This window comes from Pollachius pollachius, assembly GCF_949987615.1.
Source record: "Pollachius pollachius genome assembly, chromosome: 9".
NCBI lineage: Eukaryota > Metazoa > Chordata > Actinopteri > Gadiformes > Gadidae > Pollachius > Pollachius pollachius.
This window is the reverse complement of record NC_136942.1, coordinates 23,665,090-23,732,714: the sequence shown is the minus strand read 5'-3', so window position 1 is coordinate 23,732,714 and position 67,625 is coordinate 23,665,090. Positions and strand designations below refer to the sequence as shown.

The following is a 67,625-nucleotide window of genomic DNA, read 5'->3' as shown; positions in this document are numbered from 1 at the left end:
TCCGGCGTGAGTCCTCCTTTGGACGTGCCGGGAGCGGCTCAGTTAAGACCAAACGTCCTCTCGTCCGTAATGGGTCCTGGGGGTTTTCTGCTCCTCCCGCGTCTCCAACTTCCCCCTTAAGAACACGAGACACAGCCTTTTAAAGGGTACCTCTTCCTCCTCGTTCTCCGCCGCAGGTGTTCTCTATCTGGCCGATTAGGGTGACGTAATGGACGCCCTCTGGCTCCGTCTGCTGGATACCGGCGGTACACGCCCTCCACGACCTCTCCCCTGGGACGCCCAAACCGAGGGGTTGGGGACGGGTTGCCACACTCCTCCACCGCTGGTTGACGCCTCGGGTTGTCTCCGACCGCCCGTAGGCAAGCATCTCGGCGGGACAGAGCGTCGGCGTAGGCATGTTCCCTGCCCGGCCTGTGGTCCACCTGAAACCTAAAATCCTGGAGGGCCAGGCACCACCTCGTCACCCGTGCATTAGTGTCCTTCGCCCCGGCCCTCCACTTAAGCGGTGCATGGTCGGTGGCGAGTGTGAACTCCCGGCCCAGGAGATAGTATCTCAGCTTGTCCTGGGCCCACTTGATGGCCAGGGCCTCCTTCTCCACGGTGGAATAGTTCCTCTCGTTTGAGAGGAGCTTCCGGCTGATGTAGGTTACCGGGTGTTCCTCTCCCGCCCGAACCTGGGAGAGTACCGCTCCCAGTCCCACTTCGGATGCGTCGGTGTGGACTATTAGGGGCAGAGAAAAGTCAGGGGTTATCAAGACGGGCTCTGAGCAGAGGGCCCGTCCAAGGGTCGCGAAGGCTCCCTCTGCTGCCTCCGACCACTTAACCCCGTCTGGCAGGACCTTCCGGGTCAGATCATTCAAGGGGCTGGCCAGAGTGGCGAAGCCGGGGATAATCCTCTGGTAGTACCCCACCAGACCCAGACACGATTTCACCTGCTTTTTGGGGGTGGGCCAGTCCCGGATGGCGGCGACCTTGCTCTCTTGGGGTCGGACGTTCCCCCGTCCTACTTGGTACCCCAGGTACGTCTCCTCCAGACCCAGGCGGCACTTGGCGGGGTTGGCCGTGAGTCCGCCCCTCCTCAGCCCCGCCAGGACCGCCCGCAGCTGTCAGAGGTGGACATCCCAGCTGGCGCTGTGGATAATGATGTCGTTGATGTAGGCGGCTGAGTACGCCTGGTGAGGCCGAAGGAGCTGGTCCATCATCCTCTGGAACGTGGCGGGAGCGCCATGGATGCCGAAAGGGAAGACCGTATACTGGTATAGTCCCCCCGGGGTCGCAAACGCCGTTTTCTCCCGAGCGGTTCTGGTGAGCGGCACCTGCCAGTACCCCTTGGTGAAGTCCAGGGTGGTGAGGTAGCAGGCGGGGCAGAGCCGCTCTACCAGCTCATCGACCCTGGGCATGGGGTAGGCGTCAAAGTCTGAGAGCTCAATGAGTCTCCGGAAGTCGTTGCAGAACCTGAACATCCCGTCCGGTTTGGGGACCAGGACGATGGGACAAAACCAGGCGCTGGGTGACATTTCTATGACCCAGAGCTGGAGCATTCTGGTGACCTCCTCCCGGAAGGCGTTCCTACGGGCTTCCGGGACCCGGTAGGGGGGGACGTGCACTGTGATGCCGGGCGCCGTCTTAATGTCGTGCTGTGCCACCGTGGTCCTCCCTGGTACTTCCGAGAAGACATCCTGGTGTTGCAGGATGACCTCTTCAAGGTCCTGCTTCTGGGCGGGGCTGAGGTCGTCCCCCACGGGGACCACCGGGATGTCGCGCCGGGGCGGCCAGAATGAGGGGAGCCGGCACCGGCGGGGAGGGCCCAGACCTCCACTGCTTCAGCAAATTGATGTGGTAGAGTTGGGTGTGTTTGCGTCTCCCTAGCTGCCGTACCCGGTAGTTCACATTCCCCACCTTGTCGACGACCTCGTAAGGCCCCTGCCAAGAATTTGCACTTGGCCATGGGAATGAGCACCATGACCAGCTCTCCCGGCCGAAATACGCGTAGCTGGGCACCCCTGTTGTAGACCCGGGCCTGGGCCTGCTGGGCCTGCCGGTGGTGGTCCAGGACGATGGGCCAGACCTGCGCCATGCGGTCCTTCACCTGCTCCACGTGGTCAACCATGGTGCGATGAGGGGATGGCCAAGTCTCCCACGCCTCCTTGGCGAGGTCGAGGAGCCCCCTTGGTCTTCTCCCATATAGCAACTCGAAGGGAGAAAAACCCGTAGAGGTTTGGGGTACTTTGCGGACGGCGAAGAGTACATGGGTCAAATCCTGGCTCGCCTGCTGTGCGGGTCCGGTTAGGAAGGGGGACAGGATGTGAGCCCACTGGTCCTCCGGCCAACTCTCCCGTCGGGCCGTCCTCCTGAACACCTCCAGGTAGGCCTCCACGTCGTCATCCAGCCCGAGTTCGGTGAGGCGGCTGGTCAGCGCAGCAGTCGGGGTCTCGCGCACCGCTTGCTGGGTGAGTCGTAGTACCGCCTCCCGGAGAAGTACGAGGCTTTCGGCGGTGTCTCTCTGGGTGGCGGCGGCCAGGGCTTGGTCCCGTTGCTGACGCTGGGCGGCGGCCGCGGCTGCGGCTTCTTCCGGGTTCTGCATCGGCGGGTGGGCTGGTAATCCCAAGTAGTCTGTAGCGTGGTCAAAGTGCCTGTATTCTCCACAATATGTGGCGAAACGGCCCCAGGAATGTTTCGGTCAGGCAGGAATTACCACACGTCATTGCTCGTTCAAAGCCCGGAAGGGCATTTATTCGTGCTTGAACAGAAAACCGCGTGGATGAGGGTCCAACGCGGGGAAAACGACAATCTCACTATGGCTCCGTGAGCCATGAAAAAGGGTCAGTGTTCTGGTCTCTCCGGACCAGCCGGTCTCGTCCTGGAAGAGGAAGGTCGCTCCTGTCTGGGGCTCCGATCTGCGGCGGCGATCCTTGTCCAGCGTGCGTCCTCCTTTGGACGTGCCGGGAATGGCTCAGTTAAAACCAAACGTCCTCTCGTCCGTACTGGGTCCTGGGGGTTTTCTGCTCCTCCCGTGTCTCCAACTTCCCCCTTAAGAGCACGAGACACAGCCTTCTAAAGGGTACCTCTTCCTCCTCGTTCTCCGCCGCAGGTGTTCTCTATCTGGCCGATTAGGGTGACGTAATGGACGCCCTCTGGCTCCGCCTGCTGGATACCGCCTGGCACGAGGGGTTGGGGCCGGGTTGCCACAGTGTGTGTGTGCGTGTGTGTGTGTGTGTGTGTATGTGTGTGTTTGTGTGTGTGGTACATTTTTAAAACGGTACATTTTCAAAACGGCTTGTTCACAATCACACCTGGTGGTGTAATATGTCACCTTTATTTGAGGCAGTTTGTTTCCCTGTGGTGGGTTGTGAATCATACCTGCCTTGCCAGTGAGCTCACTTATTTTTTAGTTTTCAATCAGTAAAAAGTAACTGTTTTCCCAAGCAGCATCTAGCCATGTCAAGCCCACCCTCATTCCCCTGCTACTCCACCCACTGCCCCCACCTCTCATCCATACAGGGAGGACATGGAACCCTGGCAGGCTGTTTCAGGTCTTCAGACACAGCTTGTCTCAAACCATAAAGGATCAACTTGCCTCTCAGGATCCACCTTCAGGTTTGCCCTTGAGCATCTGCATCGATAGCCGTACATGAGGAGGGACAGGGGCTGACTCCTGCTGTGATGCATAATAACTGCTGTACGTAATGCGGTCGGCCCCGTCTCTTTGTGTCCACCTGATCAGCAAAAGAGCACGCTAACAAGGAAGTAGGAGACTAGTAATGCGCCAAACTAGATCCCTTCCATTGCTCGACACTCCCGACCTGCCTCCTTTTGTCAAACCAGCCTCACTCTATAGACATTGTCATAAGACTCTAGGGTGCATGATGGCTTCATAAGCTGTAGCTTGGCTCAGCAGCTGAATCTCAGCATCCTGCCCCTGACCCTGGAACATTTACTTCTTTAACTTTATTGTATAACACCGTTTTATTTTACCCTTTTGTTTTGCCTACCTTTGTGCTATTCAGAATTATTTTGCAATATTGAGAATTTATTTATTGTAAATATCGCTTTACGATTTTATTTAATTTTACCTAATTTGAGCATTTTCTACTTATTGCACCGTGGGTCAAAGACAAACACAATTTAGATTCCTCTATTTATTTTGAACATGTTTTGGAATGACAACAAAGCTTCTTAGGGTGTAATTAAACCCCCTGTTTCAGCTCAAATTCATACAGTTTGAGGTAAAGCATATATATAATTTGGCTGAGATATCTAGAAAGGAGGGGGAGTCGTTATCCACATGGTATCTTAGACCCACGGCAGCTTTCTGATACTATTTTTCAAGCTTTTTACAAATGCTGTATATGAAATGTGCCTGCCCTGGGGAGGATCTACAGACTCCCTGTTCATGCCAGACTCTGTGTGCTCCCTTGTCTTCCATTGGCTCTTTCATCAAGGGTGCCCTGTCACCCTGGAGTGAACAGAACCCTTTCCTTCCTGCGTCTGAATTCCATGGTGATGGACAAACTGTTGTTTGTCTCCGCCTGTTCTGTCTGTTACCACATTATGACCCTCCGACAAGCTCCATCCAGTCTTCGGCAACCACTGCCTGTCCCATATCTCCCTAGACTTTTTCAGCTGTCTGCCTCCTTCGGACAGTGTCAACGCCATTTTCATGGAGTTCGAAACCGGCCAACTCCCTTCAGACGTTGGGTCTAATGCGGCCCCCCAATCTCTGCAGAGTTCTGGGGGGCGTTCTGCAAGTTGCTGGGAGCCACAACCATCCTGTCACCAGTATTGCACCCGCAGACCAATGTCCTGTCAGAGTGTGCAAATCAGCACCTGAAGAGTGCTCTACGTTGTCTCGCCTCCAGCCATCCCACCACTTGCAGCCAGCATTTGGCCTAGATGGAGTATGCACAGGAGACCCTTCCCAGTGCTGCTCCTGGTTTGTCGCCGTTTCAGTGCTCCCAGGGAAACCAGCTACTTTTGTTTGCAGAGTAGAGGGAGGAGGTTGCAGTCTGCCCCTCTGCTCAAGAATTGTTCTATTGCTATGGTCAGAGCTAGTGGAGAGTGTGTGCCATGCTGCTCAGCACTGCCTGAAGGTCTCAACGGCAGGCTGACCGCCCCTGGACTCCAGCTCCTCGATACCACCAGGGCCAGAGGGTCTGGTTACCCACCATGTATTGTATCCATGTATTGGACACAAAATAGTGTGGGTCATGGAATGTGGGAATGCTCGAGTACAGGCAGGGGCATGTTGACGGGGCAGTTCACTTTATGCAAGCTAGCATGTACGGCCATGTGATTGGACAAACGACATTCAGTGAGTACTGCTGGACCATACAGACTTGCGGTGAAAAATGCCCTGTTTTTAAGGCTGGTCGACCCCACTGGACATGTGGCAACGGCCCACAACTTCTCTAGTTGCTGCTTGTGGGAGTTTGCAACTTGTCGGCTGAAGTGCTGTTGCACTACGCACTCATTCGCGTAGCGCAAGTTCCACTTTTGTCCCACCCCCTCGCAAGCCTTCCCACAATGCCTTGCCCTCCGCCTATATTGCGTCTAATACAAACAGAGTTGGAGGCGTTGCCAAACCTGACAAAGTGTTTGGTTTGGACATGACCGTTTTCCAGTGTGGACTCACATGGAGACCGAAACCAGCAGCACACCTGCACTCATTGCCCTCCAGAAATGAAATAATCAGAGGAAAATCAACTATTGTCGTCATGTTTTTACATTGAAATAAATAAAATAGAAATTCTATTCTATTTCAAAAGGCCTGGGCAGGCACCACACAGCCAGACGGCGTGCGTCATCACCTTCTAAAATGCAGCGTTAGTGTTTAGTCAACCCAAAGAATAAATTGAGCGTGAAGGGAGAAGCCCCTCCTCCCTTCTAGATGAAGACCCCATCACCCCATCAGGTGTTCTCTCCTGACCTCTGACTTTCATGTGATTGACGACCTTGATCTTGGCAACTCCCCTGTGCGACCCTGCCCAAAAGTCTCTGATGAGTTTATGAGCCGTCTTCATACATCTCAAAGAAGGCTCATAAACTCAGTCTTGGAAAGGCTCCTAATGGCAGGGCATGGTCTGAATCCCTCTTGCTGTTTTGTGAAGTCTATACTTCCTCAACGTCTTAAAACGCTGTAGTCTTTCTTTCGGCTAGAACAAATAGAATTAAATCAATAAAACTGAAATAATTATTTTCTGATGCGTAATGCATACTTTGATAACACTAACCCTAACCCTCATAACATAAATAGAAGTAAAAATGTTGTCCATCACTTTAACTTTCTTTCCGTTTTGAAAGTCTCTACACGTCTCCACTGCAGTAAGGGTTCATTGTAGAATGTAACTGAAATAATAGCCAGATGTTTAGGTCCAGCCATCTAGGTAATCTATGGAGGAGGAGGACTTTAAATAGAAGCAAAACCTTCGCCTCTGACGTAATAGGACCAACAGTTGCTCCGAAGGAAAATACAAGAAAAAAGAGGGATCCTGATCTCATGGACAAAGGAGGTTGTCGTAAAGTGGTGAGGCTTGGGGCATTTAACATTCAAAAGTGAAAGCATGTAATATGCATGTACTTAGCATGTACTGTGAGAATGCGCTGTGAGGCTCTATCAGCGAGTAGCGCCGTGCTCCCGGCCTCGTTCTTCTAAAACACCTCTTCTTCTGCTCCCTCTCCCGTCCCCCCGAGCGCGTTGCGCAGAGCAGCCCGGTCAGCGGGGGGGCTGCAGTCGTCACGGTGACTCAGGAGGACCTCCATTTGAAAAATTAAATGGTGGGAGGGAGGAGGGGCTTTGGCAGAGTTAAATGAGGGCCCCAAGCAAAACATGCTGAGCTCAGCACATTCTCTACAATCTCAATCACGAAGGGAAGCGGCAGCTGATGTAATGGTGGCCCAGCCTGCGTTGCCAGGGCTTGGCAGGAGCCCAGAGCACGTCAGCACCGCCCCGCCGCTGTAGCCCCGCCCCGCCGCTGTAGGCCCGCCCTCCTCGCTGGCACCACACATACACACCGCCACATATTCTTCTGCAGGCCTTTACATCAACACACACCGGCACCCACAAACACACGCACGTAGAGCGAAACCACACATATGTGCTCGCACGCATACACACGCACACGCACACGCGCACACACACGCATGTGCACACACTACAGGACAGGGTGTGAATTAAACGGTGGCATTCAGGGGGGGTGTCGACTTTTTCATTAACCGTTTAATTGTTTTGCACTGTAGACCGTCAATTATGTGCAGCAGCTATAGGGAACACAATACACTTTAGAAAATATAGGTTTATGAATAACATTTGAGAAAACAAGGTCTGGGATTCTTCCTGGACGATCGCCCAACCGATGGACGACCCAATCAGGAGCTGCCATTGTTGTAGGAGGCGGGTTCTAATGCAATCGAGGCAGCACTTTCTGCTCACTTCTATGAACACGATGTGTTCACAGAACGGCCTGTTGGGCCTTATCTTTAAACCATATCAAGGCCTTCAGGTAAATAATAGAATAAAATACAAAACGTTGATCAAAGTGAAGATATTGTTATGTGTTAATACCTTTTGCATTTGTAGATGGATGCTAGCAGTTGGGGCTAATAGAGACTTACAGGGCCTCCCTGGTGAAAAGGGCTTGATTTTACTTATACAAAATAATTGTATCTGAAACAACAATAATTACCTATTTTAAATGTGCATGTTTAGAATGTACAATGACGTGTAATATGTTAATGTTAAATCAGTATATTTGGCTAAAAACGTTCTCTCTCAATATGTCTTCTGATAGAAACACGACCCAGTCAGTGCAGCAGCCAACAGGTTACACAATATATGCACAAAGCAGCGTAAAGTTAGCAAATCAGTGTCCTCAAATCTGATGACTAAAGGTAATTTATCGGCCCAGGCCAACATTTACGATGGTGAGCATGGTAACTCACGACACAGGGTATCAGCTGCCCCTGAGTCCAATAAGATCTCTTCCCCTTTGAGAGGAAAACTTAAGTGAAGAAATTGCAAATCTTTTGTGATTTTGTGTATGAAATGAGCCACACATTGTGGCGTTATACTATAAGTGGTCGAGAAGCTTAACCCTCTCTCGGACACGGACATAAAAATCGACTGCTGCCCCGACAAAGCTCCACACAAACCTCTCCGCCGTGTCCCTCTGTCCTGAGGTGCGTCTGAAAAGGCCCTCAGTTACGGTCTTGTTTTAGTAGCGGTGAAAACATTTTCCAGTTCCCTGGTTGGTACTGTCCTCATTTATGTTTATTCTGGGCAATGGCCCAATTTAAATTATGTTGACTCTGAGATAGCGGTGGGGTCAACTTAGACGTTTGAGTTGAATTTCTGAGAAAAACTTTTTTTCCCAAGTCTGGCTTCTTTTTCTCTTTAAGGGGCACCAGGTTGATGCATTGAAATGTTAAATGCATGCCCCCCGGACCACCTGAGAGGCTTTGAATAGGCATAGGGATCCAAAATAAGGGCCCCCAAAAACATTCTTCATAGGGCCACCTAAAAGCTAGAATCGGCCCTGCCTACACATGCATGATCAATACATGCCTGTGGGCATGTTAAATACACATGCACAGAGCAATATTGTATCAATTGTATGAAGTGAATCACCAACCAATGAAATACATATCTAAAAAATAAAAATATGCATTTTTACATTTCAGAAAGTGTGTGTGTGTGTGTGTGTGTGTGTGTCATGGACATATTATAGAATGGACAGCGGATTCCAAAACGCCCATTCATTCGTATGAAAACTGCTCAATGTCGCAGGGCAACATCAAGGAGATTTGCTTCCGCATCATGGGAACCTAGCCACAACCTAGTTCACCGGATGCAGAAATATTCATTGTTTTTTAGCATTGTTAGCATTGCAGCATCATAAGCGAGAGGTCTGAGCGGGCGCAGTCGCGTTGTTTACCGACCATGGAAGTATAAGTTTACTTCATAAATATGAAAGATTGCGCCATATAACACCAACAACATAGTAAATGTATGTAGGCCTAGAAAAAAAATACAGTTCAATGTTATTGCTTAAGAAACAGATTCCTTCCAACTATTTATAAAAAATGCAATCAGTAATTTATATACAAATAAATGGTTACATACCGAACATCAACGAGGTTGGAGTAGCCTTCCCACATAAATAATTCTAATACACCAACATTGTTAACTGTCACAGCTAAACAAGCAAATGAAAAATTAAATACTTACGCAACTGAAATGTTTATTTGGCTATTAACAATATTATGAAAATAATACCGTAATGCACCCGTTCTTTGTCTTTTGATCTTTTGAATGAATGGATCAATACATGGTGAATCGCAATGATCGCAAGCAGAGGAAAGTGGGAGTCATTGAGCATCAGCTGAACCAATCTAAAAAGTCCCTTTTTCACTTAAACACTTTTAGTGATAAAAAGTCACCACAGTGACTAAAAACCATCAACGTCATTCATGTTAAGTAAAAGGAAAAACCTCGGACACGAGCAGTTACGGAGCCGTGCACTAGGCCCTCTCGAATGCCGGGCCGAAACAACATTTGTTTCACTACGACTCCTTTCAGCTGCCCACACCTCCTTCTCCGGCTAATAAAACGCTTGAGGTGGCGTTTTGAAAAGAGAAAACTTAATTTTTTTTAGTACATGGCATAAAGATAATTATGAGCCTTTGATTGATATCCAGACAATTTTTGCGGAGACACATTCCTGTTCCCCACTTGTATTGGAGTGAACGGAGATATCTACTTCTGGGCCCCGTGAATCGAGGGACCCGTCCACAGCCCGCTTAAACAGCTGCAATACCAGGCTTGGCCGCTGAGCACTGGTGGATTGCGGAAATATGCTGTGTGTGTGTGTGTGTGTGTGTGTGTGTGTGTGTGTGTGTGTGTGTGTGTGTGTGTGTGTGTGTGTGTGTGTGTGTGTGTGTGTGTGTGTGTGTGTGTGTGTGTGTGTGTGTGTGTGTGTGTGTGTGTGTGTGTGTGTGTGTGTGTGTGTGTGTGTGTGTGTGTGTGTGTGTGTGTGTGTGTGTGTGTGTGTGCGTGCGTGCGTGTGTGAACATGTCTGCATTGAACCTATTAAACGGGGAAGTTCAGTAGTGTCATTAACAAAGTCGTCTCTCCTCCATCTCATCGAGAAGATCCTTCTTCTGATCAGTGAATACCAAATAAACGTTGCACCCTTTAAAAATATTAGAGTGCACTATGAAATTAAATTACATACATCAAATAGATTAGGTCTGAAAGGGAAGTGTTTATTGTTATTCTGTATTAATATTCACACGGACAAGAGAGGGTCAAAGAAAAGGCCGCCCCTCTTTCAGAATGGGGTCCCTGCGGATGAGGTACACTTCATCTGCTTTTATGGGAGGTATTCATAAAATTCCGATTTTATTATTTCTCTAAAACCAACGAGACGAGTTGCCAGTAAATTATATGAAACACGTCTCCTCGACCAGAGTCTCCATGAAAGGGATCACAGTACACACATAGCAATAGAACACACAACCAACCGTACACACATGTACGGTTGGTTGGTGATTGGTGAACTGCTGCCCCCTAGCAGTCACCGGGGGACGGTGGAAAACTGTCCAACAGTTGGAACCATTTATACGCCTATGTTCAAATAAAAGAATACATACACAATCGATCAGATTGTTTATTTCCGATTTCCGATTGGTGTATTATCAATACCATTATATCAAGCTTGAATCATATTCAAAGTTGTAATTGTAATTGTTACGCATAACGATTGTTGATAACTGTTGTGTTTGATCAAATGAAATTGTTTTAGCAGAGTGAAATGGAAACGTAACCTGAGCCAGATACCGAGCGTTTACCTTATACTTGTATTAAAAATGTATGAAAGTCATCCAATATACATAATACGAAATACAACTACTGGATACAACCTTATGAGTCGTACTGTTTTATGGGTCTTTTAAAGAATATTTCTAATTATTTCGGATGGTTTAAAGAAACTTATTTTTTTAGGGCAAAAACCTTAAAGATGATTTGATCAATCATGATATCAGTCTATGAATGTCTTAAAGCAAAGGAGGCTCGATCGAGGCTTTGACTCGGAGCTCTACTGCTCTGACTGCTGAGTCCAGGACACTCAATCAATCACAGCTAGCTTAGCGTCTGAGTGAACTGCAGCCATGGTAAGTCTGAATGGAAGGAAACCGCTTTCCTTTATTATTTGATGTATCCATGCATAAAATTGATAAAGGATAACGAGACTTCGTTACTGGAGGATAAATATCTACTGCAGCTAATCCCTGTGGTATATCTAGTATGTATTAGAAGCTAAGGAGTCTAAGTAGTGATGCAGTGTGAGTAAGCAAAACACAACGTTAGCTTCACCGATGTCCGCTCAATAAAGTTTAACAACTCGGTCGGTGATCCGGCGTTAATGGTCTGAGACAATAAAACAATACAAGTTGAATGTGAATTCTAGGGAGATCATACACCTTCTCATTCCGCGCTCTTTAACAGAGCACCTTTAGAAACTGCCGCGTTGCCGCTAGCTTAACGAGCTAACGGGAAGCTAGCACACAGGCACTCTCAGAAGTTAGCTTCGTCGGAGGGAAAGCCTTCCTGTGAGGTTTACTTTCGTTTTCCCTGGTCTGCCCTCGTAGATCGGTTGTATAACCTCTTAACGGTCGCGTGTCCACTACGTTATGTTTGAACAAACCTCTAATGTTTTCTTATTGTTCTCCACATGATGGTCGGAGCTCTGGTTCTGACCCAGAGGAGCTCTTCGTCAGACCCAAAGGGGGCTTCTCTGAGTCCGACCCAGAGGAGCTGTGGTCTGACCAGCGGGTATTAAACGTGTTGTTGGTGACAGACCTCTTATCCATTATTTAAGCAGTAACTCGATGCCTTTAGAAAACCCTCCGCTCATAAACCGCTCTCCTTCATCTGTTACACGCCGAAGGGTCCCCATGGTTGCGATGACAGACAATTATGTGAGATGAGTGGAATAAGACTTGTTGGAGGACGACTTGAAGGATCTTTTCTGTTCATGTTTTCAAACGATTTTAACCTGAAAATCCTTGGGTTGTGTTTTAGTTTCGGAACCAGTATGACAACGACGTCACGGTGTGGAGTCCCCAGGTGAGACCATTGATGTCTGCTTGTCTGATGGATCCTCACGGTGTACACCGATTTTTAGTGTCAGCAGAACAGTTTATTTGATGTTTGTGTTCCAGGGTCGCATTCATCAGATTGAATATGCCATGGAGGCCGTGAAGCAGGGTTCTGCTACTGTTGGACTCAAATCCAAATCCCATGCAGTCCTCGTGGCTCTCAAGGTACCCTGGTTATTTTATTTTCCATCTCTCGTGCTACTCTGTTGTGTCAGGGAGCCTCGTTCTGTTAAGGTTGGCCATCAAGTAGAAGGCTTGCTACACTAATATCCAGTGGGATTTTTTGATGGACCTACAATGTAGGCAATTTAAACTATTCTGAGACGCATTGGTTTAAAAAATCTAAAGATGCATTTTTTCTGTGTGTGCATTGAACTCAATAAAGCGTATTGTTCAGCACCGTCGTTAATACATTGGTCTCTCCTGCAGAGAGCCCAGTCGGAGCTGGCTGCCCATCAGAAGAAGATCCTCCACGTTGACAACCACGTGGGGATCTCCATTGCCGGACTCACAGCCGATGCCAGGCTGCTCTGGTGGGTTCCTCCTCAGCCTTTAAGATGAACCCACCAGGTTCTGGGTCCTCAGTTTGTTGCCAAATTGTATTAAAGGGATTGTTCTGAGTAGATTCAATCTTGGGTCCTTTGCAACATGACATCCAGCCAAATACCCCCTCGGAAGCTTTTTTTCCCTCGGTCGAACATTGATGACGTAAGAGTTTTCTTCTACTGGCTTAGTACTGGTGCTAATGGAACCTGTCCTGCATCTCATAAATTACCCCACTAATGCCAGTTAATGCTATTGCCAGTTGAAAAAATAGGGACTGTACTCATAAAACGAGGCATTGTTAAGTTTGTTAAGTACACCAGGAGTTTATTTACAATAACACAATGACTCAGCTTCAACTGTCTTCTGCTACCGCTGCGTCAATGCCACTTCGGGGATTTGGGGAAAGCAAGTAAAAGTCCTCTGCAAAACGTAAGGTGTGTCAGGAAAAAGTGCAAGGCAAAAGCTAGTGAATTCAACACTCCGTAGGAATGTATTGACAACTGAAATAATATATCTTTTTCAGTTGTCAATACATTTCTATGGAGTGTTGAATTCACTAGCTTTTTAAAAAAAAAATTGCTTGTGAGTTTTGCTGAAGACTTTTACTCGCTTTCCCGAAATCCCGGAAGTGGCATTGACGCAGCGGTAGCAGAAGACTTTGTGTTATTGTGTTATTGTTAATAAACTCCTGGTGTGCTTACAAACTTTACAATGCCTTGAGTACAGACCCTATTTGTACTACTGACCAAGTGTGGTAACATTCCAAGCAGTATTTGTGGGTTGATTTACGAGATACAAGACAGGTTCCATTAGCACCAGTACTAAGCCAGTCAGATGAAAACTCTTACTTCATCAATGTTCGACCAAGGGAAAAAGGCTTCCCCGGGGGGGTATTTGGCTGGATTTGATGGTGCAAAGAACCAAGGGTGAATTTACTCCAATCCATCCCTTTAAATCAAGACCCTGGGGTTGTAATGTGTGTGTGTGTGTGGCGTCTAACTTCTCTGTTCAGCAACTTCATGCGGCAGGAGTGTCTGGACTCGCGGTTTGTGTTCGACCGTCCCCTCCCAACGTCGCGCCTGGTGACGCTGGTAGGCAGCAGTATCCTCTTCGTCACTGAGGAGTCCTCAGATTGGAAACGCTGCGATGAACTGCTTCTATATGCTGTCTGTTAATACATGGGTTATGTGATGTGGATTAAGATGACCTGAAGTCTGCAAGGTTGAAAGTTAAGGTAAGATCTTTGTTAGGTTAGTGGGTTGGTATTGTTCTAGAGCATTTCTCTGTCAAACCTTAACCTGTAGTAAGAAGCCTAATAATTGACTAATTTCAATGTTCATTTATATTTCAATGTCTTATTGTTATTGAGTTTCCCCCCAATTGCAGTACATGAAGTCATTGTGGATGACTGCGATATTGGACCGTATGTTTTTTTTTTTTTTTTTTTTTGCGTTGTGAATGGATGATTAATGAGCCATATGGGTCCTGAGGCTGAACCAGTGTTCTAGAGAGAGTGGTGTGAAATGGATCCATTAGACTCGCCACTCTGACAGATGGCTGCTGCTTCCTACCATCTCTGTTGGTAAAAGGACACTCCCCTGCCTGGAGATCCCTTAGCAACCGGCCTAGCTCCATATGTCCTTTTAAGGGTCTACTAATGGTTTTATAGTGCCTTACCTTAACCTGACAACTCAGAAACCCAAATCCCAACACAGAGGTATGGAAGGAGGCCGTATGGTGTGGGACTGCTCATCGCTGGATATGATGTAAGTCAACCCCTGGTATTAGTTCCCCTGTGAACTAGAGCAGTGGTTTTCAAACTGTGAGGCGCGCCTCCCCTGGGAGGCGCCAGAGTTCTTCAGGGGGGGCGCGACGTGAGAAAAAAAGTAAAACAGAAAAAGTAATTGAAAAAACACAAAGACGAAGACACGCTGTGTTCGAAATCGTTCCCTATTCACTCACTCACTATTCCCTATATAGTGTTCATGATATAGTGCACTATATAGGGAACGAACAAACGAGAATTCGGACCCTACGCTGAACACTAAACGTCATTTGCGTCAGTAAATGCGCCGTCAGCTGAAATTTGTTCTCTGAGGGGGGGCTCACTCTCTCATACTTTGAAAACCTCTGAACCAGTAATGCACGATATACGATATAAACGCTAAAAAAATGGCCTACGATAGAGATTTTAATTCTATCGCTCTATCGCGATAATGCATGTTGATGACGCAAAATACAATGTTTAATTTTTGGTTTGGTGCAATTCCTTTTCACATTGCAATTTTCGCAACAGTGCCAGAATTCGTCAAAAAACCTGCATGTGTGCGAAGAACGTTAAATCATTGGACAAAAAGGTCTGGGGCGTTGTAAAGCGTTAAAGAAAAAGGGGGGGAAGCACCGGTGAAAGTAAACAACCATGGCTATCCAGCGTGATATACATTGATCTGCGGACTGGTCCAACTCCTTCTCCCTCATCCTGACTCGGAATGTGTTAAATGCATCGGCATTTTTAAGTTATGTTTTCTAGCATACTTTTTACTTGCTTTTGTCGGACCGTCGGGTGGTGGCTCAACATGGAGCAAAGAGGAGACGGAATGTCTTTTGGATATCGGACCCAAATATCCAAAAGACGTTCCGTCTCCTCTTTGCTCCATGTTGAGCAACGTCTCCGAGACCACCTCTCCGGCTGGGTCAACCTCCTTTTGATGGTTAAAAATATCACGTAATCGACAAAAATCGTAACGATCAATGATCGATCATCAATTAATCATGCCCATCCCTAATTGTCAGTACAGTGTCTGTTCCTTATCTAGAAAGACACCCGTTTTTCCTGTTCTCTGCATCTTGGGTGGCATTTAAGAACCAAGGACTTAAACTAAGTGTAGTGCCTTTTAGAATGGTTTGCACTAAAGGAAAGAAACCCAATACTAATTTTATTTATCTGCAACATTATGTTGTATGATTACAGTGTTTCACAATAAATGTTCTCGAAATGACATACTATATTTCTCTTTTTTTTAAATACATTTAGCAGTTTGGCTTTCCTTAGGATCTATGTGTACCTATGTACCTGTTCTGAAACGGTTATTTTATGTTTTATGTCGTGATATATATATATCGTTATCGCAAGAGGCTGCAATGTATATCGCAATATGGATTTTAGGCCATATCGCCCATCTCTACTCTGAACTAGAGGACACCTGCTGGTGTTTAGGGTCTCATTGCTCCCCTTCTTGCAGGACATGGGCCCTCACATCTTCCAGTCCTGCCCCTCAGCCAACTACTTCGACTGCAAGGCCATGTCCATCGGAGCCCGCTCCCAGTCGGCACGCACCTACCTGGAGCGACACATGGACAAGTTCATGGACTGTAAGCCTCGTCACGGGGGTCTGAGGGGTGGGGTTCAGCCTCGTCACGGGGGTCTGAGGGTTGGGGTTCAGCCTCGTCACGGGGGTCTGAGGGTTGGGGTTCAGCCTCGTCACGGGGGTCTGAGGGTTGGGGTTCAGCCTCGTCAAGGGGGTCTGAGGGTTGGGGTTCAGCCTCGTCACGGGGGTCTGAGGGTTGGGGTTCAGCCTCGTCACGGGGGTGTTGTGGTTCAGCCTCGTCAGGGGGGTCTGAGGGTTGGGGTTCAGCCTCGTCACGGGGGTCTGAGGGTTGGGGTTCAGGGTCGTCACGGGGGTGTTGGGGTTCAGCCTCGTCAGGGGGGTGTCGGGGTTCAGGGTCGTCAGGGGGGTGTTGGGGTTCAGCCTCGTCAGGGGGGTGTCGGGATTCAGGGTCGTCAGGGGGGTGTTGGTGTTCAGCCTCGTCAGGGGGGTGTTGGGTTCAGGGTCGTCAGGCAGACGAGTCATGTGAGTTGTATTCATAGTGTAACCATCAGGATACAGTTCAGTATGAATGACTAGGTGCCTTCTCCTCGGACAGGTAACCTGAACGACCTGGTCCAGCATGGGCTCCGGGCCCTCAGGGAAACCCTCCCTGCAGAGCAGGACCTGACCACCAAGGTGAGCTGGACCGCTGCAGGCTGCCGGTCTTTATTCAGCCGTCGGCAGCCGGACCCCGCCATGTCTCCTTTATTTATCCGTTCACCACACGTGTACATGAACCGACGGGCTCGCTTCGTTCTCATGTCGGCTTGTCAAAACCTAAACAGGGCTTGTGTTTTCACTGGCGATGAATGAATGGATACGTCCCTCCAGAGCCTTGCTAACCTCTGGGAGGACCGCTGGTACCTAAAGCCAGCCTGTCGATGCGTGGTGGATCTTTACTGATGGACAGAAATGGGATTTGAGTTTTTGCCAATTAGGATTCAATGCATTGGAACCATTTATAGCAATGCGTGTGTTTTGTGATGATCCATCCTTTCAGAACGTGTCCATCGGCATTGTGGGAAAGGACTTGGAGTTCATCATCTACGACGATGGTGATGTGGCCCCCTTCCTGGAGGGGCTGGAGGAGAGGCCACAGAGAAAGGTGGGCTGTTGTTCAAACGATGCTGTGGTGTGACCCCGGGGTTAGACCCCCGTGCTGCCTCAGCCCTGACTGCTGGGGCTCTGCTTTGGAAGTGTGGAAGTTGTGAGGAACCGGAAGCTCAATACGAGCGTTGGGCCAGCACCCTTTGTCTCGACAGATGACTGCAGAACTAGCCGGAGCTGAATAAGAATGAGATGCATGTAAAATAATATAAAGAGCTGTTGAAATGGAGATGCAGCAACCTGACACACGTAACAAGTGACGTACTGTGGGCTAACCACCTGTACTCCCTCAGGTCGTGCCGGCTGCAGATGATGCCCCCGCTGCACCTGATGCATCTGACGAACCAATGGAGCACTGAACACGCCCCCTTCAACCACAAGTCAACCAATTATCTAGCTTTCTAAACTGGGGAGGAGGGAAAGTACCGCCCTGATCGTAGTTAGTTCTCTGGATTGGATGCGTTCTGTTGTACTGTGCCACATATTACATGTCAACCAAACGGTCTCTGATAACATCTGTCTGTCGCTTTTGTAAGGGTATGTACCATTCTACAATAAATAAACTTTCTGTATTGCGTTTGCTCCGGATGTGTTATTTGAACAAATTCTATTTAATGTCTGTAAACTCCCACCAAACGATTTGTAATGTTTTCCAGAGAAGTTGATTTTAGAGAGGGGTATTTCATCACTAGCGAAGGCGGCGCTTAGTTGATTAAGCCTGGTTAGAACTTACACCAACTTCCGCTTGAAGCTAAAGCCATTCCATCAACGCAGTTCAGCTGCGCCTTGTTTTGGTAAGTTCAAACCTGGCTAACGTTATCCTGGATTACACGAGCTTACGATATGTAACCAGCCCAGAACCGTGAATTCTGTGCTTGTGGAGGAACTATGAGGAGTACAAGTATATAAGAAGTCAAAAAGGGAACACCATAACCATTAATAAAAACAAATGGTTGACAGTAAGTAGGCCTATTAAGCGTAACATATTTTTATTGAATATTGACCATGGTCTTGTAATCAGGGAGATAGTGTCGAGGTAAAGTGTCGGACTTGAAGGAGAAATCAAATAACTTTTCATGCCATTTCTTTGAAGAGATAGGCCAGATTTCTTTTTCTAAATTGACTAACCTTAGTATCTATCAACAGAATAGGTCTCGGCTGCCTGCCTTCTTCGTCTATAAAGGGGCATGCCATTCTTGCAGATGTTTGTTTGCTCTAACAGGGACCTAAGTGTTGCTGCTTAGATACCCTAGTTCTGTAGGTGTGGGATCTCAAAATGCTAACTCATTTCAACAACGTAGTATTGTGCTTTCTGAAGTGTATCTGTAACTTTGCACATTATCTACTATTGCACCATGGGGTAGGGGCATGGGAACAAAATGTATCGTTGCTTTTCAAGTATGATGGGCTTCCTGTGAAATGTATTTTACAGGTTGTGTGGGTCGTTGCTGTCTGAATACTCATGGTCTGTGTCCCAGCCTCTTCCACTGGTTGTATTTTGAATGGTAAGCGTCTCTGTATATTATTTTCAGCATGACTGAAGCATCATGAAAATAGAGCTGTATATATACAAATCTCCTAATTTACATAACATGGCAATATTTATCTATGTACAGTAGTGTGCACTGTGATAGGCCAACTTTATTTCTATTTTGTAGTTGATCGACCATTGTGATGGCATCAAGTTTTATATCAATAGAGATCAGATTAATAATATAAATACATAATTTAAAGGTTAGTAACATAATTCCAGTGTAGACTTCCATAATGACGGTAGAGGAATATTTACAAAAAGAGTTGTGGATTATGGTAACCTTATGAGTTACAGCACTTTGGAATGTACCGTTTTGAGAAGGTGGACACTGACTCAGGACATGGGATACCGAGAGAGAGACGCTGGAACAGACAGTCAATTAGGCAGCCCTGATCCTTACAAAAGATTCCCTGGACAACATGGAGTCAACACTAAAAGATTTCCCTGTCTGTAAGCTGGAAGCACTAGTTGCAGATGACACCTTTGCCACAGTCTTAAGAAGTTGGTTTCAATATTGAGGTGGTAGACGCTAGATCACAAGTACTGTCAGTGCGAGTCCTTCTTGCCTTTCCTTCTTCTGGTCCTCCGTCTGACATGGACGGAGCCTGCTGTGGGCGTGTCTGCTGGGCACTCGAGTTCAGGAACCTCCGGATCCTGAAGAACCTCCGGATCGTGAGGAATGTCTGGATCCTGAGGAACGTCGGGATCCTCAGGAACCACCGGATCATGAGGAGCATCCGGATCCTGATGATCGTCTGGATCCTTCCCACCTTCTCGGCCCTGCGGTTTGAACACATCCGCTGTTGCTTCTGCTGCTGCAGGGAGAAGCTCTTGTCTCCCATCCTCTGTGTTAAGTGTGTCAGGGTGGTCAGCCTCTGCTTTGGCCTCTACATCCATGGAGAGGTTGCTCTCCTCGGGCTCATCTCCAGGCTCCCTCCTCTCAGCCTCGTGCTCTGAAGGTGGGCTGCTGTGGCCTGCGTGGTCGTGGTGGTACGGACAGCTCTGCCCGTAGTCCTTTGGATCATCTGATTAAACAACCGCAGACACAAGCTTGAGTACCCTTCTCTTAATGCTACGTCATCTTCCTTTGGAAATCCACCAAACAGATGGTGATAATGTGTACAATCATCTAATATCGTATGGCAATTAGAACCCCATTGGCCTGTAGGTCATCCTATACTGTCAAACATAGGCTAGATTGAGGTGAACACATACTCATTGAAAGCAAAGCACACTGAATGGGTAAAGTGTCTTGAAATGGGGGCAGACATCATGAACACGTCTCATGTAGAACCTTTCATGATGACGAGGTCCCTGGTAGGAGTGTCTCTACCTTTACAGTGGTGCTGCCGGTCTGTCTCCTGTGGGGCCACCAGATGGCCCTCCTGCATGGCCCTGGTGATCTCTCTCAGCTGAAGCAGGAGGCTCTCCTCCTGGTCAGCACTCACCCTCTTCACCCTGGGAGGAAGAGGAGGAGCACGCTCACAGCTCTCAGAACCAATCGCAGCATCCCACTGAGCCTCATGCAGTAACGCTTGGAGTTTTCTCGCCTAACCTCATCGTCCTTTTGGGATTGAGTAGTACAACCCGTACGAGTTTGCCACCTCAGATTCAGCAAATGGTTGATCAAGGTTAACCAGGCTAAAGTTCATCAAAATAGGACTATAGGGGGCGCAATGCGATCAATTGGAAGCTTTAAAGAATCATAACTCCTCACCCTTTTGACGTACGGTCATGAAATTTTGTTCGCCCATCAACTGAACCAAGCTGAGGCTATTCCAGCATTGTCAACCAGTCAAAAACGGTCTTAATTGTCTTTGTCAGGGTCTTAATGGTCTGACAGGGTGTTATTGGTCTGCGTCAGGGTCTTAATGGTCTGTTAGGGTCTTAATGGTCTGACAGTGTGTTATTGGTCGGCTTTAGGCTTGGCACCCGTAAAATGCTGCTTGCAGCTTTAATTTTTTTATATTCTTTTATTGAAACTATGGCGGCCGAAATTAAACTGTGGTGGTGCGCCATAGTCTCGTCAATGTGTGGGAAACACTGAGTACATTAGATATATTTAATAGTGCTGTCAAGCGATTAAAATATTTAATCGCGATTAATCGCATTAATGTCATAGTTAACTCGCGATTAATCGATATTAATCACACATTGTTTTCTATTCTATATATCCCTTGATTTCGTGCTGCTAGCCTTTTAGTGGGATCAGAGAGTGTAGAGAAGGACAGTAATAAAATATATTTGGTAAGATGGATATAAGAAGAAAGACCCGCAGTGAATTCAACCCGGTCCACTTGACATCAGGGAGGTGCATGACAGTGGTAGGCCTACCGTAAAACGTCAATAGCCCAGGCCTTTATTTGTTTCAATCACTGAACTTTCGAACAAAACCCTTGCTCAGCAAGATGGGAAATACTATTACTACATTTATTATTTAATTCAGTATGAATTCCAGTATTCCTACCGTACGTAGGCCTATACACATTAGCAGGCTATCGAATAACACCCACGCCCACACACACACGCACACACACACACACACACACACGCACACACACACGCACACACACACGCACACACACACACACACACACACACACACACCCACACACACGCGGTGACGGAGTGGTAATCGGGAGAGTCGGGAGAATTCCTGGTGGGCCGTTAACGTTTCGGGGCTGTCGGGCTGATTACTGCGGGATAACAATATTGCGTTTATATAGTTCCTTGCAGCGCCGTCCGGCAGCCTGAGCTGTGCGCCCGCAACCTCCCACTCACTCAACAGACGCAACACTCACAAACTGTCAACGTCGCAACCAAGTCGATTTTGTCTAGAGGGGAGTAACTCAGCGGCCCCTCCTGAAGTGGTACACCCCAGGTGGGCCTTGCACTGCGATTGGTCAGAAAGACGTAACAGTTAATGACAACATTGAACTCTCATGCAGGCTCGAACAGAGTGACACACACACACACACACTTTTAAGGAGTTATTCCCCCGCTCCGTATCCTTGCTTGCCCCAACAAGTTTGTGCGGCGTGCTTGTTGTTTTGTTTCCGGTGTAGCTAGATCCGGTACAGTGTTGTAGTTTTTCTAACATGACAAGTTGTTGCTAGACAGCAGGTGAAAAAACTTGTTTGGAAAAAATGTTTTCCAAGCCAAAAAAGATTGCGAGATAAAAAATGAACGCCGTTAAAATTGGTTTGCGTTAACGCCGTTAATAACGCGTTAAACTGACAGCACTAATGTTTAAGCTTGAACGCCTCAGAGCAAAGCTTCAGAGCTGAGGTGTGAGGTCAGAGGGGTCGGGGATGGTCACCTGTGTGGACCAAGGTTGACCTCCGACACCAGGTTCTCCATCACCTGCTCCGTCTCCCTGAGCCGCTCCTGCAGCTGGGCCAGCTCAAAGTCGGCTGGAGACACACACACACACACACAAACACACACACACACACAAGCAGATCAATGAAGAGGATATATTCAGTGGATCTCAAGACCTCCAGAGATTCATTTTAAAGAGAGTAGCTATTCAGTCAAAGCTGACTCACGTTTAATTTAAGAATAACACCAAACTAGTAATTTAAGATGTTTTCTACCGTTTCAATAAAGGTAAGATGTATTATTTGAATGTAATTTGTTAGAATTCACCAAACCATCCGTGAGCTTTCAGTAAGGGAAATGTGCTGTGTTAATATCTGTTTCTGAATCTAACCTGCCTCCGTATGAGACACTTCAAATCACAATCCCAGGGCTAATATCTGACCAACCAAGGCTTCTCTCCCATCAGTGGTTGGAGGAATCCATTTTGCCTGTCAATCAAAGTTGGTTGATTGCACAAGCACTTCTAAATAGCAGAGAAATCAAGGGGGCGGGAGCAGATAGGTGTGGGACGGCCTTTGGGTTGTTTTGTTTCAAAAGCTTGCTCTCTTAAAATTTCTCTAATCTGTCCTACATCAGCTTTCAAGTGACCATTAAGTGACTTTCTGCTTCAATCCAACATCTTCTGAGGGGCGGGATACTCACTGATCTTCCTCTTGGTGTTCTCAGATTTGATTGGAGGGAATCGGCTCTCTGTCGGGGTGCTGCTTCCCTTTGATGTGATCTGAGACATACAAAAAGTTCTTAGAAGTTATTAAAATGAACCCAATTCAGGAAACCGCTGCAGTTCTGTCTCCATGTTCCATTATATAATTTTATATAATAAGTTTTTTGTGTGGCAAGTCATTTGAGACACCGACATGGTGCGTCAATGGCGAGCTCCTCATTTGCAGTGTTTGTAATAACGCCGTTTAAAGGAACGGCGTTAGGTAAAGCCGTTATTTTTTCAGTAACGGGGTAATCTAACTAATTACTGTTTCCGTCGTTACAACACTGTTACCGTTACTGTACGTTCAATGCGGTGCGTTACTATGAATTGATTGAATAAACTTAATCCGAACACAACGAGATAAGAGATTATGATTGGCTAAGGCAGAGTCATGATTTCATGGTAGCCAATCGGAGCCAGTGTTTTTACACACAAGCCAGGACACACGCATCGCGCACACACACACACACACACACACACACACGCAGACACCAAACAGATTTGATGAAGCAGCAGAAATGGCGAGTCTGGAGCAATCCGATGAAAAGTTTGCATTTTCTGTAGTATTCAGCAGATGTTCCACAGCCTTTGCAACCAAGCAATTGAAATTCAGTTGGAAGCATATCAGGGCCTTGAAGGAGCAGTTCAACCATCTAACACATTAAGGCCAAGTGAAAACTGCTCAGAAAAATCCAAATTCTTTGACATATAGCAACTTTATTTGTTTTACAGTAACGCAAATAGTTACTTTCCTTGGTAACTACTTACTTTTATTATAGAGTAGTTCAGTTACTAACTCAGTTGCTTTTTGGAACAAGTAGTGAGTAACTATAACTAATTACTTTTTGAAAGTAACGTTCCCAACACTGCTCATTCCTGACTCTAGCGGAGCGGAACCGCTCCGCTGGTGGAACCGTACCCCACCCTAATGGCATTTCCCACTAGATTAATGTTAGAAAGTCTGTAGGTCAAAATAACCGGACCATGTGATCCATGAAGGCATTGAGAAGTCGCTGTAATACAAAGCAAACTAGTTAAGCGTAGAAGCCCAACCTAGCTGCTAGCCTGGGCGCAGCGGACAGCTATCGTGCAGAGCTCTGGAAGCTCCTCTCGCCGTGTCCATTCTGGGGTAACTCTACACAGGAGGGTGACCGCCCCGGTGGCTCGACGGGAGGGTGCTCTCGGGGATCACCTTGAAGAGGATGTAGAGGATGTAGAGCAGGATCCCAAAGCCATAGATGGGTATGATCTGGCCTGCTAGGTTGGACTTGCCCCCCGTCCCGGGCCCGGCGCTGGCCCCCTTTGCCCTGGCGATGGCCTCTGTGTTGTGGGCCCTGGAGAACTGAGCCGCCCCTGTGGGTCTCTGGGCCTTCCCGTCAGCAGACCCCTTGCGGGGCGTCATTGGGGGGAAATGGCCTGGGTGGGAATGGTTGGAGGAGGGATCGGTTATAGGGTGGGGTTATCTTAAAATCACACAAACAGAATAGAAAAAATATATTTTTTTAAAAGTTCACCGAAAAGGAAGCCTGCTACTGATAATGACCCAATGAAAAGGCCGAATGATACGTCATTTGTTGAAATGTTCTTCTTTAAAAGGAAGCGGAGTGAATAAAATAGTCCTATGTTAATAGATGAGTACTGCTCCCCCTGGAGGGAGGAAAGTGTAACAACAGGAGGCAGGTGACACCGTGTTGTCACAGCTTGTACCATCGCATTCGTCAAGGGTTTTAAAAATCCCCAACATGTGGAAATACATTTCTCCGCTCACTCACGTTTTTATGTCCCCGTTTCAATAAAGGTAGCATGAGAGGAAACCAACCTTCGGGTCGCTCAGCATCCTTCTTCCCCCTTGACAAAAGCATTTTAGGGAGCAGCAAAGCGACGCAAAGCACAACACATGATGCAAGGGTCACTTTCTGAAATGTCGACATCGACATCTTGAATTTGAACTCCGTGCACTTCAACAACAAAGGACCGTGATCATGAACCGTCAGAGATAGCCTTCTCCGGTGTTGCGTCTCCACCTTCAGTGTACTTCCGTAGTCCGCTGACGGGGGTGACATGGACACCGCCGGAGTACATACACTCTGCCACTGGGGGACGCTACAGTCTCGTTCTTCGACTATTTATATATATGTATATTTTTATATTATATGTATATGTATATATATATATAGGGCAATAAACCCTCCCCTGTTAGTGTTAGTTGGGTGTTGGTGTTAGTATGTGTTGGTGTGAGTTAGGGCAGAGTCTATGTTGATGTTAGTCGGGGCCCGTTACTTTAAATGTATATTTCTAGTTCGTTCAATTGTGTAACAGAAAGGAGAGTGTTCATTACACTTTCCAATTAAATATGTTAATCGATGAGACCAAAAGTTTGTTTTCTTTTTATTGCACTTGCGGTCTGCACTTTGGCAGACTGCAATTGGTAATAACATTAAACTTATTTATAGCATAAAGCAAATGACCACATCATTAAAATAATGAATATATAGTTTGCATTTCAAATGTGGTTGACATTGAACTTGTTAAATCTGTTACAAAGGGGGGCCACTACGAAGAGAACCGGCTCCTCAGTGCTACGCCTTCAGTCAATCAATGAACTGATCCTTCAAGGACCAAGCGTCAGAAAGAACACCCCCCCAGCCCAGTGAAGAGCCCCCTGGTATGACATCACCAGTATCAGATCCCATGGAGAAAACCAAGGCTTTCTCAGGATGGCTTTAGAATGCCTGTAGTCCAATGTGTCCAGAACCAGCAGTAGACCAGTAGAACCAGCAGTAGCCCAGTAGAACAGCAGCAGAACCAGCAGTAGAACCAGCAGTAGACCAGTAGAACGAGCAGCAGACCAGTTGAACCAGGAGCAGAACAACCAGTAAAACCAGCAGTAGACCAGTAGAACCAGCAGTAGCCCAGTAGAACCAACAGTAGCCCAGTAGAACCAGCAGTAGACCAGTAGAACAGCAGCAGAACCAGCAGTAGAACCAGCATTAGACCAGTAGAACCAGCGGCAGACCAGTAGAACCAGGAGCAGAACAACCAGTAGAACCAGCAGTAGACCAGTAGAACCAGCAGTATACCAGTAGAACAGCAGCAGAACCAGCAGTAGTACCAGCAGTAGACCAGTAGAACCAGCAGCAGACCAGTAGAACCAGGAGCAGAACAACCAGTAGAACCAGCAGTAGACCAGTAGAACCAGCAGCAGAACCAGCAGTAGAACCAGTAGACCCAGCAGTAGACCAGTAGAACCAGCAGTAGACCAGTAGAACCAGCAGTAGACCAGTAGAACCAGCAGTAGCCCAGTAGAACCAGCCGCAGAACCACCAGTAGAAACAGCCGCAGAAACCACCAGTAGAACCAGTAGCTGACGCAGAACTTAAGCTGTGTTGTGTTGAGGAGCCCTTGGTCTTCATCAGCCGGTACGATATGATGGTCCCTCCTGACTCCAGTCTACAGGCGCTGTAGAGAGAGTGGGAAGTGGCTGAGCAGGGGTTCACCTCAGGAGACCTAAGGGGAATAAGAGTCACGCCCACGCAATTCTAACAGGGGAATGATCCAACAACATTAGTGGTATTGCTAATCATTCTAGGATTCATTTCCCTAATGCCCCTATTGTGGTTTATGATATTAGATGTATAATTTTCATATTGTATCTATGAATAAATGTACTATTGTGATAATGTAGTACGGTACATGATATTGAAAACACAAGCACAATGATCCACCAGCTGCAAACGACACCGCTCTCTCTGCAGCATTAAGCCCACCAACTCACTGAAGAGCACGTCCTTCTGTGTGTGTGTGTGTGTGTGTGTGTGTGTGTGTGTGTGTGTGTGTGTGTGTGTGTGTGTGTAAGGCTCTCCAGCTAATGAAACCCTGTATGCTGTTCGTTCTTGTTGACATAAATTGAAAAAGCCCCCCCCCCCCCCCCATATCTATTCATCCTTAGAGACACACCAGCGACCATATTAGGTTCTAGGTGTTCCCTTTCTGCAGCACTGCTTGAGCTTTGTACCCTGAACCTCATACCTTTGACCTCCTACCTTGAACCGCCTACCTTGAACCGCCTACCTTGAACCTGGTAGGCAGCTTATGGGTCTTGTATCCGCATTGTTTGTAATGTTGCAACATGCCGAAATAGTTGACTCGTTGACCACCAGAATATTACCTTTACTGTTGTTCAAAGACCTGTACTATGTCAACTGTATGTACCTACAACGTTGATATACAAGGTCCATAAACAGTTGATTCAGATCCATACTTCATACAGCAGCAGGTCGGGTTAAGGCCTTAGTCCAGGATGCAGACATTGGGGATTCACCCAGAACCTTGGGGCTGGAGTTCAAACACCCTCACACTAGACGCTCATGGGTAATGGCTCTCATCATCAGCAACAATCAAATGCTGTGTAGAATGATTTGCATCAGAACTTCTCAGTCTATAATGCTCTCAAACAGCTGTTCTGTTTGAGAGCATTATAGACTGGATGAAGGTATCAAGAATCTGGATCCATCACTAAGCTCTAGGAGAGAGAGAGAGAGAGAGAGAGAGAGAGAGAGAGAGAGAGAGAGAGAGAGAGAGAGAGAGAGAGAGAGAGAGAGAGAGAGAGAGAGAGAGAACAAGATGAAAAGAGGGACCGGGAAAAGGATTGTACCGGGGTCTCGAAGGCATACTGCCTCATAGCTGCTCAGACCATCTCCTCTGTATAGAGGCCTGTTTTCAGGAGGTCTTCACTTCTCGACTCTGTGAGAGCACCATATGTCTCAGCGTCTCTGTTCCTGGGGGTGTTTCCCCTGCTGCAGGGAGTGGGAGCGGTCGGAATCAGTGGAGAATCTCCCTGAGGATGCATCCTCTCTGTACCAACATGCTTGTGTTTACGGGCGACTCGGATGATTTAATCAACATCCCGCCAACTTGTGCAAGAGGCTGAATAGCACTGACTCAGCTGAATGGCTTTGTCGAGCAGTGTGTCTGCACCCACGTGAATGAAAACCGCCAATGCTTTCATAAAAACTAAAACATTTCAAGCGGAGTTGGAACTTCCCTGGTTCACAAGGTCCTTGTTAGGGTCTAACGTGAGCCCCCATGGGCGCAACACAGAGCCCGCCTCCCCACCGAAGCTAGGGTTTTAGGTCGGAAAGACATTTAGAAAGGAGTGATGGAGGAAGGGATGGAGGAAGTCAGGTTTGGTGGAGAGGTAGAGCTGGGTGTCATCCACGTACAGGTGAATGGGAATGTTATAGCGACGGAAGGGAGGAGGTAGATCGAGCCCTGGGGAACACCTGTGGTGTCGGAGGACGGTTGGGAAGTGAAGGACTTTAGTTTGATGAACTGAGAGCGGCCTGAGAGGTAGAAGTGGAACCAGATGAAAGGGTGTGGTGAATAACACCTTAAAGACTTGAATTGATTCTACTGTTTTTTTAAATCAAATTGTTTCCACCCAGTTTCAGCAGCCAAACCTGGGAGTTTGTCTTTGGAGAAGGACTTAGACTCTAGTATGAGAGAGAAAAGACATTCCTGTTATCCCTCTAGTAGGTATACAACTGTACCTCTTATTGTGACGGCCTGTCAGTGCTGCCATTAAGACGGCCGCCTTCATAGTCAACCTGGCACAGGATCATGTTGTTCTTGAGGAAGAAGGTATCTCCCACACAGAGTCTGTGGAGAGAAAGGTTTCAACAGAACACATTCTAAAACGCTGTGGCCTCGGAAGAACATCCAGCGGAGAACTAAAACTATTGACAAAAAAAACTATTCCTGAAAAAAAAAAAAAATCCAAGCTCTTGTTCTGACTTACTCTGTTCAATTAGGGCAGCCAATCCTTTACTTACACCAGCATTAGTGTAGAGCTATGCAGAGTGGCAGTGCCTCATCATCACAGCCTGATTAGAATGGGCTTACAATTAGGTTGGAGCTTACTCATATGCCTTCCACAGCTCTCTTGTACACCCCTTGTACACACACACACACACACACACACACACACACACACACACACACACACACACACACACACACCAGGAGAACCTGATCTGGGGGGCTAATGACCGGCCCTAATCTTACCTCTGGCGGCAGAGCTGACAGGCGAAGCAGTCAAGATGGTAGACATTGTCCCGAGCTCTCATCACCATCTCGAACGCAGGGATCATCTTACTGCAGGCTGCACAGTTCCCTGTCACCCCAAACAGACTGCAGGGGAAACACAACATGCCCCAGGCCATTAAACATCAGGGTGGAGGGTTGTTGGGGTCACACTCAAATCACTATCAATGTATAATCATACTTTGCTTTATGGAAAGGGTTTGTGCTCATATCTGATGAAACGTTTATTGTTTGCTCGGCAGAATGAATTGTAAAAGGTTATGTTCTGGGTAGTCATGAGGTTGTTAGCCTGGACGAACCTCCACCAGCCTGCAATGAGACCCCCAGCTACCTACTGACCATGCCACTGTGATGGATAGTCAGGCAGCTGCACAGGAAGTGACCCCATTACAAATTAGGAAGTAAAACCCAAAGTAAGTTTGAACACGAGAGCCTTTCAGAAAGCACACATAGCCATGGTGTCTAAGGTCATGTTCCAGACCCCAAACACTGCTGTTGTCAGGGGCAGGTTGAGTCTGTTGTATCTACAAACAGACCATGGTAGCTCTGTGAGAGCATATAGCGTCTGTGCAGCTCAATGAGGCATTTTTTGCTGACAATAGCCACACATCTAAAGTACAATTAGTCCAGAAGCAGGGAATGATCTCCTTATAGGAAACACAAGCAGCTTTAGATAAAACCCTATAAAGTTAACTATGTACGCTTAATGAATGCGCTTTGAATCAAGCAGGGCTAATTGCGAGTTGTTCAATCTCTCGCTGTGTATAAGCTGCGCGCACGCACACACACACACACACACACACACACACACACACACACACACACACACACACACACACACACACACACACACACACACACACACACACACGTCTGTTAAAAGATTGATGAGGAAAGCATGTCTCCACGACGTCATCGAGCCAGTGACAAATGAGAGAACAAAAGCCGGCGCTAATTAGCAGAAATGTTCCCATCTAACGAGCTGCATTAACCCCCTTAGCAGGCACCTGGTTGTGCTTTTTTCTTCTCTCCTGCTCCTTAACGAGGGTATGAAGCTAAATGCTAATTCTCCACTAATGGTCCAATTAAAATAAATCACATGGTCTTAATCCCACTCTTCAAAGGCTTTCGGCTCTGCACCCTCGAAATGATGAGAAAAACAGGAGGCAATCCGCCCAATTGAACTGTCAGAAGGGGTTTGGGTCTCAGCTAATGAGAGACTAAGCCTCAACTAGCTCCAGCTGGATTTGAGAAGTACAGGAGACCAACACATGAGCTCAGCAAAGCACGTATCAGGAGGTCTGCCTCACCTGACACCCCCCCCTCCCACCAGGGGAGAACATGGATATTTGTTAGTTGTATTGCATTCATTGTGTCTACACTTGAGATAAATACTTATAGTTTTCTTTTATCACAGACACATATATCGGTAGATGTTATTTTCTTTACCTTGACATGTTTCGACGGATATACTTCCGTCTTCATCAGAAGGTCACACGGGTGTATTAGTGTGATGCGTTCTTATCAGCTGATGTTACTACCAATATATGTGTCTGTGATAAAAGAAAACTATAAAAACGTATGGATATTTGTTGTTTCTGGATAAACGTTTTTTAGGAGAAGACTTTTGCTGCCGCAGAAGAATCCGTAGAAACCCAATTTTCCACAGGCGAATGTTGTATTTTTTCTGTCGCCTTCATGGGATTGTTAAAGTTTCTTTACACTTTCCCCCTTAAACTTCTCTTTGACTAGAACCTTGTTTGATGGTGTGTCCCAGATGCCTCGGACACCAGCCTTCCGAGTTGCAAGAAGGGAAATCTCCCAGTTCGGTCAGGCGACTCGACAACAAAAATGTCTGCGCCCATAAAGATATTTATTTTCTTTGTATTTGTACCACGTTGGTCATTTTAATGTCAATTTGAAATGCTCTTACACACTTATGCACACTTTATGCATTGCACGGTCTTGCTGTGCTTGCAATACAATGTAAAGTTGTGTTGATTGTTTTTCGAGTTGGTTAGCTAAAGAGGCTAATGTAGCTAACAATAACAATGAGTAGCCAATGACATGACACAAATCACAAAGACGAACTGGAACGCTATAAATGCTACGAGACAGGAAATGACGTTACTTTATAGCTTTTAACTTTTCGCTTTCTAACTAATGACCCCTTACATATCTTGAAAAATGGGCCAGAAATATATAGTTATATAAATATAAATGGCATAAATGAAAAACTGCAGCAGGTTGGCCTTGAAAGTAGTGCTTTCTGGTGTAGTTGACAGTAATATACAAATTGTAGGCTATTATACTTTAATTATATGGGAGTCCTTAATTCGATTTCCTTATTATCAATCATTAAATGCATCAGTCGATTTGCCTTACATCTTCTATGCAGATGAACAGAGGACGAGCATGCACGGTCCACCTACCTCAGGTAGTCCCGGCGGCACAGGATGAGGTTAGCCCGGGTGTACAGGGTGGAGCCAAGCCGCCCCAGCCGACAGCCGCAGCAGGCGCACTTGAGACAGTCCTCATGCCAGTACAGGTCCAGGGCCTGCAGCAGGAACCGGTCCAGGATCTTGCCGTTGCACCCGGCGCAACCTCTCGGCTTCTCCCTCGAACGTACGGAAACGAGGGCCACACCTGGAGGGCAGACACCACATGAAACTAGACTGTATAGAAGCAGAGTACAGAGACATTCCGATGTCTATCCCAACCTATCACCAAACTTGAACAATCGGGTGGAAAAGAGCTGCAAGGACCATCAAACTCCTGCCTCCAAACACGGTGAATGGGGAAATCCTTGATATAAGAAACAATGTATTTAGTACGAAGCCCACGTCTCAGCCCAAGTCCTGTTGCATCAGGAACTCCAACGGCACAAAAAGTCGGAGTGTTCCAGTGTGTGGATGTTTAGTGGTCATACTCACTGTCCTGCTCCAGCACCATGGCCCAGACCCGCTCGGACAACCGGTCGATCCTCGGAGAAACTGTGAAGACGAGCAGCAATAGGCGGCTTCACTGCTCTTCTTCTCTGGCTCCACGGAACTCAAACTGAAGTTGGGGTGTGAGATGCTCTCTTGCAGGACAACGCCATCGTTTCGTTGTTGGCCGATTCAAACGTATATGGGCCGAAACCAAATTGGTTCCTCGGATGACACGCTCGGCCTCGGGGAAAAAACACTTAAGAGAAAGGCGATCCCAGCAGTTCGTGTTGTTGAGGTGAGGAGAGCTGGCCGATCCCACCGGTCCCTGTTAGAGAGGTGAGGAGAGCTACTGGCCGATCCCAGCGGTCCCTGTTAGAGAGGTGAGGAGAGCTACTGGCCGATCCCACCGGTCCCTGTAAGAGAGGTGAGGAGAGCTACTGGCCGATCCCACTGGTCCCTGTTAGAGAGGTGAGGAGAGCTACTGGCCGATCCGTGCGTAATAGCGAGAGTTCCTCATCTTCGGCAGCGCTCTCCCACAGTGGGGTACTAATTATATAAAGTCATTATGCTCGCATCTCCCCCCATCTCCCCGCACCGCCTTTCAATCAATTATTCACTGCTCAGCCGCTCACACACTGCAGGACAGCCGGGGGGGGGGCTTTGGAATGAGCTTATTCAACTCCAAGGACACCAATTATCTTCTGCCCCCCCCCCCCCCCCTCCCCCCCAACGAAGTCGGAATGTGTGTGTGTGTGTGTGTGTGTGTGTGTGTGTGTGTATGTGGGTGTGGGTGCGTGTGCGTGCGTGTGTGTGCGCGTGCGTGCGTGTGTGGTACGCGTATTCGTGTATATGCTTGACAAGAGGAAGAGGAATTTGAACACATTAGAAGACGTACGTTGTATTGAACCTGTTATAGGGGCTCGTCCCGTTAGAACCATGTTGTATTGAACCTGTTATAGGGGCTCGTCCCATTAGAAGCATGTTGTATTGAACCTTTTGTTGGGGCTCGTCCCATTAGAACCATGTTGTATTGAACCTGTTATAGGGGCTCGTCCCGTTAGAACCATGTTGTATTGAACCTGTTATTGGGGCTCGTCCCATTAGAAGCATGTTGTATTGAACCTGTTATTGGGGCTCGTCCCGTTAGAACCATGTTGTATTGAACCTGTTATTGGGGCTCGTCCCGTTAGAACCATGTTGTATTGAACCTGTTGTTGGGGCTCGTCCCATTAGAACCATGTTGTATTGAACCTGTTGTTGGGGCTCGTCCCATTAGAACCATGTTGTATTGAACCTGTTATTGGGGCTCGTCCCATTAGAACCATGTTGTATTGAACCTGTTATTGGGGCTCGTCCCATTAGAACCATGTTGTATTGAACCTGTTATAGGGGCTCGTCCCGTTAGAACCATGTTGTATTGAACCTGTTATTGGGGCTCGTCCCGTTAGAACCATGTTGTATTGAACCTGTTATTGGGGCTCGTCCCGTTAGAACCATGTTGTATTGAACCTGTTATAGGGGCTCGTCCCGTTAGAACCATGTTGTATTGAACCTGTTATTGGGGCTCGTCCCGTTAGAACCATGTTGTATTGAACCTGTTATTGGGGCTCGTCCCGTTAGAACCATGTTGTATTGAACCTGTTATTGGGGCTCGTCCCATTAGAACCATGTTGTATTGAACCTGTTATTGGGGCTCGTCCCATTAGAACCATGTTGTATTGAACCTGTTATAGGGGCTCGTCCCATTAGAACCATGTTGTATTGAACCTGTTATTGGGGCTCGTCCCATTAGAACCATGTTGTATTGAACCTGTTATTGGGGCTCGTCCCATTAGAACCATGTTGTATTGAACCTGTTATTGGGGCTCGTCCCGTTAGAACCATGTTGTATTGAACCTGTTGTTGGGGCTCGTCCCGTTAGAACCATGTTGTATTGAACCTGTTATTGGGGCTCGTCCCATTAGAACCATGTTGTATTGAACCTGTTATAGGGGCTCGTCCCATTAGAACCATGTTGTATTGAACCTGTTATTGGGGCTCGTCCCATTAGAACCATGTTGTATTGAACCTGTTGTTGGGGCTCGTCCCATTAGAACCATGTTGTATTGAACCTGTTATTGGGGCTCTTCCCATTAGAACCATGTTGTATTGAACCTGTTATAGGGGCTCGTCCCATTAGAACCATGTTGTATTGAACCTGTTATTGGGGCTCGTCCCGTTAGAACCATGTTGTATTGAACCTGTTGTTGGGGCTCGTCCCATTAGAACCATGTTGTATTGAACCTGTTATAGGGGCTCGTCCCATTAGAACCATGTTGTATTGAACCTGTTATTGGGGCTCGTCCCATTAGAACCATGTTGTATTGAACCTGTTGTTGGGGCTCGTCCCATTAGAACCATGTTGTATTGAACCTGTTATTGGGGCTCGTCCCGTTAGAACCATGTTGTATTGAACCTGTTTTTGGGGCTCGTCCCGTTAGAACCATGTTGTATTGAACCTGTTATTGGGGCTCGTCCCGTTAGAACCATGTTGTATTGAACCTGTTATTGGGGCTCGTCCCGTTAGAACCATGTTGTATTGAACCTGTTATTGGGGCTCGTCCCATTAGATGTTGTATTGAACCTGTTATTGGGGCTCGTCCCATTAGAACCATGTTGTATTGAACCTGTTATTGGGGCTCGTCCCGTTAGAACCATGTTGTATTGAACCTGTTATTGGGGCTCGTCCCGTTAGAACCATGTTGTATTGAACCTGTTATTATAGGGGATCGTCCCATTAGAACCGTGTTGTATTGAACCTGTTATTGGGGCTCGTCCCATTAGATGTTGTATTGAACCTGTTATTGGGGCTCGTCCCGTTAGAACCATGTTGTATTGAACCTGTTATTGGGGCTCGTCCCATTAGAACCATGTTGTATTGAACCTGTCATTGGGGCTCGTCCCATTAGAACCATGTTGTATTGAACCTGTTATTATAGGGGCTCGTCCCATTAGAACCATGTTGTATTGAACCTGTTTTTGGGGCTCGTCCCATTAGAACCATGTTGTATTGAAACTGTTATTGGGGCTCGTCCCGTTAGAACCATGTTGTATTGAACCTGTTATTGGGGCTCGTCCCGTTAGAACCATGTTGTATTGAACCTGTTTTTGGGGCTCGTCCCATTAGAACCATGTTGTATTGAAACTGTTATTGGGGCTCGTCCCGTTAGAACCATGTTGTATTGAACCTGTTATTGGGGCTCGTCCCATTAGAACCATGTTGTATTGAACCTGTTATTGGGGCTCGTCCCATTAGAACCATGTTGTATTGAACCTGTTGTTGGGGCTCGTCCCATTAGAACCATGTTGTATTGAACCTGTTATTGGGGCTCGTCCCATTAGAACCATGTTGTATTGAACCTGTTATTGGGGCTCGTCCCATTAGAACCATGTTGTATTGAACCTGTTATTGGGGCTCGTCCCATTAGAACCATGTTGTATTGAACCTGTTATTGGGGCTCGTCCCGTTAGAACCATGTTGTATTGAACCTGTTGTTGGGGCTCGTCCCATTAGAACCATGTTGTATTGAACCTGTTGTTGGGGCTCGTCCCATTAGAACCATGTTGTATTGAACCTGTTGTTGGGGCTCGTCCCATTAGAACCATGTTGTATTGAACCTGTTATTGGGGCTCGTCCCATTAGAACCATGTTGTATTGAACCTGTTATAGGGGCTCGTCCCATTAGAACCATGTTGTATTGAACCTGTTATTGGGGCTCGTCCCATTAGAACCATGTTGTATTGAACCTGTTATTGGGGCTCGTCCCATTAGAACCATGTTGTATTGAACCTGTTGTTGGGGCTCGTCCCATTAGAACCATGTTGTATTGAACCTGTTATTGGGGCTCTTCCCATTAGAACCATGTTGTATTGAACCTGTTATAGGGGCTCGTCCCGTTAGAACCATGTTGTATTGAACCTGTTATTGGGGCTCGTCCCGTTAGAACCATGTTGTATTGAACCTGTTATTGGGGCTCGTCCCATTAGAACCATGTTGTATTGAACCTGTTATTGGGGCTCGTCCCGTTAGAACCATGTTGTATTGAACCTGTTGTTGGGGCTCGTCCCATTAGAACCATGTTGTATTGAACCTGTTATTGGGGCTCGTCCCGTTAGAACCATGTTGTATTGAACCTGTTATTATAGGGGATCGTCCCATTAGAACCATGTTGTATTGAACCTGTTATTGGGGCTCGTCCCATTAGATGTTGTATTGAACCTGTTATTGGGGCTCGTCCCATTAGAACCATGTTGTATTGAACCTGTTAATGGGGCTCGTCCCGTTAGAACCATGTTGTATTGAACCTGTTATTGGGGCTCGTCCCGTTAGAACCATGTTGTATTGAACCTGTTATTGGGGCTCGTCCCATTAGAACCATGTTGTATTGAACCTGTTATTATAGGGGCTCGTCCCATTAGAACCATGTTGTATTGAACCTGTTTTTGGGGCTCGTCCCATTAGAACCATGTTGTATTGAACCTGTTATTATAGGGGCTCGTCCCATTAGAACCATGTTGTATTGAACCTGTTTTTGGGGCTCGTCCCGTTAGAACCATGTTGTATTGAACCTGTTATAGGGGCTCGTCCCGTTAGAACCATGTTGTATTGAACCTGTTGTTGGGGCTCGTCCCATTAGAACCATGTTGTATTGAACCTGTCATTGGGGCTCGTCCCGTTAGAACCATGTTGTATTGAACCTGTTATTGGGGCTCGTCCCATTAGAAGCATGTTGTATTGAACCTGTTATTGGGGCCCGTCCCGTTAGAACCATGTTGTATTGAACCTGTTGTTGGGGCTCGTCCCATTAGAACCATGTTGTATTGAACCTGTTATTGGGGCTCGTCCCGTTAGAACCATGTTGTATTGAACCTGTTGTTGGGGCTCGTCCCATTAGAACCATGTTGTATTGAACCTGTTATTGGGGCTCGTCCCGTTAGAACCATGTTGTATTGAACCTGTTGTTGGGGCTCGTCCCGTTAGAACCATGTTGTATTGAACCTGTTGTTAGGGCTCGTCCCGTTAGAACCATGTTGTATTGAACCTGTTATTATAGGGGCTCGTCCCATTAGAACCATGTTGTATTGAACCTGTTATAGGGGCTCGTCCCATTAGAACCATGTTGTATTGAACCTGTTATTGGGGCTCGTCCCATTAGAACCATGTTGTATTGAACCTGTTATTGGGGCTCGTCCCGTTAGAACCATGTTGTATTGAACCTGTTGTTGGGGCTCGTCCCGTTAGAACCATGTTGTATTGAACCTGTTGTTGGGGCTCGTCCCATTAGAACCATGTTGTATTGAACCTGTTGTTGGGGCTCGTACCATTAGAACCATGTTGTATTGAACCTGTTATTGGGGCTCGTCCCATTAGAACCATGTTGTATTGAACCTGTTGTTGGGGCTCGTCCCATTAGAACCATGTTGTATTGAACCTGTTGTTGGGGCTCGTCCCATTAGAACCATGTTGTATTGAACCTGTTATTGGGGCTCGACCCATTAGAACCATGTTGTATTGAACCTGTTATTGGGGCTCGTCCCATTAGAACCATGTTGTATTGAACCTGTTATTGGGGCTCGTCCCATTAGAACCATGTTGTATTGAACCTGTTATTGGGGCTCGACCCATTAGAACCATGTTGTATTGAACCTGTTATTGGGGCTCGTCCCATTAGAACCATGTTGTATTGAACCTGTTATTGGGGCTCGTCCCATTAGAACCATGTTGTATTGAACCTGTTATTGGGGCTCATCCCATTAGAACCATGTTGTATTGAACCTGTTATTGGGGCTCGTCCCATTAGAACCATGTTGTATTGAACCTGTTGTTGGGGCTCGTCCCATTAGAACCATGTTGTATTGAACCTGTTGTTGGGGCTCGTCCCATTAGAACCATGTTGTATTGAACCTGTTATTTGGGCTCGACCCGTTAGAACCATGTTGTATTGAACCTGTTGTTCTAACAGCCCGTCCCGTTAGAACCATGTTGTATTGAACCTGTTGTTCTAACAGCCCGTCCCGTTAGAACCATGTTGTGTTTAACCTGTTGTTCTAACAGCCCGTCCCGTTAGAACCATGTTGTGTTTAACCTGTTGTTCTAACAGCCCGTCCCATTAGAACCATGTTTTGTTTAACCTGTTGTTCTAACGGGCCCGTCCCATTAGAACCATGTTGTGTTTAACCTGTTGTTCTAACATTCCGTCCCGTTAGAACCATGTTGTGTTTAACCCGTTGTTCTAACAGCCCGTCCCGTTAGAACCATGTTGTGTTTAACCTGTTGTTCTAACATTCCGTCCCGTTAGAACCATGTTGTGTTTAACCTGTTGTTCTAACATTCCGTCCCGTTAGAACCATGTTGTGTTTAACCCGTTGTTCTAACGGGCCCGTCCCATTAGAACCATGTTGTGGTTAACCTGTTGTTCTAACGGGCCCGTCCCATTAGAACCATGTTGTGGTTGACCTGTTGTTCTAACAGCCCGTCCCGTTAGAACCATGTTGTGTTTAACCTGTTGTTCTAACATTCCGTCCCGTTAGAACCATGTTGTGTTTAACCTGTTGTTCTAACATTCCGTCCCGTTAGAACCATGTTGTGTTTAACCTGTTGTTCTAACATTCCGTCCCATTAGAACCATGTTGTGTTTAACCTGTTGTTCTAACATTCCGTCCCATTAGAACCATGTTGTGTTTAACCTGTTGTTCTAACATTCCGTCCCGTTAGAACCATGTTGTGTTCAACCCGTTGTTCTAACGGGCCCGTCCCGTTAGAACCATGTTGTGTTTAACCCGTTGTTCTAACGGGCCCGTCCCTGTTATTTGGGTCGAGTAGGTCCACGTGTATCCTCCGTCCATCCCCTGCCATCCTCATTAAGGCCCGCATAACAAACCAGTGTTCTTACACACGGACCCTCGCCTTGATTAGTTCACAATCATTAACCAGCGCACCATCTGCCCTTTCGTATTGTTTGCTCGCCTTAGAGACAGTTAACGATCAATAGACTAATTAATGAAGCGACGAGCCGCTAAGGACCTCTGGGTTCCACCATGAGACCCGTGGGAGCTAATTAGCTCCATTATTAATGACTGTTTAAATAGATTCGTTAGGTAATTATTTTTGCATTTCCATCATGTGGTATCGATCATAATGGATCCTAGGGGGTTATAGTCCCTTTTTCGTGAAACGGTAAAAGCTGAATTCGACTCCACTTTTCCTAACCTACGTCATTGCGCGACGGCGGGTATTGCTGACCTCTAGCGTCTGTAGCGTGGAACTACAGTTTTCTGAAGTTTGGACTACAACAACTGCTCTTTGATCCATGCGTTCTTGTCGTATTGATTTCAATCAGGTTGTCGCCAATAGTGAGAATTACTTAGGTCGGACATGGCAAACGGGAATATTTTAGGCCACTTGAATCCCAATTCACATGTGAAAAAAAAGAGGCTAATTCATGTAGATGTTGAAATGGACAGTAGTGACAGCATTTTATATTTCTTACGGTGTATATTGTGTGCTTAATAACCAGCAATAAATGAATTCATTTCGATTAAAATAATATGTATCTGGAATTGGTATCCATTATTATCAATTTATTTATTTATTTATTTTATTTTAGTTTCTTCTCTTCGTCTGCTTTACCGCGTCTCCCATGCGTCTTTGCGTAGAGTCGGTAAACTTCGTCGGTGGCATGTTGCTTTAAATTTTGCCGCCGTAATAGATTATGGGATACCACTATCTCCTTTCGTTTCGTAAAGGTTGCTAAGGAGTAACCTATGCTAAAGGAGGGTTAAAGGAAGTATCGAGGCTCCTTTCCTAAGCATTTTTTGAATTCCAACCACCTTTCCTCCAATTATTCCGGTTAATTTCGTTAGGAAAGGAAATTTCCTATGCAAAAAAGAGAACTCGTAGAGGCCCCGGACTATACATGATAACCTGGTATTGTCTTTATATAGATCAGTATTATATAAAGGAATGGCTTTCTCATACTTATCGCCTTGGAATGCAACAGGTCCTTGTTTTAAATGAGAGACACATTGGCCAGTATATATGCTCTCAGAGAGTTAAAGGCATATGATCTTGGCTCTAAAGAAGCATCTCAATATTCACGTAAAACAAAAACCCTGTTCTCACAAAGCACTGAATAACAATAAGGTCCAATTCACGTCCGTCCTAAAGTGCACCTCACTGTGCCTCTCTCAGCTCCTGCTAGTTTGCACAGCCTTTAAGAGGCTGCAAGATGTGCAACAACACACAACGAAATGTATCTTCTTCACAATCAGTATCCACTTAGACAGACTCCAGCTATACAGGCATTTAGAGACATTTCAGCCCTGCTAAATAATGCACTTTTAACACTGAAATAATAGATCCCATCTGTTGGTCTAAGTTCCCTTGTTTCATGGTCATGTTCAGTTTTGTTTTGTTTTCAAGAAGACTGATCTTTTCAAGGGAGGGAGGAGGGATATCCTGGGGGGAGGGATATCCATTTTTATTTGTTAATATATATGTAATATTTAATATGAATTCAGTAAATGAACAGAGGATTTTATCCAAAGCAGCGAAGACACATGCATTTCTTGGCTTCACTAGTCCTCCTGTCCTCAATGTTTTTTTCTAACTGACACTTGACGCGCAATCAAATCTCCTTTGACTTAACTGGAATCTAGAGGGACACGGATGGTGGACACATGAACGTGGTCAAATCACCACTCCGCCACCGTAAAATGCTCCAGTGGAGCCGTCGCATCCTGATGCACCTTAGAGCACTGGACATCCACACAGGTCTGAGCCCAATAGCGAATGTCCTTCTTGAGGCCATACCAGACGAACTTCCCGGCCACCAGCTGCTGTGACGGCCAGGGTGGGAAAGGCCATGAATGACATTGAAAGCCCACCAACTACCGGGCATGACAGGCCTTAGCTCTCCAGTGGAAACGTCACACTTTTGAACTTGACGTCCTCCAACCGGACTCCTGTGACGGCTATCCTCAGAGCCTGGACCGCCGGGTCGGAGGCCTGATCGGCCGCCATGTGGGCGTAGTCGATGCCCAGGTGGACAGCTCCTGAGATGGCCAGGGAGAGGCAATCAGCCACAGGGTTGTCCTTACCTGCCACATGACGGATGTCCGTAGTAAACTCCCAGATATAGGCCAGCTGGCGCTGCTGACGGGCAGACTACGGCTCCGAAACCTTCGCCATCGTGAACTTCAATGGCTTGTGGGCCACGCAAAAATGAGAATGGCCGGAACTCAAACAGGAAACGGGAATGTCTAATTGCGAGGTAGAGGCCAAGGATCTTTTGATCTAAAGTGCTGTATGCCCGTTCGCAAGGGCGGAGCTGCCCGCTGAAGAACGTAACGTACCGTAATGTCATTGAGACGGCGGTAATCTGCGCAGGGACGCCACCCACCGCCATGCTTCTGGACGATGTGGAGCAGGGAACTTTATGTAAGTATACTTCAAAGTAAAAAGTCAAAGCCAGCTTTTATTTTTAATTACTACAAATGTACAAGACAAATAGAACCGAAATTCCGAAATAAAATAAGATAAGTAATATTTGCAATAAATTAATTCTAAATAGTGCTTCCACAAGCATACAAACTTTGAAAAAAGTCTGTACATGACTTTTTGAGTGAGATATGCATTTCTAAAAGTACCCCGCCTACAGTTACCAAACGAGCGAGTCAGTTTTGGCGCCCCCTCCTACGTAGGAAGGGGGCACAGTTGCCACTTCCCCACTCCCCTCCAATCAGAGCATACCTAAGATTTTGTGGACCAGCAGACGAGCAGCTCTGGCGGGGGGAACTCGGCGGCAGCCCGGCAGCCCTTTCTCTTCCAGACTGCCACCAAGATCCCCCCGCCTCGGCGGCAGTCTGGAGGAGGAGACATGGAGGAGAAAGGGATTGTACTCCCGGAGCTGAACTGCCGGACTGCCAACGAGCTACCCGATAAAGCTTTCTGGAACTCAAATACTATGTTTACTTGTTGGGAAAACCCCATAATATGTCTTCTTTAAGTTTCATTAATTAGCCTGATACATATAGGCCCACATCCAATTAGCCTATAGGCTTTGGTAATTAATTATCCTGTGCGCACCTATAAATAATGCTGCTGGTGGCCTCTTTATTCTAACAAGCTCAAATATGGCAGTTTTGGCATTGCTGGAGGATTTGGTGTGGGGTATGAGACACGAGCGCATTTTTCGAGACAACCATGATTTACTTGCCCATGATGATCCATTGTTAATAAGCCATTTTAGGTTACCTAAAGCTTTTGGACATCTCTGCTGAATTGGCACCAACTTTAGAACGCCGTACTCGCCGTCAGAATAGGTCCATATCTGTGCAGGTATTGATTTTTGGCTACCGGGAGGTTCGAGCGCAAGCTTGCCGATAGGTCCAGGATATCACAGCCATCACTGAGCGCACTTATGCAAGCCATGTGGGATTGTTTTGATTAAAGTGCTTCTTGTATATAGGGCCCAGAATTTGGTGCTACGCCCCTGCAAGTTGAAATAAAAGCACCGACTGATGATGAATATGCCTACGTGAATCGGAAGCAATACCACTCAGTAAATGTGCAAATTATCTGTGATGCAGACATGACATTATTAAGTGTCGTGGCTCGCTGGCCAGGCTCAACCCACGACTCATTTATGTTGAGACAAAGTAGTGTAGGAAGAAGGCTCCAGGCTGGCGCCGTGCAGGATGAGTGGCTACTGGGTAAGTGCGTTTTTGGTTGCGTAAAACGGTTATCTAGAGTGGTTTTACAATAATATTTATCAACCTAAAATTCTCATGCAGGAGATAGTGGGTATCCCCTGACGAACTGGCTCCTCACTCCTCCCGGCCAACAAACCGAAGCTCAGCATAGTTATAATGCTGTTAATGCGCGCGGTCGGGTGGTGGTTGAGTACGTCGTTGGGAATTTCAAATCCCGATGAAGGTGCTTTGACAAGTCCGGAGGAATACTTTTATATAAAACCTGAAAAGGTTTGCCATATTATCAGGGCATGTGCATTGTTGCACAACATGACACAGAGGAACAGAATTCCTGCACCTGCTCCCATATTGCTGCCAAACGAGATGGACGCGCACGCGGCGAATGAGGAGCACGCGGTTGTATTGCGCGAACAAGTGACGCAGCGTTCATGGACAGCTAAGACACATTTTTTTGATATTTTATTGCACAACAAATGTCCGACAATAAATTTGTGACATTGCGCATTTCGGCAGTTAATTGACCAATGGCCTCGATTATTTCTTTCTGTGACTTCAGAACGGCATTAGAAAGGGCACGGGCCGAGATCACGGGGCCGCGAGATGGAGTGGAGCGGTCGCTGGAGCCTGGCAAAGAGGGGGGACGACGATGATGCCTGGCGCAGTGGCAGTGGATCCACTGGAGCATGGCAAAGAGGGGGAGACGACGCTGAGGGCGCTGGTGCATGGAAGGACGCTTGCATTATGCGCACATTTATTGTGGAACATCTCGCTTCCATCAACAACTGTCGGAAAAAAATAAAGCCCATTTCAATTGAATTGGTCTCCTGTTATTTGTATGTGTGGATGCGTTTATGATAAATGGTATGAGCTTTAATACAACTTTTCAGTCTCGCTTACCTGCGTCTGTGTCCCCCTCCTCCTCGGGCACAACTTTTCCCCTATGACGCCGGCAACCCTTTCGTTTCCCAGTTGCGTGAACACTGCTGGTATTCTGATATTCGTTTTTTTGACTTTATTTCAGTTCACTTCTTTTTTATTTCCTGAAATGATCTTCGGGTAGAACTGACCTCGTTTACAGCAGCTGCCACTAACTGCCATGCAAGATTTTTATTTTTGTTGGTTACCCCTGTGCTGAGGCTTCCAAACTAAATATTTTCCTGTTCTCTACTTCTGTAAAAAGCACTTATATACTTACTAGGAATATCCATTGCTTAATTAGCATTGACCTACAAACCCAGCCCGATCATTGAAGGTTGGGCAGTAATAAAAGGCTTTAATAAAAGGCTTTCAGGTGAGCTCTGTGTCGTTCCTTCGTCGTCCTCCTGAATAGCGGGAGAAGTCTGCTACATAAACACATGCTGTTCTCAAGGAACTCAGGACTGTCACAGTGAACCTCGTCAGTCTTAGCCTCTTTAAACTCTGACTTCCAAAACCCAAAAAGTATAGGTACAAGGGAATATCAATCCCTTTATAATCAAACCAAAAAAGCTGAATCAAATAGCCACTGAAGGTTGATCTTCAGCAGTAAAGGGCCAGATGAAGCAGCATGGATTTAGAAGGAATAGAAACATCTTGTCAATCAAGGTGCAGCCGGAGTGTGCCTGTGCTAGTCCCGCGGGCGTCATCGCCATGGTTTCTGTCATCCTGGGTGAGATGTGGATTTTAAGATTGTGTTTACTGACTGTGAGATTAAAGGGGAAACTGATAGATGGCCTTTTTGATTGGCTCCTGATTGAGCCCGAGTGGCGTCCCATCCCCTCGGTCGGATGGTTGTCCTTAGCGGGGCCCAAAACTAATATCTCATCCAGAAAGGGTACAAATAGAACGGCTGCCCTGAAGCTACAGTCCGGTGGTCTCAATGCGGTGCAGGGACAGGGAGTTTGGGAGGAATGTAAAGGAATTGAATTGAAGGTTTGGAGGTTTTCTTCTGCTTGAGCTATTTTACTTATATGCAGGGCCGGCGCTCGGCATAGGCGACCTAGGCGATCGCCTAGTGCGGCAAATGCGTTGGGGGCGCCCTCTTGTGGCGCCCTTAATTAGTCAATTAAAATATAAGAAACAAACGGAGAAGGGAGGGGGCGCGGGAGCAATTGCTATGGCGCCCCGAAACTATCCAAACGCCCCGATCCAAAATGTTGGATAAAAAAAAGGACAGATTCATTACCATACACTGCAGCATCAGTGGTCCGAGTGGGAATTGAACACTCAACCCATGGCAGTTTCGATGGCAAGCAAGTACAGAACCATGTGGTATTTATAGAATGCGATTCATTTTACAATATCGTCTAGAACGCTACACTACTTTTTCGTCTAGAACACTACAATACAATTACAATTATAGCATAATATTGTAAAATATGTAATCTTAATCACATATTTAATGTCTGCCAGTACCTTTCACAACCCATTTCTCTCTCTTGTTGTCTGTTGGATCAATAAAGGAACAAAAGGAATGAAGTTACTGACAGGGTCTGTCCTGCCCTCATGAAGCCTTCCTCCCCTCTAGTGCGAGTGGAACCTCCTTGAGTCTCAACAATAACTTAAATCCCAAAATGAAATTCATTAACTTAAATGAAATTAATTGTTTGATCATTCTTCTGAGTCTCTAGAGATTTTTCCCCGGAAAGTCTCGGTTGACGCAACAGAAAAGCCTCAACTCTTTATTAAATTAAAACAGCAGATCCGATTCAGACATTAAAGGACCCTATTAAATGTTTTCTTTAATTTCTGTTGAAATGTGGGTTTGTACAATATTGAATGTGGAATGCTTAGCTACATTTTAAAATTCATATTTGATTACAAGAGCATACAAATCATTGCATCTTGGATTAGCCTTATCTTAAAAAAAAAAAGGTCAAATTATACCTTAAAATGACTTGGACATAAATTAATTTAATTACAATGATGTTCACAATAAAATCACATCCTATTCTAATAATAAGATATACTGGCCAGCTCGTATCTCTACCTTTTTTAACAAGAATCGAACTATCGAGACTCCAAAATCGCTGCAACCTCCTTTTTAATTCTTGCCTTCTCGGCACCACCTGTCTCCTTTTTCTTTTTGCCGTCCACTTTCAACACAATGCGGATACCGTTCCCAGGATAATCTGTACACTCTAGGGGCCTACACCAGAGTTCAATGTTGTGAAAGCTGTTATGGCTTTAGCATTCTGACCAATTAAAATTCAAGGCACACCTGGGCTGTGCCACTTGGGCAGAGGCTGCTCATCTACCCCCCTCTATAAATACAGACACAGGGCCCTATGTTGCACCCAGCGAAATTCTACACCGACGCATGTATCGTTGCTAGTTTGCACCCGGCGCAAAGCTGATTTCCCCCCGCAGCAGAGAGAGGCGTGTCGGCGAAAAGCAGAGGCGTCTTCCGGCGCAAATGATACTACTATCTTACTGATCGATAAAGCAGCTGCGCCACTGACCGAAAAATACCTTGCTAGTGCAATAGCGGATAGCGCAGTTGGTGTTGATATTTTGACGTACCATTGCAGGTCGGAACTGCAACGTAAGCTTACACACCAGTGGGCTATACACAGCACAAACATGCAAAAAAACACGATTAGCCTAATTGAAATATTATGATGATGATGTGGATTGTGGGTACAATTGTTTTCCATAGGGTCTGCATGAATCAACACTGTAGTAGGCTATGCCATGCGTCAAAATAATATTGTTACATGGCTCTTCTCAATGCTGTGGAACGCTCCGTTCACTTGCATGGGCCTTCCCGACTTCCGGCGGTGAATTACTTTTCGATAATTGACCGTTGCTAAGCATGTAATGACCGCTGTCAAGGAAAGTGAATATTTTGCCTGTGATTCACGTCTTTGGTATCACTCTGCAAGTAGTCTGGTAACTTATCTACCCTAGCGTATTCGGTTGCTAAGCGACATCAGCATCTTTGGAGGACTATTTCTCAGCTGATAAACACTATGAATGGTAATTGTAAAAAGACACACCCTGTGAAGTTATTTTTTCGTTTTGGCAAGTAGCCGTGTAATAAGCGGGATAATGTATAGAACGTCGCTGGTTATTATCGAATATTTTCCCGATAATGACCAGCGTTCTATATATTATCACTTACATAATAACAATAATAAACTTGTGAAAAGTAAGCTATATCCAAGCCTTCCAAAACAAAATCTCGTTTTAGGGTAAATTGTAACGTTGGTTAAATTATTTGGGAAAGAACAGCTGATACAGCGGAAAGAAGTAGTACTTTTAAAACAATGCATCTGCTAACTACTTCTAAGCTGTAGGGGGAGCTGTGTAGGGAAAAGTGTGAGCGTAAACCGAGAAAACAGCGAAGAAACGGCCGATTCTGCGTAGTGGGCCTTAAACGGGGGACACGTGCATATTATGAACACAAGTCGAAAACGACAATGTATGCAATACTGGTAAGAAACAATGTTTGTTAATGTATTGCCGCAAATCATTAAATAGACCCGTAGTAGTGACCGAGAGATGAGAGAGAGATCTGTTCTGAGATCAGAATCAGAATCAGAATCAGAAAACTTTGTTGATCCCCGGGGGGAAATTGTTTATCATATGTGTGTTAAGATTTACATGACGACTCAGTGTTTCTTAAGTTGTAGAAGAAAACGCTATTCCATGTGTGAATTAGGCCATAATATTGGGCCATAAACTGAGCCATTTAAAGTTTGAAATTCATGTGGTCATGCAACCGTCTCAGCGGAGACTGCAAACTTGCTGTCAAAATACCAACTCGTCAGGTTCCAATGCGCTCATGGGTCTTAAAGGGGATGGGAGATGGCACTCTCATTGGTTTATTGCATGTTACGCTCAAAACACACCTACGGGTATTCAGACCAGCCCATTGTAGTTTTGCGTCGGGCGCAAGAGTCATTTATCCGCCGGTATAATAGCAACAGCGGCAGAGACCAGCCCACAAAGCTACTTCCGTTTTGCGCTTCTCACTTGAGATTCAGACCGTTCAAATAGGGCCCATAATGAGCCTCCCACTCACCATACCCCCCCCACTCATGTATCCTAGCCAGCTGAGCTACACTAGTTCTCTCGCATTGCTGCACAGCCAGTTAAAATGTTATTTATCATTTTTATTCACAAAGTCCCTAACTACCTAATGACACATTTAATAACTATATGTATCCTATAAGTCCTCCGGTGCAGCCCTACGGCTTCAAACTGCCCTCCTCCTCCTCCTCCCCAAACGGTGGTGATGAGCTTGGCCATTGCCCGGGGCCCGCCCCGGGGCCCGTCATCGCAGGCCGTCAATTCAGACCGCCTCTCCACCGTCACTCAAAGCTAATAACCTCTATCACCCCTGACAGCTAAAGTTGAAAGCCCTAAGGGGACTTGCCTCTGCCTTGCAGGGCTGTGGGTTCTTCCTTCTTATCCGTCTGTTATTGGGATGCTTAAACACGTCTGTGTGGCTCTGGAGAAGGTGGGGGAAGCCTCCACAGTATTAATGTGTCGCTGGGAACACAAAGCTACTTAGAACCTCCTCCCATCATCACCATGAAAGCCCTGAGGCTCTCTTCGGGGAATGGCTTTGAGACGATTCAGGTGAACACACAACCTCTCTTTTAGTGTTTCCCTTTTGTCTGAGGTACTCCATGTCTCTCTAGGCTGCCATGCCGGTTCGGTCGCGACTCGCCACGCGCTGCAATTTCACTGTCTTGCCTGTGTAAAACCGAGGTGGTAGAATCCCCCTTCGTCAAGGAGCCGGCTTTCATGGTTGCCTGGAGATGGTTGGGCTACGCACGGAGTGTAGACCTCTTTAGAATAATTTGCATACCCCAAATGTTTGAATTTTTTCAGGATTCAAGACATTCCAATGCAATAATGAGTATACATCTGAGTGTAGGGTACAAACACGATTAACTATTTACAAGTGCAAAAACGCCAATATAATATATTGCCGTTATATATAATCTATAATATTTTGCTGACAACTTGTTTTTTATCCTGATAAAAGCCTCCTAAGGAAAGTTCCTCTGGTACTTTCTCGTAGATCGCACCATCTTTCCCACCATCTTTTTTCGTTAAATGCGAATGCATCACCTTCTCTCCCATGATGGTCAGCATCTCGCGGATTTCACCGTCTCTCCAGTTAGAACTACTCATGTTGATATCGCTGCGTTGTCTCTGTTGTAGAGACAACACAGCAACACCTCTACCCAAGTCTCGCCCCCTGGAACCGCGAAGCCATCTAAATTGCATTTACATCAAAATGATGTGTGAATATGAATATGTGTAGGGTCCGAGAGGGTCAATTGGGGTGCGAAGTCAGGCCGCTATATATATTACCTCGGTCAGTGTATATTATTTTGGCAGTGAAAACGTTTACTGACATGAAGGATTTCTTACAGATTGATTTTAAAAGCTTTTTAAAGGGAGATTTAACAATGTTATGCCCAAATCTGAAAGCTCAAAAACAACAACCAATGGGCAACATATTGTAGAAGCTATGGGTTTTTGACTCAAAAGCCGAAAGGCTCTGGGTTCGTTCCCCAATGTCCCACCCAAACCTGTATGCATCCTTCAGCAAAATCCAAATCCCCTTACTGCTACTTATTGTAATCAATTAAACCCTTTTACTGCTTCTTATTGTAATTTATTTAAGCCCCTTACTGCTGCTTATTGTAATTAATTAAACCTCCTTACTAAACTGTACAACTTCAGAAAATGAAACTTCAATCAGTCATGGACCAACTCATTCCTTTATAAGGCATCAATTCTGCTGGTGGTGCATTAACTGATGAAACCATTATTTTCTGATGGGCCCATTGTTTTCCGAAGAGGCCATGATGTTCTGACGAACCAATGATGCTCTGATAGTCCCAGTGTTCTATTGAAACCATAATGTTCTGATGAACCAGTTCTGAAGAGTCATGATGTAATGATACATTTATGATGTTCTAATTGACCCATGATGTTCTAATGAACCCATGATGTTCTAATGTACCCATGATGTTCTGATGAACCTATGATATTCTGAACCCATGATGTTCTCATGAACCCATGATGTTCTGATGAAGCCATGATGTTCTGAAGCCATGATGCTCTAATGAACCAATGATGTTCTGATGAACCCATGACGTTCTGATGAACTAATGATGCTCTGATGGACCCATGATGTTCTGATGATATTCTAATGAACCCATGATGTTCTGAACCCATGATGTTCTAATGAACCCATGATGTTCTGAACCCATGATGTTCTGATGAAGCCATGATGCTCTGATGAACCCATGATGTTCTGATGAACCCATGCTGTTCTGATGATGTTCTGATTAGCCCATGATGTTCTGATGAACCTATGATGTTCTGATGAACCCATGATGTTCTGATGATGTTCTGAAGAACCCATGATGTTCTGATGAACCCATGCTTTTCTGATGTTAGCCCATGATGTTCTGATGAACCCATGATGTTCTGATGATGTTCTGATGAACCCATGATGTTCTGATGAACCCATGCTGTTCTGATGATGTTCTGAAGAACCGGTGGTGTCCTGATGCTCACCCTCTGCAGCTGTCCGCCTTGCATGTTTCCCTGATCAATGGTAGGAACTCTGTGGTGTTGGCGAAGGATGCGTCGTCACTGATGTCATAGACAACCGTGAAGCCATCCACCCAATGCACTAGCGCTTCCATTATGCACCTGCCAACATCCAACAGCCCTTTTACCTTTCAGAGCATGGGGGCCATCTTTAACAAGGACCGGTCTCCATGGCAGTCATCATCATGAAGTCTGTGCTCCTGGGAAGAGTTTCAGAGAAAATAGAAAAGCTGCTTAATGTACGTGTTACTGCGAGCGGCTGGACACACTGTGAGGAGTTTCCTGGTGCTGCAGATTGAACAGTGTATCAATCAAACAGCATTTCACTGGGGTAAGGAGATCTCCTAAAGGTGTTAGCCTACAGCTGATGCAGCCTTTAACACAGAGCGAACACATTGCAGTGAGGATTTGAGTCTAAAGTAAGTGCATTATCACATCAGCACTGCATTGACCAGAGAAAAAGAGGTTAAAAAGAAGAACAGATAGCTTCAACAGTCGGGTGGATATTAAACTCAGTACAGGTCTGGCTACAAGAGTCAGAAACTCAAAAGATGTCAACGCCGTGCTGGTCGAACCCCACCAAAGAAACACTAACCATGGAATGCAGCCTCAGACTCTTTCAGATGAAGTTGATTCGGATGAATTTGAACACTATGAGGTCATTATCATTGGTCTTTAAACGCGTGCAATGAATGATCCTCTCTCCCCTTCACACAGCCTCTTGCTCTTCTCATACAGCCCCACAGCGGACTGGGAGGAGATCGGGATTAATGCTTGTTCTGGTGTGGCAATCCCAGGGAACTCCAAACACATCTGCAGCATCTATCTTCACACCAGAGCCACTGGTTTTCGACACAAATAAACAATCCACTGCAGTTCTATTTAAATATGTGAGAGGGAGAGAGCGAGAGAGAGATAGAGAGCGAGAGAGAGAGCGAGAGACAGACAGAGACACAGACACAGACACACAGAGACACAGAGACAGAGAGAGAGACAGAGAGAGAGAGAGAGACAGACAGAGAGAGAGAGACAGAGAGAGCGAGACAGAGAGAGAGAGAGAGTGAGGGAGAGACAGAGAGAGCGAGAGAGAGAGAGAGAGAGAGAGAGGGAGAGAGAGAGAGAGAGAGAGAGGGGGGGGGGGGGAGAGAGAGAGAGAGCGAGAGAGAGAATCCTAAGAAGCACTGATTCAATAGGGTGGGCAGTCAGTCCACTATCAGTGGGCAGGCCCCAACAAGGAGAGCAGGTGGGGGGTAGTGTCCTGGGGGCCCAGACGGCCTTCAGAGCCATGGAGAGAACACCAGTAGAGCCACTCCACTCCTCAGGGCTCCTCTCTGAGGCCAGGAAGCTCTCTGCTCCGCCAACTGTTTTTACAAACTGACAGACTTTAGGAACAACGCTGCAGCCACTATGCTTATGGACCTCACCGTCTCCCAAGAGCTGCAGGGGGGTGATTGAAAGTCTGAGCCTTATTTTCATTGTTTCCTTGACCACACAAAACAAATGTAGTTCAGTCTGTGCTGTCGCCTCTCTCTCCCTTTATATCTCCCTCACCCCCTTCACATGTAATTTTTCTACATTCATCCTAACAATACAGAGCCCTTGAGATCTCTCCTCCTCTGCAGGTCTTCATCCACTCGATAAAAGTCTCACCGCTGGATGAGTTCACAGACAAACCAAGTGTTGCTTGCTAGGCCTGCAGGCTCCATCAAAGGTCTGCTGGGTTTACCAGATAGGAGCCGCTGCAAGGGCCAGGTGTGCAGAGTGATGAATAAAGCGATCCCCGTGAAACAGACAAAGCATTGTTGGGGTTTTCTAAATTCACCAATAGTTTGCTTCTGCTGTGACTCCTGGATCCCTCGAGGAGGTTTGTGTTTTTGGGGATGAACTGAAGGGCCAACATTAGAAGCTGTCAGTGAACGTGGACCACCGGGAGCAGGGGCAACGTCCAATAGAAACACTCTTCACCCTGTTCAGTACACATGAAACGTCTTAAAGTATGAACCATGAATCATGCGACCACATCGTGTACCAGCTACTATTTTGATGCCCTACTCAAGGGAACGAAGGCAGAAGTTATGGAGCTGATCTGATATTAATGTCAGCTGTGCCGGGTGTGTCATAACTATATGTATTTAATACAGGCCTATATGAAATACAGATGTGGACTTACAAGGGCTTACTATCTTGTTTATTAAAATTATGCTTGAAAAAATGACGACAATGATTCACGTTTTCTTTTCTATTCTTTAATACAAGCATGCCTGAAGCAAACGTTCACCACCACATCACCACTTTTTGTTGATATCCATTATTTCCCACAAATTGTATTCTGCTATGTTATCTAGAATAAATTGTAAGCTATCTAGGAAGCAATATTTTTCCCTCCTACTATTTTGTAATATGGACAATGTTAACTGAGCACAACAGCCAGATTGAAGTCCTTCAATTGGGATTTGAATATAAAGACATGTTTCAGGAAAATAAGTTAAAGAAAGGTAAAAAGAAAATGCTTGAAGACAGCATATACAAGGTTCTATGCACCTTGAAGAACTATGTGGAACTAAGTCATTCTTCACACAATGTCATTCCAATATACAGGTTACAACTATTAAACCAAGATCACAGGAAGTATTTCTTCCCGCCTAGAAGATGTTTCTTCCTCCTGGAGTAGTCTTTCCTCTTCCTGTGGAGCCAGCGGAGACGGGCCTGGTCGCTGGCCTTCTGGCTGGCTGCCGGGAAGGTCCGGTCACTGAAGACCTGCCGGAGCTGCTCAAGGAAGAATGCTTCCAGGTCACGGCCCGCGCGTGCCACCTCGGAGTCTGGCTGCAAGGGGAGACAAGGTGCTCTGTGATCTACAGGGAGTCCTGTGGTTCTGCTAGGTGGAGGACAAGGTGCTCTGGGATCTACAGGGAGTCCTGTGGTTCTGCTAGGCTGAGGACAAGGTGCTCTGGGATCTACAGGGAGTCCTGTGGTTCTGCTAGGTGGAGGACAAGGTGCTCTGGGATCTACAGGGAGTCCTCTGGTTCTGCTAGGTGGAGGACAAGGTGCTCTGGGATCTACAGGGAGTCCTGTGGTTCTGCTAGGTGGAGGACAAGGTGCTCTGGGATCTACAGGGAGTCCTGTGGTTCTGCTAGGTGGAGGACAAGGTGCTCTGTGATCTACAGGGAGTCCTGTGGTTCTGCTAGGTGGAGGACAAGGTGCTCTGTGATCTACAGGGAGTCCTGTGGTTCTGCTAGGTGGAGGACAAGGTGCTCTGTGATCTACAGGGAGTCCTGTGGTTCTGCTAGGTGGAGGACAAGGTGCTCTGTGATCTACAGGGAGTCCTGTGGTTCTGCTAGGTGGAGGACAAGGTGCTCTGGGATCTACAGGGAGTCCTGTGGTTCTGCTAGGTGGAGGACAAGGTGCTCTGGGATCTACAGGGAGTCCTGTGGTTCTGCTAGGTAGAGGACAAGGTGCTCTGTGATCTACAGGGAGTCCTGTGGTTCTGCTAGGTGGAGGACAAGGTGCTCTGGGATCTACAGGGAGTCCTGTGGTTCTGCTAGGTGGAGGACAAGGTGCTCTGGGATCTACAGGGAGTCCTGGGGTTCGGAGGCTGATGGGGGTCTGGCTCTAGAAGGCCTAGAGGTTAGCAGACATACTGTATGGCAACGATCCCAGTGGAGATGGATCCCAGTGCCTTCTGGATGGGAGTCGAACACATAGCCAGTATACTATCTTGTCCTGATAAGACAACCTGTTCCTGTACTTGATCGTTAGCCCTTTGTGCTACTTTGAAAATGAAAGACCTGCATACTTTACACTAGGCCTGGTGGAGTCGATTATTTCACTAGAATCTGTTGAAGGATATTCTAGTCGTTATGTTTCTGACTCAGCAAAAAGGTTATTGGTTTGAGCCTGTCTGCCGTCTACCGCACGCAAAGGGATCTTTGAGCCAGACGTCTAACCGCTATGTTACATTAACGGCATGCATCTAATGTTTCATTGAAGTTGATTTGATATAGGTATACTGATATACTTAATGACCTAATGCTAGATACAAATAATTTACGTCCACTGATGAAGTGGTGAACGTTGCAATACAGTGCAGGCCACTCACAATGGGGAGAGACCACTCACATAGTTAAAGGAGAGACCACTCACATGGTTAAAGGAGAGACCACGCACATGGTTAAAGGAGGGACCACTCACATAGGGGAGAGACCACTAACATAGTTAAAGGAGAGACCACTCACATGGTTAAAGGAGAGACCACTAACATAGTTTAAGGAGAGACCACTCACATAGTTAAAGGAGAGACCACTAACATAGTTTAAGGAGAGACCACTCACATAGTTAAAGGAGAGACCACTAACATAGTTAAAGGAGAGACCACTCACATAGTTAAAGGAGAGACCACTCACATGGTTAAAGGAGAGACCACTCACATAGTTTAAGGAGAGACCACTCAAATGGTTAAAGGAGAGACCACTCACATAGTTAAAGGAGAGAGCACTCACATAGGGGAGAGACCACTCACATAGTTAAAGGAGAGACCACTCACATAGTTAAAGGAGAGACCACTCACATGGTTAAAGGAGAGACCACTCACATAGTCAAAGGAGAGACCACTCACATGGTTAAAGGAGAGACCACTCACATAGTCAAAGGAGAGACCACTCACATAGTCAAAGGAGAGACCACTCACATAGTTAAAGGAGAGACCACTCACATCGTTAAAGGAGAGACCACTCACATCGTTAAAGGAGAGAGCACTCACATAGTTAAAGGAGAGACCACTCACATAGTTAAAGGAGAGAGCACTCAAATAGTTAAAGGAGAGACCACTCACATAGTTAAAGGAGAGACCACTCACATAGTTAAAGGAGAGACCACTCACATAGTCAAAGGAGAGACCACTCACATAGTCAAAGGAGAGACCACTCACATGGTTAAAGGAGAGACCACTCACATAGTTAAAGGAGAGACCACTCACATAGTTGAAGGAGAGACCACTCACATGGTTAAAGGAGAGACCACTCACATAGTTAAAGGAGAGACCACTCACATGGTTAAAGGAGAGACCACTCACATAGTTAAAGGAGAGACCACTCACATAGTTAAAGGTGGCACAGTTCCTGAACATGAGGAGCAGGTCGTCCACAAATTGCTCCGGGGTGAAGTAGTGCAGTGTGTTGCTCTCGTCAAGCTTCCTCCGGACCACGGAGAGGTCCATGGGCCTTCTGATGATCTGGTAGTAGTTCCGGGCCTGGTCCCCATCCCAACCCCCGGGGAGAAGAGGGCATCACTCATCATAGAACCACAGGGCCACACTCATCATAGAACCACAGGGCCACAGTCATCATAGAACCACAGGGCCACACTCATCATAGAACCACAGGGCCACACTCATCATAGAACCCCAGGGCCACACTCATCATAGAACCACAGGGCCACACTCATCATAGAACCACAGGGCCACACTCATCATAGAACCACAGGGCCACACTCATCATAGAACCACAGGGCCACACTCATCATAGAACCACAGGGCCACACTCATCATAGAACCACAGGGCCACACTCATCATAGAACCACAGGGCCACACTCATCATTCAACTCATAAAGTTGTGATATAGCCTGAAGGACTGGGGTGGATTACATTAGAACTGCCTCGATGGTTAAAGCATAAATACATAACTCATCTCGCATCTTCTACTGGAGAAGCAGAGTAACCTGCCTTTGCCTGAGCCGATAAGCCACATCACACCTTCTAGGTTCATGATATTGAAGTACTTGGAGACTGAATGATGATCCGATTAATTAGGATAGTGTATGAAGGTGTAATCTGACCAATGGGCTGACAGCCTCGTGGAACGGAGCGCTGAGGAGGTGACAGAGCAGCAGCAGAGTCAGCTTCTCACACCTCTGCAGAGAGAACACATGCACACACACACACACACACACACACACACACACACACACACACACACACACACACAGGCAGGCATGCGCACACAAACACTTACACACAGGCAGGCATGCACACACACCCACACACACATGCACAGGCATGCATAACCACACACACATACACAGGAATGCACACACAAACACACACATACACAAACATGCACACACATACACACACACAAACACGCACACACACATATACACAGGCATACACGCACACAAACAAACACACACACACAAACACAAGCACACACACACACACGCACACACACACACACATACACAAGCACACACACACACACACACGCACACACACACACACACACACACACACACACACACACACACACACATACATACACAAGCATGCACACACAAACAAAATAGATTATATTCTTTACTGCTCGAATGCTTGTTTGTTTGTGAGGAAGGTCTGTTTCGGCAGCTTGTCTTATCTTATTTCAAGACACCGCTTGAGCCCAGGCGAGGGGTTATTCCAGACGCATGATCAAGTTCAATCAAACTAAATCTAATTACTACTAAAATAAGATCTTTTGTCCTTCTATTTATAACAATAATATATTACTTTACTGTTAAAGTTGTGACCGTTGTGGATTGGACCAGACAGTAGAAGCACTGTTCAGCGCTCTTAAAGAACCAGTGCACTGTTTACAGACTAGCTCCGGTCCCCAGTGAGCGGCTCACAGCAGCCTGCAGCTGGGCGGTAGGGCTTACTCTCTGGTCCCTGGTGGACAGCGTGTACGGAGCTCTGCTCTCTCCACTGGGTGCGCTCTCACAGGCATAGCCCTCCGCTGAGTCCTGCTCGCCCCGGCACAGGGTACAGAGCCAGTCCCCCCTGTAGGGCAAAGGGGCGCAGGTTAGTAGCAGTGCTACTGAGTTCACAGTATTACAGTGTTGATGTCGGGTCTACTGAGCTGCGTGTGTTGATGGACATTACAGCATCCACAACGAAGGTTTACAACTTTTTGGGTGGAATACTCTAGATTAGAAAGGGTAGTTGAAATGATCCACAATATACCTTTAGACTGCATTCAAGTGAATTGATCCCGTTTCTGATTGACTGATTGATGGGAATTGGGTCTAAAATATTTTGATTTAATCAATAACAAATAAAAGCAGGAGGGACTCACGCAGGGAAGGTGAGGAGGGAGGGGGTGTGGCAGACCAGGTGGAACACTTTAGGACAGCGGTCGCAGCAGAGCAGCTCTCCACCGATCTGGCACACCGCACAGAAATCATCGCTCTCCATCTGTCCGTCAGATGGTTGCCTGGTTACGACAGCCTCCTGTTGCCTGGATACGACAGCCTCCTGTTGCCTGGATACCAGAGCCTCCTTTTGCCTGGATACGACAGCTTCCGGTTTCTTGGATACGACAGCATCCTGTTGTACGAACAAGGCAGCTTCCTGTTGCCTGGCTATGACTGTTGCTTGTTGCCTGGATACGACAGCTTCCTGTTGGATGGATATGACAGTTTCCTGTTCCCCGAATACGACAGCTGCCTGTTGCCTGGATACGACAGCTTCCTGTTGCATTAGTGAGCAGTGGAGGTCCTCCCCCGTGGCTCTGGACACCACCTCTGCCTCAGGCAGGGCGTCGTCCTCCAGAACCAGCAGCACCTCCTGGTCCTGATCCCAGTCCAGGGCGGAAGACTCTCGGTCCGGATCCACCTGGATCACCATGTCCTGGTCTGGATCTGGATCTGGATCTGGATCTGGATCTGGATCTGGATCTGGATCTAGATCTGGATCTGGATCTGGATCTGGATCTGGAACTTGATCTGGATCTGGATCTGGATCTGCATCTGAATCTAGATCTGGAACTTGATCTGGATCTAGATCTGGATCTGGATCTGGATCTGCATCTGAATCTAGATCTGGAACTTGATCTGGATCTAGATCTGAATCTGGATCTAGATCTGGATCTGGATCTGGATCTGGATCTGGATCTGGATCTTTATCTGGATCTGGATCTTGATCTGGATCTGGATCTGGATCTTGATCCAGCGGTGCCAATTCAGTAGTGTCTGCTGATGCTAGATGGCCCCAGCTGCTCTGTAACAAAGGCTGCGGCGTGTTGGAGGCGGCCTCCCTGTGAAGGCTGCGCTCCTCGGGCTCCACCGTGCCACCGCAGCAGTCCAGGGGCTCAGGGCTGCAGGACGTTGGGGCAGTGTGGTCCGGAGGAATGGGGTCTGGAGGCCCTGGTGGCTGGGCTGGGGGGGACACAGTGCCCCCCTGGTGCGTGTCGGATGTGTTTGGATTGAAACCATTCTGTGCAAAGAGATATAAATATACCTTAAAGTGGCAATCTCCAGATCTTCATGCATAGTAAAGCCCCTGCCTCTATGAGGAGACAGTGGGGCTGATATAGATGTCTGTAAAGCCCCTGCCTCTATGAGGTGAACAATGGGGCTGATATAGATGTCTGTAAAGCTACTGTCTCTTTGAGGAGACAGTGGGGCTGATATAGATGTCTGTAAAGCTACTGTCTCTTTGAGGAGACAGAGAGGCTGATATAGGTGTCTGTAAAGCTTCTGTCTCTTTGAGGAGTCAGTGGGGCTGAGCTTACAGCCCATTGATTAAAGCTTCTGCCCTGCATGCAGGATAATTAATGTTACGAATTGTTAGACTGAAGAATGGCTGCTTACAGATTACTTCTTTAACGTATGCATAATAATGCATAGAAATGCATACACAAACAAGGAATAATGAAATAGGACAAAATGGATTTTACAATCAAACATTAATTTTACTTAACACTACAATTTGCAATAACTTTCATTCAAATGTCTGGTGCAGAGTTGTTTATGTGCTAGCCCTCTTAATTCAGTTGGCAGGGTGTTTAATCCAAAGTGAATCTGTCCACTGCCACAGCGTTAGGGCTGACCGTCGAACATGACCTTCTAAGGTCCTACGCTGGTCCTACCTGATGAGAAGAATGGACCAGCGCAGGCCCCGGCTGGAGCCGGTGAGGTGGCCATTGGACCCGTGTCAGAGTCACCCTGGGCCCCGGGGCCATGGAGCGCAACGTCTGGCGAGCCCCAGTTAGGTCTTCCAAACGTTCCAGGCAAACTAAAGCGATGAAGGAATTACCCAGAATCCTCTTGGCCTCTGGGTGAATCCTGCATTATGTATGTACAATAGAAGTCAGGTCATTATGACAACAAACAAATTCATGCATTTAGTTTTCTTTCTGGTAATGTAATTCCTATCCAAATGGGTGGATTTTAGAAGATTAATTGGCTAAACTGGAGCCAGTTTTAGATGACTTGAGGAAGATAGGTTGTAATCATACACCGCAGCACACACACACACACGCACACACACACACACACACACACACACACACACACACACACACACACACACACACACACACACACACACAAGTTGTCCATTCCAACAAAGCTATGTGGTCCAGTATGTTTCCTTCCCTTCATGCTACCTGATTCTCCTGAGTAAAGCCCTTTTGCATCCATCAGGGTCAGCAGATTGTCTCCTCGTCCTTGCAGAGGTCTTCCTCCGTAGGTTGCAGGGCTGGTCTGGTCCCATCGTCTTCATCTCTGAGGCTAATGTGGACCAGCCTTGTAAATAACACTTTTTCAACTCCTCATCACTGGATTCATAGCCCAAAAATAATTTGCCTCATACATCTTAAAAAAATAAATAACCAAAAAAATGTAAAGAATAATAAATATCATGGCAAGGCTGAGAAGATGTATTGTACAATATATATATATATATACATATGTATATATGTATCTATATAACATAGCTTTACCCTTCAGGCTCTTCCCACTGCACCGCGGTAGATCCAGAAGCTACATGCTATCACTCCATCCAGCTCCTCTCTCCCCTCCAGCTGCTCTGGGCTCTGCTGCGAGGCTCTCAGGTGAGGAGCTGTGGCTCTCAGGTGAGCGGCTTGGTGAGAGTCTTCTCCGTGTAGCAACACCCCGGCCCTCAGGGCAGGTTACCATGGTGCTGCCTTGAGTGACTGAACCCTCTCCAGGTGATGAGTCTCTCTGAGGATAAACACACCAGGAGAAGATAGTAGTGACGCTCTGTTGACAGCAGAACAATCAAACCTGATAATCAAACCTAGCGGGCTGAGATCCTCAATGTAGGACGCTCAACAACAGGTGAAGAGATGTGTCTAGATCATGCTACAGATATCATACTATGCTTGATAATGAGGATCTGCTGAAGGGGGGGGGGGGGGGGGGGCTGAATCGATTGCCAAGGGGGAAATTATCTCCCAAGGCTTCAATTATCATGTTATTGTTGTGTAGTTTAACTTGTAGATGCCAGCTTTAGAATGGCTAATGATATTGTTATGATTACCTAACCAACATTTACAGTAAGGACACTCATGCATTTGTATCAATGTATCAAAACATCCATGCACACAAATGAGGGAATGAATGAATGACTTTAATACAATTATAAAATAAAATGTGCAAAAGGAAGGAAAAAACGTGTGCGCGTGGGTTTTTGTTGGGGCAATATATATTGGTTCCTTTTATTTATCGTTTAATTATATGTGAGTATGATTATTGAACGTTAACAGTGTTAACTCAGTTAACACGTTAATATTCAAATGTCCTGTCCCTTATACTACATCATTGACACGCTAGGGGTCGCTGTGTTTGGCTTTCATCGTAAACATCCGGCCGCAAATCTCGCTCAAGAGCGAGAGCTCTCGTAATCCCGTTCCTCTTTCTTCTCGCCTCCAAGATGGTAGGTGCTAACACGAATCTCTGTGCTCACGCTTCAACACAAATCTACCTCCATCCTTATTCATCTACCCTGGAAAATATATTTAGACAACATTAACAAACATAATGAAGTCGTACTGGGTGTGCCAACGGGTTATGGACGGTATCGATGCGTATACTTGATGCAAATTGAACCACGGTCTGCCGTCGCAGAGTCCGTATTGTCAGCCCTCCGGTTCTGAAACATGAACCCAACATTACGCCTCGGCTCACCTCCGGACGGAGGCTCGGGTCCGGAAAGCAGGTCGATACTCTGATCGCATGGGATAGCTGATAAAGTGTGCGGTTCGCGTCCTAACACGGAGCCCAGACCAGCGCGATGCTACCGCTAACCTGAGCAACCCGAGGCGATAACGCGGGGCTGTTAACCACGGCGTAGGGGAGCTGATAATGTGGCAGACGTGTATAACACCCCAGGGGTGGGTTACAATAGTTGGGTCTAATGCTAGTGAGCGGTGTCCCCAGTCCACGCGTCCTGCTGTATGATGGATAAGTGTTGGGGTCCCCGCTGCTGTGTGATTAACGACCTGCTCCTCCGTTCAGCCGACCAAGAAGACGAAGACCAGGAAACTTCGTGGGCACGTCAGCCACGGACATGGTCGCATCGGTGAGTCCGAAGCGCTGTCGTACACGTGTTATTAACACCCCCACCCTGGGATGAGGACTACCTGTTTAAATGCCTCCTGCGCTGAGGAATGACTTGAGTTTCTGTCCCCTCGTCTGCAGGCAAACACAGGAAGCATCCTGGAGGTCGTGGTAATGCTGGTGGTATGCACCATCACAGAATCAACTTCGACAAATAGTGAGTTGTCCCGTTTTCCCTTCCAAGATAACTTGGACCAATGCATGTTATGGATTGCGTTATTTACCGGGCAAACCGCTGGGCAGCTGTCAAGCAACTATTTCTATAATCTGGGTTAACTATACTTTCTGCATGATGTGACGGGCTGCTTTAGTAGAGCAGAAAGTGGCCCCTGTAGAGACTAGAGTCTCGCCTCGATACACAGGTTGTCTTGGTGTGCTAGAGCTCTCTTAGATCAACGGCTGGTCCTACTCTCCGACTGGCCCTCTGGTTGGCCAGTCACCCACATGGGCAGTCACAGTCTAATGTTATACCTGCACTGACTGCTGTTGGTGGGCTTCAAAGGTTGTTCAGTTGGATGTCTTCTAACAGGACACATTTATTTTGCACTGGTTAGTTAAATACATGCTGTGTCTTTGTGTGTGTGTGTGTGTGTGTAGCCATCCTGGGTACTTCGGTAAGCTGGGTATGAGACATTACCATCTCAAGAGGAACACCACCCATTGCCCCACCATCAACCTGGACAAGCTGTGGACTCTGGTGAGCGAGCAGACCAGGGTGAACTACGGCAAGAAGCCCGAGGGACCGGCCCCCATCATCGACGCTGTGCGCGCTGTAAGTATCCTCAACCATCGGTCACCTTACTGGAGTGAATGATGTGGGAGCAGACTGGCCCTCGTTGGTGGGTCTAGACGGCCACAGTGCAGAGGAACAGTATTCTGATGGTCCCCTCCTGGTGGTGGATCAGATCATGTAAACATCCCTGATGTAACTAAGCCTAGACCAGGGGCTACTAGGTGGTTATAATGTTTAAACCATCCCTTATGTTGCCAGGTTTTAGTGACTTATGGGCAGTTCTTGGTGGACTTGTGACTTAAGTTTTCAGGTTTGCACTAGACCCATTTTTATCAGCATCGATGGAGACCCTGGTTTGTATTGTGGAAACTAGTGAATTCAAAGTGTGTCTGAGTCTGTTTATTCACGTGTTTGAAGTGAATGGATGCACATGTAGTAACAAGTGATAACAAAGCAAATGTTTTGCTACAATGGTATTTTTCTCATGAAGGGAAGATACTGGAATATAATCCAAAAGAAAGATTTACTCAAAAGACAGCCTTCATGAAGTTGCTCAGTCTAGCTAGTCAAGTCTCTCACTGCTGTATTCCATAGGTTAGCATATTTCTGCCTGGTCGTAGGACAGCTGCTGACTGCATGTTGACTGTCTCCTCCTCCTCCTCAGGGCTACTACAAAGTGCTGGGCAAAGGCAAGCTGCCCAAGCAGCCGGTGATTGTGAAGGCCAAGTTCTTCAGCCGCCTGGCGGAAGAGAAGATCAAGGCCGTGGGCGGAGCCTGCGTGCTGACCGCATAGAGAACCTCTGTTTCTGTTTTTGCAAAAAATAAATGTACAAAGGGGACCCGGTTTCTGTATGCTGTGTGGTTTGTCTCTCAAACGCAGTCTTAGAACATGAGCGGTGCGTCGGTGGCGTGGTCACTTTAATAATGAAGGTTCCAGTCTTAGAACATGAGCGGTGCGTCGGTGGCGTGGTCACTTTTATAATGAAGGTTCCAGTCTTACAACACGAGCGGGGCGTCGGTGGCTTGGTCACTTTTATAATGAAGGTTCCAGTCTTAGAACATGAGTGGTGCGTCGGTGGCTTGGTCACTTTGATAATGAAGGTTCCAGTCTTAGAACATGAGTGGTGCGTCGGTGGCTTGGTCACTTTGATAATGAAGGTTCCAGTCTTAGAACATGAGCGGTGCGTGGTCACTTTGATAATGAAGGTTCCAGTCTTAGAACATGAGTGGTGCGTCGGTGGCTTGGTCACTTTTATAATGAAGGTTCCAGTCTTAGAACATGAGCGGTGCGTCGGTGGCTTGGTCACTTTGTTAATGACGGTTCCAGTCTCGGGTCACAACATCATGGTCTTCGAATATAAACGACCCTGTATCTCATGGACTGAATCTTTGCAGACCACTTTGACTACTGCATTCAGTTAATGAGGGGGATTTGTTTGATTTCACCTAGCCAGAATTTCAAATATGAGCTTGTTATTTTTAAGATGAAATTATTCAGTGCAGGTCCTGCTGGGTTGGAGCGTACGTGTCTTCTACTGAAAAAATGAAGCTCTCATTTCCCCAAACAGAACAATTTCCAAGTGAATATAATTTACCATATATTTTAAAGGAGACTGCACGTATGAAATAATTCAGTGCATGAACCATTGATTGTGAGGGATTGTAACTAGCTGTAATACATCAGGACCCTGGAGGTCCTGAATGCATGGATAACTATAATAAAAGGTAATATCAAATCTGTTATTTTGATTATGACTTAAGCTTATGAAACCCCAAATATCAAAATTTGAATATTACATATCAATAAAATGATTATACAGCGGTAGGTCCGGAAAAGTACAGTGATGTATATGTACTCAGTGCTTGGTTTTGGCCCCTTTGTGAACCAGGTTTTGGTACTTCAGTGTGCAGGTGCCACACACACTGGACTTAATAAAGCACAGTGGACCAACACCAGCCGATGACATGGCTCCCCAAACCAACACTTGCTGTGGAAACTTCACACTTCACTTTAAGCAACTTGGATTGTGTGCCCCTCCCTTCTTCTTCCAGGCTCTGGGACCTTGGTTTCCAAATGAGATGCAATTTGCGTGGACCACTGAGCAAAATACCTTTTTTCTCTTTTTTTTGAATTTGGCGGTTTCGTAAGCTGCAAGCCATAATCATCAAAATTATAACGAAAAAAGGCTTGAAATATCTCACTTTGCATCTAATGTGAGTATATATTATTAGTTTCACCTCATCTGTATAATGACGCACAATGAAACCCTCTGGTATACTCATGCGAGGATCAAACATATGGCTATTGCTATAAACTGTGAAGGATTGCAACTATAAGAAATGATGAATGTTGAGCTTCAAACTAGCATCCTCCATCATTGTGACACACCAAACCGCCTCTAATCTAGGGTCTGATAGATGTTGGTGGACCCCCTGCGGTCTGATCTTAACCATGGGCCTATTAAAGAAGATCTTAACCAACGAGCAGTAGGGCTTCAACAGGCGGGACTGTGTTCAGGATATCCGGTAAAACCAAACCAAGGCTGTGCGTAAACGGCGAGCAAATATGTTTGCAATTTTCTCCAATTCATGCTCTCTGAGTATGGGACATTTGTCCTGGTTAATCTTACAACCTGTCGTTCCTAGGCTTCGTATAATCAGATGTCACATTTCCGTCCTGGTATATTCTAAATTTAAATAAACACGTCATTGATATATTGTGACGTCATATCTACGGACGGGCGCTGTCACCCATGTAGAGCTCAGAAGAAAAAATCATAAAAAAGAACAGATAGCATGAACAGATCGTCTGAGCCGTCCTGGTTTGTAGCCGTTCATGGAGAACCAGACCGGGCTCGAGTTGTCGCTGCGCCGTGTGGCCCTCCTCGGCACCGAGGTTCTGAACCGGGCCTCAAGGAGACGTGCGGACTGCACCGCCTCTGCTGCCCGACTGAGTCCTCTCTCAACCGTTCAGAAACACGGGCAAGATCCTCCTGAGGTGCGTCAAAACCTCTCTTTTGGAGAGCCCCTCTCTTGCGTGACGACTAATGTCCGGTATCCTCTGTTTGGTGTGTGCTTGTTGGCGTTTGTTTGCAGAGAACCCACAGGTATACACCTCTGGACCAGACGCATCTGGACCAGGCCTTTGAGACCATGGGAGCGTTGATGGTCCAGAGCAGCCATCAGTGCATGGTGAGGCGCTTAATGCTCTACAGCCGGAGCGATATTCACATCGGTTATTTTACTAAATTGAGCCTTCTTTTCGCCAGTGTAGGCTCGTCTTGGTCGATCAATATTAAAATGTCAGTAATACGGAGTTTGCCAGGTCTTTGTCACTCTTTCTAAAGTTCAGGGTGTCACTGAAGTTCTTTAATGTGTTATTGTCAACAAACACAAAAAAGGCGTTGATGGTCTTAACGTTTACATAAAGCTGAGCAATTTATACAATACCACGAGATTGACAAAATAATGTGCTAACAATGAAGGCAGTGGTAACCTTCTCGGACGTGTTTGGGTGGCCCATGGCTGCTTCTGTTTCTGATAATTGATCCATGATCAGCTGTCACTGCGAGCACATTGATTGACTGCTTATGCGGCACTGGGTGTTTGAAAAGACGGGAACATTTTACCCCATTCAAACCATTTCACTAAGGTATGAAAAACAACAAATGATTTGGTCGCTGAACTGTATTATTCTGTTCGTTATTTTACTGGTATGTGTGGTCATTTCTGCTATGCACAGCATGGTCAGCAGATGGCGCTATGTGCCTTTTACTGTTGCATCAGGAGCTGACGCCAGTACATTAGAAGTACAAGTATAAATTGTGTTATCTTATTCCCAACAGGTAAACCGACCATAAACCAAACCACGATAATAGAGGATATATAGGTAGAATCACAGTGACTTATTTTGGTATAGACAACTGTTATGTTAACTGTTATGTTGTCTTAGATGATAGTTTATATAATCCTAAAATTATTCAGATAACTATTATACATACTTAAGACATTTTAAATACTTTCCTGGTGTTTTCCATTGCTTACCTGTGTACGACTTATCAAACTTAATCGGAGAGTTTTCTATAGCTAAACCGTTACTTGCCTGTAATCCCAGGAGAGAAAAGCGTTAAAAGATCATTTACATTATTATAAAGAGATGTGTTTATTGTGTTTTATATGGATTGTTAATGATAACAATCAAACAATTGCCAACCCTAAATTTAAAGGTTTGATTATAAGTTACATTTGGTTATGATTTAAAATAATACAAGTGTATATAAAGGAGAAGAGTGTCAGTACGGGATAAGTCTTTTGAAAAGTGCACTCTGACTTCCTTGGGAAGGGGCCTTTATGTTGTATTGTTGTTGAGCCATTTCGGAATCCATCCCTTTGTTACACACCCAAATTGTGACATCTCAACGTTATAGATTTCTAGATAGAAATGGCTGCCCAGTGAGTTAGTTCTGTGTGTGTTCCAGAAGGTCCATCGACCGGACGGCTGCTCTGAGCTCAGTGTAGCGGAGAGAAGTCATGCCTCCAGGTTCCACCGGGCTGCTGGCAGAACCCCCAAACCGGCCAGCAGGACAGAGGGAAGGCCTCTTCAGAGCACAGCCGCCTATTCAGTAAGCACCGATAAGAGGGCCAACACAGCTTCTCAGTGAGGTTAAAGGACCGTTCGTCCCAGGTTAACTCTTGACATTGTCCAGATTTAAAGGGCCTTTAATATAAGAATATAGGTCACGTGATGATGCCTGTTCAGCCAGTTCAGTAGATATGATGGCTGACAGAATGGCTCCAGGGTTTTTAATTTAAAGATGACCCCTGAAAGCCCTCCATCATTCAGATATATAGTAGGCTGTAGTTATAGTGGCAACAATGAATTTTACATTTTTTAATTATATATTATACGAACAAACAAATAATAATGAATCAAACAATTGAGAACTCGACAGTGCGTATGGCGATTTGTCAACACACACACTATATACTAATGGACCATGTTGACCACATATTTATTTGAGTGGCACACAATGTCCTGCTATGTTATGAACAAATGAATGATGACAAATCAGGCAGCTGAGATCTCCACTCTGCCCATAGGGAGACGAGTGTCCGACAAACACAATGACATATTTCTATATATATGGTTACATTTGAGACATTTTCAAGACCTGTAGCCAATATGTTTTTGGAAGCAAAAGGTGAATTTCCAGTGTGAACACAACAACGTGGATATTTACAGAGTGTCCATTCTAAGTTATTCCTGCATGGTTCTTGTTGTTCTCTTCAGGACTTCCACATTGAGGTGTCCCCAGGGACCTACACCATCACGGCCAGCCTGCCCCACGTCCATCAGCA

General features: G+C 46.4%; 5 protein-coding genes across 6 annotated transcripts in view; 3 read left to right on the top strand and 2 right to left on the bottom strand.

Moving 5' to 3' along the window:
• The first annotated feature begins 11,102 nt into the window (after nt 1–11,102).
• On the top strand, nt 11,103–17,749 carry psma1 (proteasome 20S subunit alpha 1). The gene is made up of 10 exons (XM_079742613.1): nt 11,103–11,169; nt 12,080–12,124; nt 12,220–12,321; nt 12,586–12,689; nt 13,715–13,803; nt 14,398–14,468; nt 15,945–16,074; nt 16,627–16,706; nt 17,071–17,175; nt 17,471–17,749. Exons 1-10 carry the CDS (start codon nt 11,167–11,169, stop codon nt 17,534–17,536), a joined length of 795 nt encoding a protein of 264 aa, XP_079598739.1. The 5' UTR covers nt 11,103–11,166; the 3' UTR covers nt 17,537–17,749.
• A 512-nt stretch (nt 17,750–18,261) lies between these two features.
• Nucleotides 18,262–24,804, bottom strand: ric3b (RIC3 acetylcholine receptor chaperone b). The gene is made up of 6 exons (XM_079743875.1): nt 24,618–24,804; nt 23,991–24,214; nt 22,735–22,813; nt 22,031–22,124; nt 20,045–20,169; nt 18,262–19,736 (listed from the first exon to the last, which is right to left on the bottom strand). The coding sequence occupies exons 1-6, from the start codon at nt 24,733–24,735 to the stop codon at nt 19,258–19,260; spliced, it is 1,119 nt and encodes a 372-aa protein (XP_079600001.1). The 5' UTR covers nt 24,736–24,804; the 3' UTR covers nt 18,262–19,257.
• A 1,359-nt stretch (nt 24,805–26,163) lies between these two features.
• On the bottom strand, nt 26,164–31,852 carry LOC307080741 (rhombotin-1-like; the record flags this gene model as incomplete). Its single annotated transcript, XM_079743606.1, has 5 exons — nt 26,164–26,257; nt 28,348–28,456; nt 28,862–28,987; nt 31,333–31,546; nt 31,834–31,852. 4 exons carry the CDS (start codon nt 31,850–31,852, stop codon nt 28,351–28,353), a joined length of 465 nt encoding a protein of 154 aa, XP_079599732.1. The 3' UTR covers nt 26,164–26,257; nt 28,348–28,350.
• A 28,980-nt stretch (nt 31,853–60,832) lies between these two features.
• Nucleotides 60,833–63,111, top strand: rpl27a (ribosomal protein L27a). Its single transcript, XM_079743623.1, has 5 exons — nt 60,833–60,851; nt 61,433–61,496; nt 61,616–61,691; nt 62,132–62,306; nt 62,932–63,111. Exons 1-5 carry the CDS (start codon nt 60,849–60,851, stop codon nt 63,058–63,060), a joined length of 447 nt encoding a protein of 148 aa, XP_079599749.1. The 5' UTR covers nt 60,833–60,848; the 3' UTR covers nt 63,061–63,111.
• A 1,779-nt stretch (nt 63,112–64,890) lies between these two features.
• akip1 (A kinase (PRKA) interacting protein 1) overlaps nt 64,891–67,625 on the top strand; it is a 3,249-nt gene continuing 514 nt past the window's right edge. Inside the window, exons 1-4 of one of the 2 annotated variants that reach the window (XM_079742687.1) lie at nt 64,891–65,265; nt 65,364–65,459; nt 66,746–66,889; nt 67,558–67,625. The exon at nt 67,558–67,625 is cut by the window's right edge and continues 514 nt beyond it. In XM_079742687.1, coding sequence (XP_079598813.1) covers nt 65,104–65,265; nt 65,364–65,459; nt 66,746–66,889; nt 67,558–67,625 — 470 coding nt within the window. In that variant the 5' untranslated portion in view covers nt 64,891–65,103. The remainder of the gene's footprint in view (nt 65,266–65,363; nt 65,460–66,745; nt 66,890–67,557) is intronic. The other variant, XM_079742688.1, reaches the window with a different exon arrangement.

Bases quoted from the DNA above. Each gene is read 5' to 3' on its own strand.
- psma1 (XM_079742613.1), top strand. The intron at 12,322-12,585 runs GTACCCTGGTTA...TCTCTCCTGCAG, and splicing joins CAGTCCTCGTGGCTCTCAAG to AGAGCCCAGTCGGAGCTGGC. The intron at 14,469-15,944 runs GTAAGTCAACCC...CCCTTCTTGCAG, and splicing joins TGCTCATCGCTGGATATGAT to GACATGGGCCCTCACATCTT.
- ric3b (XM_079743875.1), bottom strand. From the start codon at position 24,735: ATGTCGATGTCGACATTTCAGAAAGTGACCCTTGCATCATGTGTTGTG. The intron at 22,125-22,734 runs GTGAGTATCCCG...GTGTGTCTCCAG, and splicing joins GAACACCAAGAGGAAGATCA to CCGACTTTGAGCTGGCCCAG. The intron at 20,170-22,030 runs GTGACCATCCCC...TCTTCCTCCCAG, and splicing joins GTCAACCTTGGTCCACACAG to GGTGAAGAGGGTGAGTGCTG.
- rpl27a (XM_079743623.1), top strand. The intron at 61,497-61,615 runs GTGAGTCCGAAG...CCTCGTCTGCAG, and splicing joins CCACGGACATGGTCGCATCG to GCAAACACAGGAAGCATCCT. The intron at 61,692-62,131 runs GTGAGTTGTCCC...GTGTGTGTGTAG, and splicing joins AGAATCAACTTCGACAAATA to CCATCCTGGGTACTTCGGTA.